The following is a 72,089-nucleotide window of genomic DNA, read 5'->3' as shown; positions in this document are numbered from 1 at the left end:
CCCCTGCGGGTCATGACTACAGAGCAATGACATCAATTACCATGTGTGTACAACGTGTATTCGGTTGTTGTTGGTAGATTATTTTTGTTGTTTGCTTCCATTGATCTGACTCTTGATATCATTGGGTGACTTGATTGCTAATATTCTTAGTTAACTTGTTGTTGGGTTATTTGATTGTGTTGTTGATTGGCTTGCCTATTTTATTGATTTTGTGATGTATGCATGATACTAATCTTAGTCGGCCTATGATATCTACCGGTATATAGTGTTTGTACTAATACTACTTTGCTACATTCTTTTGAGTGCAGATTGTGATCCAGAGACCGCTACTTGACCTCATATCTAGTGTTGAGGCCGTTTGCTGACATATTTAGGGTGAGCTTCTATCCATGCCAGGCTGCTCGAAGATCTTCGCTTATGTGTCTATTTCTATTCCAGACATTGTTGGTTATTTATTTAGACAGCTTACATTCCTTAGACATGTTTTGGATTAGAGTCCTTGTACGGTGACTTTTGGATTTTGGGGTTGTAATAGTTAGGACTTCCGCATTTACTTCCTTATTTTATGGCATGACTAAATTTTGATTTTTCTTGTGCTTGAATGGGTAATATCTGATTGATTTAGTTAAATAAAAATGGACTTGAATGAGTAGATGGTTAGACGTATTGGTCCGCCCACTAGGAGTTAGTGTGGGTGCCGGTCATGGCGGGTTGGGTCGTGACAGAGTTGTTATCAGAGCTTTAGGTTCATCGATCTCATCGTACAAGGACATTTCTCGTAGAGTCTTGCGGATCGATACGGAGACGTCTGTACTTATCTTCGAGAGGCTACCTGTAACACCTCGTACATTCGGGCTAGGGTTCGACTCATAAGGCGAGGGTGTAATGGAAGCAATATGAGGACTATATGAAGTGTTTTGAAAACTAATCTAGTCATAAGAAGAGTCTTTGGGCAAAACAAAATTGGAATATATATATAGGGGCATGTTTTCAAGTGAGTTTGTAGAAGGTCTTACTTTCGGCGACCATAACCCTTTTATTATTTGGGAATTTGGGAAAACTTCCTTGATGAAAGTTGTAGATCTTTGAAATACCTTTCCAACGGTATATTATGGAGGTCAAGCGGACATCTGTACAAAAAGTTATGGCCATTTTACTGAAGGATTGCAGAGCAGTCCGCTCACTGGTCATGTTATACGAATGAGTTATTCAGTCCATATAATTTTATACTAACCGTATAATTCGTCCATATTTCATGAAATTTCAACTCGACATTCTGTTTTGCACCATGATAAAATATGGTCATATTATACGGACCGTATAACTTTATACGGACCGTATAAGTGTCCATATAATTTTCCGCCTCACTTTAGTATAAATTCAAGCCTTCAGTTCTTTTATTTCATTTTTCAATTTCCCAAACCCTAGAACGAAGGGTTCTTCCTCTCATTCTTCCAAAACATCAAGGTAAGCCTATTCCAACCATTCCAAGTTAATTCTAACATGTATTCATGAAATCTAATTAGGAAATCATTGTTCCTAACTTAGGGTTTTCAAGAAAACCCATCTCAAGATTCAAGATTCAAGATTTTGGGATTTTTCTTCAAGGATTCAGATTTTTTCCTCAAGTTTTTGGAGTAATTAAGGTATGTAGGGTTACTATCTACGTGTGGGAACATCATTGTTCTTCCCCACGCCTCTTTTTCCATAAAAGTATGAATCTTTACGAAAACTAGGGTTTTTAACCATGTTCATGATCTAGGTCCATGTCCCATGATTATATTATGTATTGAATTACTATTATTAATTCTTCATTAAGTTCTTGATATTTCATTATGATTATTGAGAATCTGTCCGAAATCCATGAAAACCCATACTTTGCATTCCATGGGTTTTTTACATGCAAGTTATAAATCATTGTGTTTATTTTCAAGAAACACTCTACATGTTTTCACACAAGCTTTACAATATGAACTCATGATTATGCTATGTTGTACAAACCTATGTTTTACAAGCTATTTGATATGAAACCATGTTTATGTTATATCACTTCAGAACTTCAGAACATGTTACAAGTCATTTCGTGAAACCATGTTACAAGTCATTTCGTGAAATCATGATTACAAGTTATTTCACGAAAATCGAAAATCATGGGCTCCTTAGCCAACTATATCATGTTCATGTTTTTGGGAGTTGCTTAGTTAACCGAGAAGGCTCAGTAAAGCCTAAAACTACGTTGTCACCGTAGGATAAGGGTTGTCAACAAGGAGGCAACACTTTCATTATGCAGTTTGGATCCTTACATGCTTATTATTACTTAAATCTCATATTCCTGGGAAGATGTGAGTGTTTCCTATTGGTAGGACCCATATTTGAAGTATCGTGTCATGTTGTTGGTTATATATAGCACTCCAAGTATTTACAACCACTTATATATATATATATATATATATATATATATATATATATATATATATATATATATATATATATATATATATTTCCATTGATTTCTTGTTTTCGGAATTTTACTTATATGTATTCGTGCTCGTATGTTCATATCCGTTTTTTGTTTCACTTGTTATCATGTTATTTCATGTCCCATGTTATTTCGGTTGTTTTACATAGATGTACATTGAAAAAAATGAGCTTGTACGTCCCCCTTTCTATTGCCCGAGACTGCATTTCACGATGCGGATATTGATGGACGGGATAGCGATTTCTTTGGTTAGGACATTGCTCGTATCGGCTTTTGGTGAGCAATCTCGTTCGAGGGTTGTGTCTTTACTTCTATTTATGTCGGTTATGCATTTAAAGTATGTCGAGGGCATGTACGGTGAACGGTTTCTTTGCGCTAATTCGTGTCGGGGTTTCATGAACTAGTCAGTTGTCATGTTCAGTTGAGTTAGCCTCAATGGCTACATTACCATAATTCCGCATTCATGATATAATAATAATATTTTCAAACTTATGATTATTGAACTCCATGTTTTCACAATTCACCCATGTTTACTCTATATTCTGTATCAGTTCAAGTCCCATGTAGACTCAGCAGGTCATGTGGTTCGCTCGGTCACATGCAACAAGGCACCGAGTGCCGTGTTACGCCCAGACCATGGTTCGGGGCGTGACACTACCGGACACTAGAAAAATTCCCTTTTCTTTCTTTCCTTCGTGCTACTTGATTTCAATTGGTATTTAGATGATTAAAATTGGTATCTAACTATCCTTCATTATCTTGCAGATGGCGAGAACACGCGCGGCAGCAGCCAGAGGTAGAGGTGGAGGTAGAGGAGCTGGCAGAGGGGCGGCTCCGGGTAGGGGCGGAGTCCCAGCAGTTGATCCCATGACTCCTAATGAGGCCGTAGGAGATGCAGCCGCACAGAAGCTCGGCCGGTGGCGGTGCCTAACCGGTTCCACGGGGGCGCGGGTTCTCCGGGTATACCGAAGCGATGGCGCGAGGTGGAGGGCGGTTGCATGGATTAGCACGGACGGGCGATCGTCCGTTCCGGTAGGTGGGGTGCGGGGATAGCGACCCCGGTATGGACAAAGGTTCGGGCTCGGAAGTTCGGCATCTTGCCGCGATGGTAGCACCTTGCTTGGATGAAGTTTCGATTTTGAGGCATTTTCGAGGCCAGTTGCAGGGCCGGTTATGACCGGTGAGGAGCATGACTTATTTTGAAGGTTCACTAAAGTGAAGCCTCCAGTTTTCTATGGTACTGAGTCAGAGGATGCGTATGAATTCATCATAGATTATCATGAGAGGCTCCATAAGATAGGGGCTGTGGACAAGTATGGTGTGGAGTTTGTGACCTTCCTGTTCTTGGGTGATGCCAAGTTGTGGTGGAGGGCATATGTGGAGTGCAGGCCAGCGAGGTCACCTCCGTTGACTTGGGTTTAGTTCTACTCAGTGTTTCTAGATAAGTATGTCCCGCGTACTCTGGGGGACAGAAGGAATGATGAGTTTGCTAATATTGATCAGGGGAACTCGCCTGTTGCTGTTTACGAGTCCCGTTTTCATTTCTTGTCTCGATATGCTCTTCAGTTGCTGCCTATTGAGGAGGAAAGGATCAGGTGTTTCGTGAAGTGATTGAACACTGGACTTTAGCTATCAGCTCTTCAGCTTGTAGCCACTGGAGCTTCATTCCAGGAAGTAGTAGAGCATGTCCGTGTTGTTGAGGGGATTAGATAGGAGAGTCATGCAAAGCAGGTAGAGAAGAAAGCCCGCAGGGGTGGAAATTTCAGCTACTCCTTCTCGAGAGGTCAGAGTTCACAGGTGTATTCAGGTCGTCCGGTTCAGTCCGCTATATAGGTGTCTGCTGGGGGCCCATCAGGGGCTAATTATTAGTCTTCATGTTAGCATGGGGGTTATACTGTTTCATCGGAACACATTTAGCGACCTACGCTAGACCGTGCTTGTTACAAGTGTGGTGAGGTGGGGCATATTAAGAGGTTTTGCCCCAGACTCGACGGGGGTGGACCGGGGACTCGGTATCGAGGCTCCCAGAGCTCCATTTGCACCGAGATAGAGGAGGTAAGGACCGTGCGCGCGGGGAGGGGGCGGCCCGCGCCGCGGGTAGGGGTGGCGCTCGGCCTAGCCGGGCGGTTCTCGGATGGGTAGAGGTGGACAACGGCCCGGCGGGGCGGGGCTCGAGGGCGGACGGGGGGGTGGTTCACGAGGCTACAGAGGGCGCGATCACTTGTACGCTTTCCCGGAGGTAGACCCGAGTTGGGAGGCCTGCGATGCGTCATCGCGGGTACTATCTCGGTTTTATGACGGATGGCACGTTTTATTTGATCCGGTTCTACTTTTTCATATGTGTCTACAAATTTTGTTGTGGGTTTGGATATGTGTGTGATACTCTTGATGCCCCTATTTATGTATCTACTCTGGTTGGGGATTCGGTGGTGGTAGATAGAGTCTACCCTTCTTGCGCGATTACATTTATAGGATATAGTACTTGGGCGGATTTAATAATCCTAGACATGGTAGATTTTGATATCAACTTGGGCATGAGTTGGTTGTCCCCGCATTATGTAATTCCAGATTGTCACTCCAAAACCGTTCCCTTAGCTATGCTCGGGCGCTAGACTTGAGTAGAAGGGTAACCTTAGTCCCTTCCCTAAGAAAATCATATCCTTCTTCATGCTAAGAAGCTAGTGGAGAAGGGTTGCCTAGCTTATTGGGCACATATCCGTGATACCAGCGCAGATACTCCATTTATTGATTCGGCTCTAGTGGTACGCGAGTTTGCGGATGTGTCCCCTACAGATTTTCCAAATATGCCACCTGACGGTGACATTGACTTTCGGATTGATTTAGACCCAGAGACTTGTCCTATCTCTATTCCACCTTATAGAATGGCGCCAGCAGAATTAAGGGAATTGAAAGAATAGCTGCAACATCTATTGAGTAAGGGGTGTATTCGCCCGAGTGACTCCCCTTGGGGTGCTCCTGTGTCGCTTGTTAAAAAGAAGGATGGGTCTATGCGTATGTGTAACTATGCGAAACAAGTATCCCATTCCCCGTATTGATGACTTGTTTGATCAGTTACAGGGAGCTTCTGTGTTCTCTAAAATTGACTTATGGTCAGGGTACCACCAGTTGAAAATTCGAAAAGAGGATGTTTCTAAGACAGCCTTCAAGACTAGATATGGGCACTACGAGTTTTTGGTTATGTCTTTCGGGCTTACTAATGCCCAGCTGCGTTCATGAATTTGATGAAAAGTGTTTTTAAGCCCTTTCTAGACTCTTTTGTGATAGTGTTCATTGATGATATCTTGGTATATTCTAAAAGCAAGCAAGAGCATGAGAAACATTTGAGGATTGCTTTTGGGGTATTGCGGGAAAAGAAGCTGTATGCTAAGTTCTCAAAGTGTGAATTTTGGTTCTCTTCTGTGTCCTTCTTGGGCATGTAATTTCGAGAAAGGGTATTATAGTGGATCCGCAAAAAATTCAGGCAGTCAGGGAGTGGGCTAGGCCCACATCAGTGATCGAAATTCATAGTTTCATTGGTCTGGCTAGCTATTATCATCGATTTGTGAAAGGGTTTGCCTCTATTGCTTCTCATTTGACTCAGAAAGAGGTACCGTTTTAGTGGTCCGACGAGTGTGAGGAGAGCTTTTAAAGGCTCAAGACATTGTTGACTATAGCGATTATTCTAGCATCGCCCGTGGAGGGCAAGGATTTTGTTGTTTATTATGATGCTTCACGTTTTGGTTTGGGTGCTGTTTTGATACAGGAAAAGAAGGTGATTGCTTATGCTTCTCGACAGTTGAAAGTGCATTAGGAGAACTATCCTACTCATGACTCAGAATTGGCAGCAATGGTGTTCGCACTGAAAATCTGGAGGCACTACTTATTTGGTGTCCATTGTGAGGTGTACACTGACTATCGTAGCTTGCAGTATGTGTTCACTCAGAGGGATCTAAATTCTAGGCAGCGGAGATGGATGGAACTGCTGAAAGATTATGACATCACCATCTTGTATCATCCGGGTAAGGCCAATGTGGTGGCCGACGCATTGAGTAGGAAGTTAGCTAGTATGGCTAGTCTGGCTCGTTTGATTTCTTCGGAGCATCCGTTAGCTTCAGCAGGTTCGACTACGGCTAACGTTTTATGAGGCTGGATATTTCTAACACGGGCAGGGTATTGGCTTGTGTTGAGGCTCGGTCATCATTTCTAGAGCAGATTAAGGCTAAGCAGTTTGAGGATGCTAAGTTGTGTAAAATTCATGACAAGGTGTTGCGTGGTGAGGCCAAGGAGGCCGTGATTGACGAAGAGGGGGTGTTACGGATTAAGGGGTGAGTTTGCGTGCCACGTGTGGGTGATTTGATCAAGACTATTCTGACAGAGGCTCACAGTTCGAGGTATTCCATTCATCCTAGCGCTACTAAGATGTACCGCAATTTGAGACAACACTACTGGTGGACTAGGATGAAGCGTGATATAGTGGAGTTTGTTTCTCGGTGTTTGAATTACCAAGCGGGTGAAGTATGAACATCGAAACACGGGGTACACTTGAGAGGATGCCCGTTCGAGTGGAAGTGGGGAAAGAATAGCAATAGATTTCGTGGTTGGCCTTCCGAAGAAGTTGGGGAAGTTTGATTCTATCTGGGTTATTGTTGACAGGTTGACTAAGGCTGCCCACTTTATTCCGGTGCAGATAACTTATCTTTGTGGAGAAATTAGCCAAGATCTACATTCGTGAGGTGGTTAGGCTACATGGGGTTCCTATCTCCATCATGTCCGACAGGGGTACAACGTTCACATCTCGATTTTGGGAGCATTTGTATGAGGAATTGGGTACTAGGTTGGACTTTAGTACAGCCTTCCACTCTCAGATTGACAGGCAGTCCAAGCGGACTATTCAGGTTCTTGAAGATATGCTTCGGGCTTGTGTGATAGACTTTAGTGGACATTGGGATTAGTTCTTACCATTGGTCGAGTTTGCATATAATAATAGCTACCACTCGATCATCGACATGGCTCCATTTGAGGCATTGTATGGGAGGAGATGTAGGTCTCGCATTGGTTGGTTCGATACGTTTGAGGTAATACCTTGGAGTACGAACCTTCTGAGATAGTCCTCAGAGAAGGTGAAGGTGATTCAAGCTAAACTTCTGGCAGCACAGAGTAGGCAAAAGGAGTATGAGGACCATAAGGTCCGAGATCTTAAGTTTGGAGAGGGAGAGCAAGTGTTGTTGAAAATCTCACCCATGAAGGGTGTGATGAGATTTGGGAAGAAGGGCAAGCTTAGCCCGAGGTACATTGGGCCATTTGAGATTCTCAAGCCTGTGGGGGAGGTAGCTTATGAGTTGGCTTTACCTCTGGGCTTATCAAGCGTTCATCCGATAATTCACGTTTTAATGTTGAAGAGGTATCACGGTGATGGTTCGTACATAATCCGTTGAGATTCGATTTTGCTAGATGAGAACCTGACATATAAGGAAAAGCCTGTTGCTATCTTAGATAGAGATGTTCGTAAACTAAGATCGAAGGAAATAGCCTTCGTGAAAGTTCAGTGGAAGAATCTCCCAATGGAGAAAGCTACTTGGGAAACAGAATCGGACATGTGTAGCAAGTATCCTCTGTTTTTTGTCGAGTCAGGTAACTTTTCCTATATTCTTCATCTTTGTCTGTTCGGGGACGAACGGTGTTTTAATTGGTATCTGGTGTAACGACTCTCCCGGACGTTATGGAAAATGTCGGATCACCCCACCAAATAGAACCTTCCCAAGGGTAGGACGAGCTAATAGGAACTCGATTGTATAAGTCTAAGAGCCGAAAACTCGACTTATTATGATTATTGTTGTTTGTGTATAGTCCATGGGGGAGTGATGTAGGAAATTAGAACTCCGTCAAAAATTTCGAGGTCGCGGGTGAGTCCGTATGGTGTTTTTGTATCAATGTACATGTTTTGTTGTGATTGTGAGGCCTCGAATGAAATGTTAGGTGGTAGAGTTGAAAAATTGTGAAAATTGCGCGCTTACTGCCTCAGTAGTACCGCTGTGGCGGGAGATGTACCGCTGCGGCGAGACCGCTATAGCGGCGGTCATCTCGCCATCGCGGTCGGTTGGGAAATGGGGTGTCCGCTATGGCTGGCACTGGACCTCTACAGCGGGGCCGCTGTAGCGGAGGGACAGGTTCGTTATGGTCTGCTACGGCGGGCACTTCCCACTATAGTGAGACCGCCGCAGCGGTCAACGAAAAACAGTAATCGTGTTTTAAACATTTAGTTACGAATTCTTTATTCATAAAACTCCAAAACAGTTCCCCAAAGGCACCTAGGGCGAAATTCCAAGCTAGGGCAAGAATATCCTTGAGAGGTAAGTCTCAACTATTTCTTCCATCATTACGCTTTCATTTCCATGAGTATCATCCCTTTTATGGGTCCACAATGGTGAATTGGTAATAGCAACCCTAGAACTTAATAGACTTTCAATAATTGATGGGTTATGATTGTTATTATGTGTTTATCATCTAATAGCTTGGGTTATCACTCTCTAGTTAAGAATTGAATCATTAGAGACATGAACTAAGTGAATTGAGGCTTAGGGTTTCATAAAAATTGTAGCTTGACCATAGAAATTGCTTGTAATGGATGTTTTGATTAAATGACCTTGTAGATTGATAGTTGGTGGTTGCTAAGGCCAACGTTAGGCTAATTTACACCTAGGAATCTTTCACCGGTGGAATGAGGCTAAAGAGAAGGGTGTTCTTTGAATTGATTTTGTGGGTAGAGTGATTGAGACTTATTTAGCATTCTAATTGCTAGACTTTGAGCGTTCCGAGACTTTACGGAAGGGAAAGGCTGCAGTGGAGTAATATGCATTGTTCCAGCTCTACATTTGAGGTAGGTTACGGTCTACTTGAGTTAGACTTTGATTAGTTGATTGTATGTGTTGTGAAATTGATAGGAGAAAGCATGTCTAGTCTTCAAACATGATTGTGTGTGGTTGAACTTCCTATATGCTATTGATTGAGTCATTATGTGGGCTTCGTGCCACTATTCATTGTGTTGGAACTTACAGGTTGATGATGTTGTGGTGAGAAGTTAATATGGTCTTCTTTATGGAATTGAGATACAAATGATAGTTTGATTATTGAAAACAATATGACAATATATACGGATACATATATGAAAAGGCTCATTTGACCGGGGGTGAGGATGAGGCCTAGGTATGATCAGGCACATCTGATCGGGAGTGAGGGTGTGGCCTAGTTGTGAGCTCGGGTTCGAGGAGTGAGTTCGGAACGAGTATTACATAGACACCATGGGTCTCCTGCGGGTCATAACTACTGAGTAATGACATCAATTAGCATGTGTGCACAGCATGTATTCGGTTGTTGTTGGTAGACTATTTTTGTTGTTTGCTTCCATTGATCTGACTCTTGATATCATTGGGTGACTTGATTGCTAATATTTTTGGTTAACTTGTTGTTGGGTTATTTGATTGTGTTGTTGATTGGCTTGCCTATTTTATTGATTTTGTGATGTATGCATGGTACTAATCTTAGTCGGCCTATGATATCTACGGTACATAGTGTTTGTACTAATACTACCTTGCTACATTCTTTTGAGTGCAGATTGTGATCCAGAGACTGCTACTTGACCTCATATCTAGTGTTGAGGCCGTTTGCTGACATATTTAGGGTGAGCTTCTATCCATGCCAGGCTGCCCGAAGATCTTCGCTTATGATGTCTATTTCTATTCCAGACATTGTTGGTTATTTATTTAGACAGCTTACATTCCTTAGACATGTTTTGGATTAGAGTCTTTGTAGGGTGACTTTTGGATTTTGGGGTTGTAATAGTTAGGACTTCCGCATTTACTTCCTTATTTTATGGCATGACTAAATTTTGATTTTTCTTGTGCTTGAATGGGTAATATCGATTGATTTAGTTAAATAAAAATGGACTTGAAATGAGTAGATGGTTAGTGTGGACGTATTGGTCCGCCCATTGCATTGCATTGCAGGAGTCTATATGACATCCACTTATATCATTGATTCTGTTATTTTAATTTATATCATTGCATGGTGCGTTTCGGCATCGATTTCTTGATTGGTAAATTATTGAGTTGATACTTGCTTGTAAGGAGTTTACTTAGAGACTTGACGGACTCGAGGAATAGAGACTTTCTCCTAGTCATTTGATTGATCACATGCATCTATATGATTATGACTACACTTGACTACCTTCATATCTACTTGTCGATTTCTTTCTTCATAATGTAAACTAATTATCTATGATACCTGTACATAGTGTTTGTCGATACTACCTTGCCGTACTCTTTTTCGAGTGCATCGATTACGGGATCTTGATTGAGTGAAGGCATCATATTTGAGTTTGTAGGGTGTGCATTGTTCTAGACCGTAGCCCGAAGAACTCTCTCTCTCTCTCTCTCTCTCTCTCTCTGACTATGTCTTCTCTATTTCGGATAATTGTAGACTATGTCTCCTAGTACTTACGTACTTGTGTAGTGGCTTTTTACTATGACTTGAGATACTGGGTGTCCTTTGGGTTCCGCACTTAGCTATTTATCTATGATTTGCTTGCATGATTTAATCTTATGATTAAAATTGGTAAAGTAAGGGATGGACTACCTTCATATCTACTTGATCGATTTACCGGAACACTTTACAAAAATTAAATAAGATGAGAAAAAACATAAGAACAAGTTCCTAATATTTTGACATAGATCTCCTCTAACTTTCTATCCAATAAACCTAAAACGAATCTCGAATTCATAGAATGAGCTTTTAATTATTAGGTAAAAAATAAAAATACAAATATAAATAAAACAAAAAAAAAAAGAAATTGACGTGGTTCGTGTATGTTTGTTTTTTCTTTCATTTTCATTCTCTTTCCCTTCTCTTTCTTCTTTCAACTTTCCTTTCACGCCAAATATAATACCCTTAACATAAATTTCAACTTTGTTGTTATATAGCTAATGCATGGATGATACCTATAACAAATTATTGATGCATGACTGAAATAAAAATATATATACATGCATATAAATATGGGTTACCTTCCATCAACATCTGAAAATAGTAATACCAATAGTAGCACTTATAATCTTACTTAACTAAGGTACTGCCATAGTGAAAATTGTCCCTCCTACTTTTTGAAGTGCATAAACTATTCTCTCTCTCTCTCTCTCTCTCTTCGATTGTAGAAAAATATTAATTGTGAGTCCAAGTAGAAAATGATTAGGAAAGTTCAACTAATAACATATATGTATGTATGTATGTATGTATGTATATATATATATATATATATATATATATATATATATATATATATATATATATATATATATGTTTTCCTTCCCTGTAATAGCCGTCACAATCACTATGTAGACATCATATGGAAGAAATTCATGAACGTCCTTTTCATTGGAGACTTGATACGATCGAGGAGCACACATGGGCCAAATCGAGCATATGACATATGGATGATTGCTTGGTCGTGTGGAGCGAAGATAAGAAGATGGGACATGATGGTGGCTAGCTATGCAAGAGGCTATTTTTGCAATTCAAGCCATTATCCCTAAAGAAGACTATCAAATAAGGCTCTTACTTCATTAAGGATATTTTTGTAATAGTTAGTCTAGTATTCTTTAGTCTAGTAGTATAAATACTCTACTTAGTTTATTTCATTACTTAGTTCATGAATTATGATGAATTGAGAGTGGAGATTACTCCTTTGGAGAGATAGTTTGTTTAGCTATAGATTTAGTGATAGTTCATCATAGGTGGATTCCTTTGTTGGCTATGAATCATTATCCATTGATTTTCATTAGATTTGTCATTTGTGGATTCATTTGATTTCTCTTGATTGGAATTCAAATAGTTTAGGTTTCTTTGATTAAATCCAATTGGAAGGGTATAGGTTTAATATACTTAGGTTTGTCCATAGATTTCTTATCAAGGAGGTCTAGCTTCTATCCCTCTTTTCTTCAATTCTCATCCCCCAATTTCTTATTATCTTTAATTTTCGCATTTGTGATTGATTTGGTGTTTTCCCCCAAATCGATTCGTTATCATTAAAATTGGGAAAGAAATAAAATTCTGAGCCCGGTTGCGTATCCCTCAAATTGAGTGAGGGCATACCTTGTCTTCAAAGCCTCCGGCACATTGTTGGTGAGGAATACCTCTCACTTTGCAACTTCCATTCAAGAAATTCCTCCGGATCACTACTCTTCGTGAACTTGGAAAGTGTTACATTGATGGAATTCAAATTCCGATCATTATCCCCACGAGCCTCATCCAAGAAGCTAGAAAGGGCTAAAAAACGTATCTTTGATCTTCCTACGTGGAATGACTTGATTGAGCTCATGGAGACGAGTTATTTCCTCCAACCTACTATCAAGAAGTCCTAAAGAAGGTATACATGTTAAAGCAAGTTTAACGACCCGCTCGGTCGTTGTTGCATTTTTGACCATTTTGAAACTATTGACCCGTCCCCGAGCCCTATTAGTACTATTTTGACTTGCAGGGACAGGTGGCACGGTTCCCTAGGAATTTGGGTGAGTCTTGACGTGACTTTTGGAAAAATTGGCTTTTAAGTGAAAACCGTTTGACTCATAGTTGACTTTTGGGTAAGCGGACCTTTTTCAAAATTTCATCCATTCCAAAAGGCCCGGATGATCATTTGTGACTGATTGGTGGGGTTGGTTCGATTCCCAATGCACTCAGGTGTGTTTTGGGACTAGTGTTGGAAAGTTAGTTTTGGGGTTTTAGGGGTTGACTGGGTCAACGAGACCCCCGTTGGGAAATCTGAGGCCATGGGCGAGTTCATAGCACGTCCTTATGTATATCTACATATCTGGTTTGTGTGTACAGGCCTCGGGTTGTAATCGGATTTCGGAAGGAGTTTGTGGTACTTGAATTATTTCTGGTTTCTGATGTAGCGCAATAGCGGCACCAGTACCGCTATAGCGGTGGCCACGCCGCAAAAGCGGCTAAGTGCATTTTTGGGTAACCGCTGTAGCGGTGGGGTGAGCGCTGAAGCGGGACCGTTATAGCGGTCTCGTGATAGCAAAAGCGGTTGATGGGCAGTTTCTTTATTTAATGGCTTAATAAAACCCCAACCCTTATGTCATTATTTTATTCTCATAACCTTAAGCTTTGGAGGCGAATTTAAGAGTTTTGGGGCAGATTCTTCATCAAGGTAATTCTTTTGGTCTTAGATTCCACAAGTTATTATTCCTAATCATGATCTAATGCTAGAAATCGATAGAATCAAAGAGGGATTAAATGGGTTTTCACGAAAGTTCTTAAAAAGGGGTTTAGACTTCCTAAGTTGATTATGTTGATGAAATTGGCTAAGATAATCATAGAATCTGATGTATTCAATGTTGTTAAGCATGTAGCATCCATTATTAGAGGTTAATCCTTGAATTGAAAAGCCAGGGTTTGTACCCAAATTTGGGGGTTTTGCCTAGAATTCGAATTTAAGTGATTTGTTAGTTCTTCTAGCTTACAATTGATGGGAATTGATCACCTAGAGCATTAATTTCATGTTGAGACCTATAGATTCCTAACTTCATCTCTTTAGTTCATAAACCCCATTCCATAGGTTGGGATTTGGGTCTTGAATAGAAGTAAGGATTGAATGATGTATCTTCTTGATTCGAATTTCATATTCGGATATGGCTAGACTTTCATTACTTTGAGGCACAACGAAAGGGCAAGGCGCAGATTGACACTTTGAGTTTGCTATTCGGTCTTCCAGGTAGGTTACGGCTTACCTTCTGGTTAGACTTCGGTTAGCGAAGCATATGTATAGTTAGTTTGTGTTGGAGAAAACATGTGGACCTTCGGGGATGAAATCGGGTTAGATATTGTCTTAGGTTGGGCCTTGTTGTGTGATTTGGGGGCTAGCCACCTTGTTGCGTTATTGACTTATCTTGTTCTATTTACTTATTGGCTCGTTACCACGTTGAGACATCGGATATTGGTGATTAGTGAAATATCATGGCTATGCTATTGCGGTACTTTGTTTGATTGATATTGAGATGAGAATTGTGATTCCATTGTGGCTTATTGTGTAGCCTTATTATTGACATTAGTTGTGTGCCATGTGTGGTACTGTTTGGGATTGAATTGGTTGTCGATATTACATTGCATCGTATTCATATTCATTTTCTTGATACATTGATATTGTATGGTTATGGTACTGATGATGATAAGTGAGAGAGTGTAGCCTCCGAGGTCTTTGCCGGAGAGCGTAAAATTGAGATGAGATTGATATTATGAGGTGTCCTTATGGGGCACGTTGCTAATTGATATGAGGTTAATATGAGATCTTGTCGTTGTCATCTTCATACTTAAATCATGCATTGAACACTCATCTTGCATATATATATATATATATATAACCGGGGGTGACGATGTGGCCTATGTTGTTTCTTGGAAACACCTGGGAGGTATTATATTGATTGCACGACCATTCTAGGTTGTGTGATACGGGATGGTCGGCAGGCCTGAAAGGTGGTAAGGTCGTCTCTAGGCTGTGTGTTACAGAGTGACATGGTACATGGACTTTGTGGGTCCCCCATGGGTCATGACCGTCGAGACTGATGTTCCGCTCGAGGCATGTGCGTACACGGCATTGATAAATGGCCATTGCGTTCATGTCACCCATACCATTGCATTGCATTGCACTTGTTATCATCATTGTGATTGATTGTTATCGTGTTGTGGATACTTGATTGAATATTTTACCTGTTATGATGAGTACTTGGAACACTTGAGATTAGATGCTTTAACAATAGGCTTGATCGGATATGATGAGATTGGGAACATTCGGGTTTAGATACTTCACTATAGACTTGATCGGTTATGGAACCTTGTTGGTAGTTGATGGTTTGAATACTGATGTGAATTGTTGATACTTGATTACTTGATATGTGTTGATGAGGCTGTATTATACTTGTACTTAATTGTAAGCATGCCTATTTATTTACTTTCTGTATATATGTTAGCTAATTGAGGACGGCCTATAATACCTACCAGTACTTGTTGTTTGTACTGACCTGCACTTGCTGGATTCTTTTATGAATGCCGAGTACCAGGATAGATCTACTTCTACCCCTCGTGGCTGATATTCGAGGATTGCTGATTCGAGTCTCTTCAGGGTGAGCATGAAGACGTTCGCTGTCCAAAGACTCTTCCTATTATTATGTCTTGCTTTCCATTCCGAGACATGATTTTGAGACTATTATATATTATTATTCAAACTTGTAGTAATTAGTTTAGATGTTCTTGTATGACCAGACCAGATACTGGGGTGGATTTCTTTTACTTCCGTACTTATTTATATCATATTTGCGAGACTTAGGTTATTTTTCTTTCTTCCTCTATTTTCTATAAATTATGAATATTGAGTTAAGGGTTCGCCTACCGAGGTAGAAAAGTAGGTGTCCGCATGACTTAGTAAAATTGGGTCGTGACAAGTTAATTTCAGAGCCCTAGGTTACCCGGTCTATAATACAAGAGCGTGTCTAGTAGAGTCTCGTAGATCGGTACGATCAGCTCCGTAAATATCTGCGAGAGGCTATAAGACATTTAGGAAACTTTCAATTCTTTCATTCTCTCATGCAACTTCATTCAGATTGGCATCTAGTCGATTCCAATTGGTATATGAACTTTCTTATTTTAATCACCCACGGAGGGTGGAAACTCGTCCTTGAATTCTTATGCGAATGGTCGATCTATGACACATTGTGGTATGGTACGAGATGTGTTATTCTGACTCGGACGCGTGATCAAGTTCAGTCTCTAGTTATGGCCTAAGTATTCGATGGTGTGGAGTCATGATTAGACTCGGTTGTTGTGTGGAGTTGCGAATAGACTCGTTTATTGTGAGAGTTCATGAGAAATGAGAAAGATAGTTCAGAGGGTTATAGGGTCTCCATGTTTCAGCATTAGGTTGCTCGGAAGTAACAAAGTGCATTGATTGCTTAACAATAGTGGTTTGCTCGGTGATATGATCGGTTTAGGAAAAGCTTGAGCTTCGTCAAGGATTATGATGGTGTGCGTGACACTGGTGTACCAATGGCAGATCGACACTTCAGCAGCAGAGTTTTAGATGTCGGTATGTGAGGACAAGTGTAAGTTCAGTAATGACCATCGAATTGGGCAAATGTATTGTGACCGCGAGTAATAAAGAAAAGAAGTTGACAATAAGGACATGAAGAAAGACTTTTGTAGAAAGCGTGTAGCGGGGTGACACTTCATGGAATATCTTAGACATGAATACTTTTCGTGAGATTGGGAAGGGAAAAATTGGTATCTGACATAGTTGTCAGGATAAGGTTGTGACTGGTGCTAAGGGTCATTCTTGTTATGGGCACATCGTTTGATCGATAAATTTGACTGATTAGTAGACTTTTGAGGAGCTAGTAATCGACTGATAGAAATGACTTTAATTATGGGCGAATGCGATGAGTTAACGACTCGAGGAGAAATATTGATATTGTTTTGTGGTTTGTTTAGCATAGATGGATGATTAGTTTAGAGGATTGAGTGGATTTGAGTGTTTGTTGGTTGATAGTGATAAAAGTGATTTGAAATGAAACACGGGAACTGAAGGATTACAATAAGGCATCTTGTTATTGGGTTCATGGGATTAAGGTTCGTGAGACATGAGGTGAGGTAATATGGGTGCTTGAGTCATGTTTGGATTGCGGGGGCATTATATTATAACCTTCAGTAAGGGGTGTGACCGATGAGGTTGCTTGGTGTCTTTGAGGTTAAAAGCAGAAAGGAAATTGTTAAAGCAAGAGTTAGTGATGTGAGAGCTTGGTTGCGATGGTACAATGTAGAGTGGGCTTCAGAGTTTATGGATGAGTTGGTATGTCCAGTTGTGTCATGGGCTGATAGAGGTCAGTGGTTGATTAGTGGAACGATTATCAGTGTCGGTCCAGTTTAAAAGTTTAGTACTCAGGAGGATTGACCAGGTGTTACACCTAATGTTGGACTAAGGTTGGGGGCCTTGTATTTATTGTGTAAATTTGATTAGATCTCGCTACTAGTGGTATTATTACTCGGCTTATGTGATTGAATAAAAAGGGATAGTCGTGCGAGTGGTTAGAGGTGTGAAGATTCGATAATTGAGGTAAGAGGTGATTTTTCGAGGACTAGTAACGTTAAGGATTTTGAGTAAGGGGTTAGTAAACAAGGATGCTTGAAATGGTAGATCGACGATGGGTTAACTGAGTTAAGTGCAAGATAACATTTCAGATATTGAGTAAGATAATTTGGGCAAGGACGATTCAGTGGGATACATGAGGATATTAGTAAGATTGGCGATGTGATACGTCGGACTTGGGATTAAGTGATACGCTGGATTTAAAGAGTGTTCATTTTAGAGTTGTAAGCGTTAAGGAAACTCTAATGTGCAGAGTATGTGGTATGATCCTATCTCCGGGATTGATTCGGCTGGCTTGCAAGACTTATGGTTATGCGGTATTCGATTGATTGGATTCAAGGATTGATTACGGTTTCGATGATCATGAATTGATTAGAAATTAGGAAATTGACAAGTCGATAAAAGGCATAGTGATTGAGAGTCGGTAAGAATGAAATACATCTTCAGGATTACTTGGGTCAGTATAGATAGTGGTGATATTGTCCTGCATGTTTTAGTTGAGTGTGATTGTTGAGTATGCTTAAAGAAGGAAATCTACACGAATGGACTATGTGATATGATAGAGTTCTGTGAGGTTTCATGATCAGCGACTAGTGAGAAGCAAGTTTCAAGTAACCAACATGTTAAGGCTTAAGGAAGTGGCTTGTATTGTTCACAGTTGAAGAATTTCGTAACACTCTTCAGTGGATGAGTTAGTGTGGTTTAAGGGAAAGGAATTGTGGAAATCCCTATTATAGGAAGGCTAGAGTTACATTTTCGAGATGCGACCATATTCGTGGTAGTGTATTATGTTGCAAGTAATATTGACTAGATAGCTTGGGTGAGCACTTTGGATATAAAGGGCTTGGGAGGAATTACATGAGATTTAGAGCTGCAGTTGTAAGATTGGATACTTTCGAAAAATTTATGGGCATATCGTGATACAATTAGAGGTTCGATGGTTAAATAATTATTATATGAGGCTTCAGGTTTTGAGTTGAAAAGTTTGGGGTTGTATCGGATTTGTGTGTCAGGTCAAGGTTGAGAAGCATGAAGATTAGAATCGTAAGATATAGCTCTTCGGTACTAAGTTGATAACTTGGATAGGACTCAGCTTATGGAGTCGAGAGTGACAGACAGGATTTGTTATGCGTGAGTAAAAGACTAGAATTGGCCGCCACAAATGTGCGATAGGACTGTGATTAGTTTTGAAAATTTAGAGTCAGTTCAAATGACTATTGGTGGTATTCGAGAGTTGTCAATTCATTCAAGGTGTCATGCGATGTGGAAAGGAGGGCAAGTGAGCCCGAGGTGTATTGTCCTGTTTGAGACTATCCGTTATATTGATCCTGTGGTTTATGATTTAGTTTTCACCAAGCCTGTCGGGTGTTCATTCGGTTTTCCATGTTTCTAGGTTGAAAAAGTACCATTCTGATGGTTCATGTATCATTCTTTGGGATTCAGTTCCGTGCGATGAGAATCCTACCTATTTGGAGGAGCCCGATATGTGTTCGAGATATCCCTAGTTGTTGCGGGCTCAGGTATCTTTCCCCGTTCTCTTTCTTGTCGCTCGAAGATGAGCGAATGTTTAATTGGTATCTGATGTAACGACCCGTTCGGTCGTTATTGCATTTTTGACCATTTTGCCACTTGTAACACCTTAGACCTTTAACTTAAGCTTTCACCATGATTCTAGACTTAGAAGACCAGATAAAGAATGTGGGAATTGGAAATTTTTTTTTTAGTTGTCAGATGGGGATTTATGTCACGACCCAACCCCGTAGGCCGTGACTAGTGCCCGAGCTGGACACCCGTACATACCCATTAATCAGAATCAGCATACAAATAGCTTATACATATACAAAGATCAGACGTCGTCTCAAACTGTCGCATATAAGTATACAGAAAAGTAGAACGTCGCCCCAAAGCCGTCACAAATATATACATACATACATATCGCAGTCTCATCTTTCAGCAGATGATGTCGCACATAAGCCAGCAAGGCTATCATAACATAGGGGGACGTCCAAAACACAAATTACACAGACACAACTGAACAGTAACTACCCACAACCCACACGTATGTGTCTACAGACCTCTAAGAGTAATAACAGAATCATATGATGGGACGATGGCCCCGCCGTACCCGTACCGAATAGACATATACATATACATATATACAACGGAAGTGTCCGCACCAAAATATAGGCTCGAACAAGCAAATAGGAGCACTCCAAGATAGCATAATCGTCATTGAATGGAAATCCTAAGTCGGCGAATCACCAAGACGAGTATCCGTACTGCGGCATGAAACACCCCGAAGAAAGGGGATCGTTACGAAATATAGGAACCAAACTCCGAGTACGCAAAGCATGAAATACAATAAACAGGATCATAATCGGAACAAGAAGTACAGAAAATAAGTACAATATCCAGAATGTCAAAATGCTTACTTTTTAAAACACAAATCATGCATGGGGCTCAGGGAATATGGTCGCCCTCCCGTCATTGGCGCCATAACACATCATACTCCCGAAGATTTCATATCTCCGTAACACATCATAGTGCCACAACACATCATAACACATCATAACACCAGAATATAAGCGGTACCCGACAAATTCTGCTGGCTCATAAATACAAGGACTCGGTGAACCATAACACATCATACTCCGAAATATAGCATAGTGCGCACGATGACATAACATATGAAAAAGGCCCGGGACTCGGCGAAAGATGTAACCACAGTATGCACGAGCAGAGTAGTGAGAAACTATATGCAGTTTAAAACATTTTCAAAGACTCAATAGAATAGTCAAAACGAACCATCGTTTAGAAACCAAGACAATAGTCAAATCAAGTTTCCTCCGAATGTCACTCGGGAACATATCAAATAGAACTTTAGAAATCATAAATACGTATCAAAACCATATGAAATAGCTTATGGAAATCAAGAACATAATCGTCATTACAGACTCGATAGATAAGTAAGTAATCGACGCTCGAGGGTTAAGACGATAGTCATGCTAAGTCCTTTCAAAAGTCGTTAGAACTATACAAAGGAAAGTCTCGGGGATCACGGACAAGTATCAAACCAATCCGAGCCCGCCTATGAAAGTTACGGACATTACCCGTTTTAGAACCTTCTACGAACATATCGAAGCGATCTGAGCCCGTCTATGAAAGTTACGGACTTTGTTCGATATAGAATCCTTTAGGAACCAAACTCTTTATGCAACATTTGAAATCCAATCATACAAAAGACACAAGGACCATAGTTCGACTATATTAGGAATGTTAACATCAAGAAGTGAATAAGAATCGTAGACATGCTCGGATCTCAAGAATAGAGTCACCCCAAGGCTCGTATCATATCATATCTTATTTATATCTAAGACATGCCAAAAGAAAGAAAGGGTAAGCTTTACATACCTCGTCTGCTTCCTAAGCTAATCCGAACTTAAGTCTCGGCTTCTCAAGTTCTACAACAACGTCGTTAGACACCAAACATTAGTCATAGGTACTTAGGAACTCAATCCCAAGCTATCACTTTATTTACAGAAATTTGGGCAGCATTTCCCCTATACATTCAACAAACCCCGAGAATTCAACTCGGCCAATATCATCAACAACAATACCAACAACCATACTAACAACATCAATAAGTAATTCAAAACGTATTCTAACATTAGTAACTCCTTTCTACATAATTCGACAACATTCCAATTACATTCAATTCAACCGCATACAATCAAGCCAACATCAATAGTCACACATTCAAGTACTACACCAAGACTATTCAAACAAAACTCAAGAACACTTCCAACAATCCGCACAATATTCAAACAAACCAACCAACACACGACATAACCTTGGAAACCTTCCAACTTCAATAACAACAACAACACATTTCTTTCTTCCAAATTCATGAACTACACCAACAATCTACACGTTAACAACTTCATTCTCATAAATACAAGAAACTATATTAGAATCACATTAGCTTCTAAAATGGCCCACAAACAATTACAACTTCAACTTGAACCATTAAACCTTCTTTTGCATCATATAATCCACAACTATCAACAACCAAAACACTAAGTAAAATTTGTTCATCATGTATCTCAAAAACAGCCCTACGGCCATATATATATATATATAGCACCAACACACCTAGTTTCATGAATTTCATCCATTTTCACACACTACAACACGCATAAATCATCCATAACATATGAAAAGAAGATTAAACCTTACCTTTTCCATTGGGCAACAATACATATATATCATCATCAATAACAATGCCCATATAGATGTACATAAGCCGACGAGGCTAACAAATGATATCATATAAATATGAACGTTGCCCCCAAGGCCATATACACATCTAGCCATATCATATGTCTACGAGCCTCTAAGTGAGAGTATGTCATATCATATAGGCATATACATATACATATATACAACGGACCCCGCCATGCCCATAAATATGTACACAAAAGAATAAATACCAAAATCTGATGATCATGTTGAATGACGAAATGAATGCTTTTTAAAACCCGTACGTAGTCCCGAGTAATAAAGCTATGGACCAAGTACATCTAACGACTCCCCTGCCACTCGCGGGTACGTACGCATACGATCTCTACAAACAAAAGGACGTCGGAAACTATACGAAAAATGTCTTGAGTATGTAAAAGCATGATCAACATCATTATGAAAGCATAATAGACAACATAAGAAATAGCATAGAATGGGAGATAATAGTATTATCGTTATAGTAAACTTTACTTGCTTTTCATAGAGACTTTCCATTTCTAATGCGTGGTTGTGTACATACAACTGAAATCCGATCATACAAAGACACAAGTATCCGTTCGACTATATTAGGAATGTTACATTTCGTATCCATTTTCGTGTTCATAGCATATTCTTATTTATATTCATAATTCGTTTACTTCTATTCATATTCATAGCATACCCAATCCCAAGCTATGAAGGATCGGTGTTTCACATACCCGGCCATGACGGGGGCTCGGTGATTATACATACAGCCCTTCCGAGGCTCGGGGTTATCCGTACCCATTGAACAAAGCCGCGATCCGCCTGATATTCAAACAAACCAGCTTGGTGGTGCGCGCGTGATACATAACATACCGGTCATATAAGCTCAGTGTTACATAATAATCATTACATAGACACATATACGTAGGAGCTCATAAGCATCTTTGACGTCATTACTATCGTCGTTCATTACATTAATCATCCATGAAAAGAAGATTAAACCTTAGGATTACATATATATATCATCATATAAGGAATTTAGCACAATCGTATCAAAATATCGAAATCATGAGCCTAGTAGCTTTTAAAGATAGTAAATCATTTTGGATGACATCATGGGGCTCAATGGAAGAATAGATATTTGGCCAAGGAATCATAATCTTATGAAAGAAGGGTTAGTCTTACATACCTTTTGTGTCCCGTATTCTATCACTTGCACGTTCATAATTCGTTCAATGCTCACGTTTCTACCTTCATTAGAGTTATACATCATTAGATACATAATCGTCATATAGCTTAACATACATGACTAAAGCTAGAGAAAATTCGACAGCATCTCTTTTGTTTATACGACTTCCTCCATATCATATATCGACTCCCAAACATCAATAATAACATTTTCAACATCATAACAATACTCTTTATTCACCTATCATTATCCTTAGCATACATGACTAAAGCAATTCACTTCCAATCATCCACATCCACGATCATAGAACACTATCACATTCATTCAATCATCCACAATGTCCATCCCATGTTCTTAACATCATTTATAACATAACCGTAATCACAACATATCAAGAATCATGACTCAATCTAAGCTATTACTCAAAAATGACACTATTCCCACATTCATGACCCATTTTCTATATTCTTCTACAATCCAAGTGTTTCAACTTCTCAATACCTTAAACAACATGAAAATACCATAAAACTTACCTTGGATGGTGTAGGAATTACCCTTGGGTGGAAACACTTCACTTGAGCAAAACGCTAATTTCACCTTCACTTGGATTCCTTGTCTTGGATGAACTTTAATGGGTTTCTTACACTTGATTCTCTTGGTTTGATGAAGTTGTTCACTAATATCCCTGAATTCTTGTGGGAGAAGTATGGAGAAATGTTAGAGAGTTCTGGAGAAGGGTGTGAAGGGGAAATGAAATGAAATAACTTGGACCCCTTATTAATAATACTCAAATCTGTCCACTCCAAATCTACGGACCAACATACGGTTCGTATAAATTTCAACGACCGTATGTCGGCCGTAGATTTGGTCCGGTGAGGCTAGCCATCGGGCTGATTATACGTCCAAACATACGACAATATAATTTATACGACGGTATGTTGGGTCGTATAATACCCGATTCTTCGAACTCATTCTCGTCGACTCGTTTGATCTCCAATCCTTATGGAACCTTCTTGACACTTGTTTATCACCTCATTAACAATCTAAGGACGTTATAACTCTTCTCCAAAACATCATTAATCATCATTAACTTGTTACTCGTAAATCCTTTCCGATACGTATCGTATGCCTTGCCTTATTTCTTGGAAAACTTTCTCCTCTTACCTCGAATGTCTTTGAAATCTTAATTAGGGTCATCAAATGTCATTCTTACTTATTGAAATACCATATGCTTCGTGCTCTTCGTTAGTCTATTCACTGTGCATCAACAAAAAAAATTTCGAGGTGTAACAAGATGCTTCTCATGCTACTTGGGAGGAGTTCGAGACCGCCTTCATTGACTTTTTTTTGCCAGAGGAAGCTAGAGAGGCTAAAGCCTAGAAATTTGAGCGCTTGAGACAGGATGGCATGAGTGTGACTGAATATTATGTCAAGTTCTCATCACTAGCCAGGTATGCTCCTCACATGGTCAAAGACATGAGAGCCTGAGTCCAGTGCTTTGTGTTGGGACTCTGTCCAAAGATTTACGGTCCTGAAAAGATAGTGGCTCAGAACAAAGACAGGACCATCACTAAGATGTTGACTTTTGTGAAAGAAAACGAAGATGATATGAAAGCAGCAGAGGTGAGACAGAAAGAAAAAGATGGATAGTTCGCAAAAAGGGCCAAGTCAGCAGGCCATTTCAGTCAGGGAGGTAGTAGCCAACCATTTTAGAAAGGTAAATCAGCAGGACCTGCCCCAATCCCAAAATTCGGGAATGATCAGAAGAATAGGAATTCTGGAGCAGCAGGCACCCAATCTCAGTCCAGCGTGGGTAACAAGGGTTTTCGCACCTATCCGCAAGCAGTAAGTGCAACAAAAGGCATCCGGGAGTTTGTCATTCAGGTATGGATGGTTGCTTCCGATGTGGGAAGCCAGGGCACTTCTTGAGAGACTGCCCATCAGTGAAGCGGGGCAGCGTAGCACAGTCCACTAGTTCAATGGCTCCTCGTGCTTCTCAGTCCCAGTTAGGGCGTGGTGCGGCTAAGTCTGGTAACACAGGCTGCATGTATGCTTTAGCTGGTCATCAAGACACAGAGGCTTGTGCAAACGTAGTCACAGGTATTCTATCAGTCTTCAGTTTTAGTGTTTTTGCCCTTATAGACCTAGGCTCTACTCTTTCTTTCATAACCCCTTTCATTTCTAAAAAGTTTGGGGTAGAACCTGAAAAGTTGCATGAACCTTATGAAGTGTCTACTCCAGTTAGAGAATCAATTTTAGCCAGACGCATCTATAGGGGTTGTCCAGTCAGATTTTATCATCGTTTTACCACAGAAGATCTAGCAGAACTAGAAATGGTTGGCTTTGATATAATCATGGGCATGGATTGGTTAGCATCCTGTAATGCCATAGTAGATTGTACAGCCAAAATAGTTCAGTTCAGATTTTCTAATGAGCAGTCTTAGAGTGAAGTGGTGATTTAGTAACATCCAGGGGTAGATTTATTTCCTATCTTAGAGCCAAAAAGATGATTTCAAAGGAGTATATTTACAACTTAGTCTGAGTCAGGGACGCAGATGCCTAGACTCTGACTTTCCAGTCAGTACCAATTGTCAGTGAATTTCCAGAAGTCTTTCCAGATGATCTACCTAGAGTCCCTCCTGATAGGGAAATTGACTTTGGGATTGACCTACTTCCCGACACTAAGCCGATATCTATTCCTCTGTACAGAATGGCCCTAACAAAGTTAAAAGTCCAGTTGAAGGATCTTCTTGATAAGGGATTTATAAGGCCAAGTGTCTACCAAGCCTTGCGCGAAGTCTTGTTTGTCGAAAGAAAGATGGGTCCTTACGTATGTGCGTAGACTATCGCCAGTTGAATAAAGTCACCATTAAGAATAAGTATCCTCTTCCCAGAATAGACGATTTATTCAATCAACTTCAGGGTGCTCAGTGTTATTCCAAGATTGCCCTCAGATCTAGCTACCATCAGGTAAAGGTTAAGGGAGTTGATATCCCAAAAAATCGCTTTGTAACCCGTTATGGTCTTTTTGAGTTTCTTGTCATGTCCTTTGGATTGACGAATGCACCAGCAGCTTTCATGGATCTTATGAACAGGGTCTTCTAGCCGTATCTTGATTTGTTTATCATTGTATTTATTGATGATACATATACTCGATCGAGGCCGACCATGCGGAACACCTCGGAATAGTATTGCAAACACTCAAGGATCGCGAACTTTATGCAAAATTCTCAAAGTGTGAGTTTTGGCAAAAGTCAGTGGCATTCTTAGGCCACGTAATTTCAGGAGAGGGTGTTAAAGTCAATTTTCAGAAAATTGACGCTTTTAAGAATTGGCCCAGACCCACATCAGCATCAGATATCAGAAGTTTCTTGGGTCTGGCAGGCTACTACGGGCATTTTGTAGAGGGGTTTTCCTCAATCTCGGCTACGTGACTAAGTTGACTCGAAGAAAAAGGTTAAGTTTCGAATCCGGTACATCTTTGTCATGACACGACCCTGGGGGCCATGACGGGCACTCGAAGCGAACCTGCCGAGAACCTCTTAACATATCCTCATAATCACATCTCATTATTACCATGCGCCAAATAACACTAATCTTCACCGGAAGTAGGCGCCTTTATATAAACATCACTAACAGTGCCCATATATACACAAGCGGGCAAGGCTATCAAAATGATATACAAAATATGAGCCGACATGGCTGCCGGATATCTAGCCATACACATTTGTCTACGAGCCTCTACGAAGAGTATGTAATATTGTAAAGACGGGATAGGACCCTGCCATGCACATATGTACACAAAAAAATAGTACCCACTACTGCAGCCCCCGATCAAATGGAGCACAATCTTTGATGAAGCAACCTAGGGGTCGAGTCTTTCTCCCTGTCTACCTGCGGGCATGAACGCAGCGTCCACAAACAAAAGGACGTCAGTACGGATAATGTACTGAGTATGTAAAACATGAGTAATAACATGATAAAAGTATAAAGGATAACATAAGATAGGAGGGCCATTTATACCTCTTGAGTCGTTCATCATACTTACTTAACCTTCTTCTAAATAGAACTTTCCATACATATACATATACATATAATGATATCATACCCGACCATGTAGGTTCGGTGTTATCCGTACCCGGCCAAGACAAGGCTCGGCGTTGTTCCTTTATTTGTAGTGGTGTGCACAATAGATATCATACCCGGCTATATAGGCTCGGTGCCACAACATAGCTTTATGTATATATATTTACAACATATATTTACAACATAAGAATATGTAAGTAAAAGTAACGTCATCATCATCATTATCATTATATCTTTCCTTAGAGGATCAACTATCGTAGGATGAGGTCAATGATATCATGAGAGTATCAAGAACTATGAGCTTTAGCACTTCTAGGAATGGAGTCATCATGGAAGACATAATGAATTTCATGTATAGTTCACAACAATGGAATCATGCCTTAAGAAAGAAGGGTTAGCCTTACATACCTTTACGTCTTCCTAACTACTTAACGTTCTTCTCTAAAGTCCGAAAAATCTACATTCAAGAGAATTCATATCAAGGTTAGGTCTCAAAGACACTCTTAAGTTCAAGCTAGTATAATTTGTAAGCTAGCGAAAATTGGGCAGCATTTCCCCTATTTCATCTACTTCTACTAAATTCCTAGACAACTCCCAATCAACAATGACATTATCAACAATACTATAATTAAAAGACTTCATTCAAGTTATGCTCCATTCAATCCCCAAAACTCTTTTTCATAATCAACCCATAACAATAATTTCAACACACTCCATATACACTCGTATACAACGCTTCCTCATCATCATTATTACCACTCATAACAAGATTATACTCATGACATGCCAAAAATTATAACTCAAGATAATTTATAGCTCAAAATATCTTCAAACTTATATTTGAACTCTCTTTCCATTTTTCCTTCTTCAACCAAGTTGTATAACAATCAAACAACCTTAACTAAGGTGAGAAAGGTAGGTGCCGGCACGATTTAGTGAAATTGGGTCGTGACAGCAAGGCTCCAAGAGAGTTGAGGAGTACTTTGATGAATTTGAAAATTTGAGGATTAAGTCCAAAATAGAGGAGCACTTGAACTACACTCTCATAAGATTTGTGGCTAACTTAAACCAGGAGATCTCCAAACCCATGAGGCTACAAACTTATGGGAGTCTAGAGGAAGCTTTTCATGATCCTTTCAAGGTTGAAGCGGATTTGAGGGAAGAGAGATCTTACAAGGCAAAGAACACCACATCTTCAACATGGAACAAAGGTAAAAAGAAATGGAAGACTTCCACTTGGGAGAAGCCTAAGAGCACCACTCAAGCACCTCAAGCCAAGATTGACTACAAGGCCAAAGGGGATAGTAATGCCAAAGGAGGTAACCATGCTAAACCTAACTATCCTCGTCCATCTACCATTCAATGTTTCAAATGTCAAGTTAGAGGGCACATTTCAAGTGAATTCCCCAATAGAAGATCAATTATGGTCTTACGTGATGGGTACCGAACCGATGAGGAAGATGAGGGCGGGGTTGGTAGTGATGATGAGCAGAGAAAAAGTGAGCATGAGGGAGAATCCAATAGTGATGTTGAAGAGCGGATGGAGGAGAGGTTGAACTTTGCTATTGTAGCTAGGAGAGCCATGGGGGCATTAGCTAGAGAAGAGAATGATCAAAGAGAGAATCTATTTCATGCTAGATGTAGGATAGTGGACAAGGTGTGTTTATTGATTATTGAAGGTGGGAGTTGTACGAATGCGGTGAGCCAATTCTTGGTTGAACACTTGAAATTTCCCACAAGAGAACATCGTAGTTCCTACAAACTCTGATGGTTCAATGAGGGTAACCAAGCAAGCCGTTATTAATTTTAGCATCGGGAGATATCAAGATGAGCTCTTATGTGACGTGGTACCAATGCAAGCGTGTCACATTTTGCTTGGGAGGCCTTAGCAATTTTATAGGGATGCGCAACATAGTGAGAGGTCCCACAAGTATACTTTCGTGCTTGGAGATCGAAAATTTGTTTTTGCTCCATTAACACCCTATCAAGTGACTGAAGATTATAGAATCATGAAGGAACTCCAAAAGAGGGTTCAAGTATGGAGAAGCGTGAGAAGGGAGCCTTGGTGGCCATTGGTGGAGAAGGATCATCTCAAGATGGATCCAAGAAGTGTATGTTGGCCAAGCCAAGCAATTGTTTGATGGGAATTGATGAAAGGCACTTCATGGTGTGCCTTGTAAACAAAGATCTTTTTTTACATACTAACGAAACTACTAGCACTTTGCCTAGTAGTGTGACTTCTCTTTTGCAGGAATATGATGAGCTATTTTTGGAGGAGATGCCCGATGGATTACCTCCATTGAGAGGTATTGAACATCAAATTGACTTTGTGCCGGGTTCACAAATTCCCAACAAACCGGCATATAGGAGCAATCCGGAGGAAATAAAAGAATTGCAAAGGCAAGTTGAGGAGCTTCTAGAGAAGGGTCTAGTGAAGGAAAGTCTTAGCCCATGTGCATTTTGTCATCAACCTCTACATCATTTGTACTCACAACAAAGCCCAAGAATACCACTTTATCAACCCCAAACACACATTTCTTGAGATTAGCAAATAACCTTTCACGCAACAAGACATCAAACACTTGCCTCAAATGGCTCACATATTCTTCCATTGGTTTGCTATACCCAAGAATATCGTCAAAGTAGACAACAACAAATTTATTGATAAAGCATTTCAACACATGATTCATCAAGCGCATAAAAGTGCTTGTGCATTGGTTAAGCCGAATGGCATAACAAGCCACTCATATACACCGAATTTGGTCTTGAAGGCCGTTTTCCACTCATCACCGAGACTCATACGAATTTGGTGATAGCCACTTCTAAGATCAACTTTATAAAATACACTTGAGCCACAAAGCTCATCCAACATATCATCAAGTCGAGAAATAGGATGGCGATACTTTACCGTGATTTTATTGATGGCTCTACAATCAATGCACATCCGCCAAGTGCGATCTTTCTTTAGAACAAGAATCACCGGAACGACACATGGGCTAAGACTTTCCTTCACTAGACCCTTCTCTAGAAGCTCCTCAACTTGCCTTTGCAATTCTTTTGTTTCCTCCCGATTGCTCTATATGCCGGTTTGTTGGGAATTTGTGAACCGCACAAAGTCAATTTGATGTTCAATACCCCTCGATGGAGGTAATCCGGGCATCTATAGGAAATAGCTCATCATATTCCTGCAAAAGAGAAGTCACTTTACTAGGCAAAGTGCTAGTAGTTTGGTTAGTATGTAAAAGAAGATCTTTGTTTACAAGGCACACCATGAAGTGCCTCTCATCAATTCCCTTCAAACAATTGCTTGGCTTGGAATGACATACACTTATTGGATCCATCTTGAGATGATCCTTCTCCACCTATGGCCACCAAGGCTCCCTTCTCATGCTTCTCTATCGCCTCCACTTAAACCCTCTTTCAGAGTTCCTTCATGATTCTATAATCTTCACTCACTTGATAGGGTGTTAATGAAACAAGAACAAATTTCCGATCTCCAAGCACAAAAGTATACTTGTTGGACCTCCTACTATGTTGTGCATCCCTATCAAATTTCCAAGGCCTCCCAAGCAAGATGTGACACGCTTGCATTGGTACCACGTCACATAAGAGCTCATCTTGATATCTCCCGATGCTAAACTTAATAACGGCTTGCTTGGTTACCTTCATTTCACCACACTCATTGAAACATTGGAGTTTGTATGGACCAGGATGTTTTCTTGTGGAAAATTTCATGTGTTCAACCAAGAATTGGCTCACCGCATTTGTACAACTCTCACTATCAATAATCAACGAACACACCTTGTCTACTATCTTGCATCTAGCATGAAATAGATTCTCTCTTTGATCACTCTCTTCTCTAGCTAATGCCGCATGGCTCTCCTAGCTACAACAGCAAAGTTTAACCTCTCTTTCATCCGCTCTTCAACATTACTATCAGATTCTCCCTCATGCTCACTTTTTTTCTCCTCATCATCACTACCAACTCCGCCCTCATCTTTCTTATCGGTTTGGTACCCATCACGTAAGACCTTAATTGATCTTCTATTGGGGAATTCACTTGAAATGTGGCCTCTACCTTGACATTTGAAACATTGAATGGTAGATGGACGAGGATAGTTAGGTTTAGCAAGGTTACGTCCTTTGGCTTTATCATCCCCTTTGGCCTTGTAGTCAATCTTGGCTTGACGTGCTTGAGTGGTGGTTTTGGGCTTCTCCCAGCTGGAAGTCTTCCATTTCGCTTTACCTTTGTTCTATGTTGAAGATGTGGTGCTCTTTGCCTTGTAAGCTCTCTCTTCCCTCAAATCCACTTCAACCTTGGAAGCATCATGAAAAGCATCCCCTAGACTCCTATAAGTTTGTAGCCTCATGGGTTTGGAGATCTCCCGATTTAAGTTAGCCACAAATCTTATGAGAGTGTGGTTCAAGTGCTCCTTTATTTTGGACTTCATCCTCAAATTTTCAAGAAATAGATCCTTATCAAGACTTTTCAATGCGCGTTGTCTCGAGGAAAATCTGCATCCAGTGAAGGACTGGTGCCAGTAAATGTGTTCCGTCATTTGATTTTCTTATGTCCATTCTCCGATTTTTGCTCGAAATTTTTGCCCATCAGTTGAGTATGTAGCATGAAAAAAAAAGTCATTTCATTATTAAAAGAAGTCATGAACTTAAAAATACTTGGCAACAACTCCAAAATACTTGTGACTCTGAATCATGCTTGAGAGGAGAAAAATGTACAAAAGTGAAAGAGACAAAGAGATGAAACTCATCTATTCAAGAAAATGGAGAAAGTATTTAGAAATGATAGCAATGATCCTGCTTCATCATCGACATCCGCTTTATCTCAGTCACTTACTACTTCATCATCGACTCACTTGAATTTTTGTATACTATTTTTTTCTCCTTTTTCAACCATTTACATTTTGAACATCGTAGAGCCTCTTGGTCATTATTCACGTTGGTATATATATTTACAGTGAACTGAATAGAAAAATCTAGCAAATGACATAAATACCTTAGCTTGGTGCTTACCCAAAGCTCCCCTCATTCCGAGTTGGAGCCTATCAGGCTATGAAAATTTGTAGGGTGAGGGAGGTAAATGGTTTGAAATTTATTTGAAGAAAACCAGTTCATAAGATCAATTTTGTAGTTAATATGAAAATCAAACGGATGATTTTTGGTTTCTTTAGAGAAAGCAAACGGGTAGGAGTGTAGTTTAAATGTTCAATAGGTAGTTTGTATATGTTCTGAGTTAGAAAGTGCTCATAAATTTGCATGTTCAGAAGATATTAAGCATTAGTTTTGCATGTTATAAGACAAATAAAGTGCTCATAAATTTGAGATAAATTCATTTGGTGGTTATGGATATTGCTAATTAACAAAATTAAAAGTAGAAGTTATTAGGTTAAGAGAGGTGAGTTATGGAGATGATTTTTTAAAATAAAACAATTAAGAAAAGTGAGGAAAAGCAAAAAAAAAAAAGGAGAAAAAGATAAATAGAATCCTTGTCCATAGAGTGGTGCCACATCACCTTGTCTATACCTAGCTTTATATTATATATAGATATAGATTGGTAAAAATGCAAAGTAAAACCATCTTTTTGAGTATTTTTTAGCTCATGTCTGCATTTTTTTCTTTATCGACACAAAATAAGCTGTCATTTTTCATTGAATTGATTTTTTATCTTCCATTTATCAATTTATTATTGAATAATTTAATAATTTCTGCAATCCGCATAGGCATTCAACATTGCCATCAGGGAATTAAGGTGACAAATCAACACAAAATCTGCAGAATCTTCTTCAATAAATGCCTTCACAAGCCTCCATCACATCATTATATTCTGATTTAACAACATTAAACTTGATGAAATCATTGCCAAGACATGAAATCATCACCAAGACAACATCCATTTACCAAATATTTATAGATTTTTTTTAAAGTTGCTAAATTATTGAATAGAAAAGTACGATAATAAGAAAGTATAGAAAAGAAGCAACTGATGATATTTAATCTTATTTCCACGTAGAAACTTTTATTAAATCAAGTTTACTTTCTCTTCATATTGTACTTCTATAGTTACAAATTTATTGTATTTCATTCCTTTGAAGCGCCCATTGAAGGAGATAGCTTGTAACCCTAGGTGTTCTCCCTTGAAACGATAGATAGTGTTCGATTTTAGTTCTCTATCACCGGGCTTTATCATACCTCATAGATTAGAAGAATCTCAATACAAATTCTCTATCCTTTCTTTCTATTTAATCATTATGTGTCATTTCTTTACTATTCGTCTTCAAATTCGTGCATCACTACAGATCTCGTTCCATAACTGGTTATAGAACAAAATTTTGCCTCTACAATTAAATTAATAGATGGTGATAGTTTTGCACTTTTTTTGTATGAATGTGAAAGATGAGGTCTATCTTACATAAGTTAGAGTAGCAATAAGAGGAAGGAGGAGGCACGAAGAGACACATAGTATCAAACTATACCCCTTGCCACCACCATTCCCAAGAAAAAATAACAGAAAAAAGAAAAAAATCAAGTAATTTGAAAAATTAAGCATCATATTATTTACCATATTTACTCAGGCTATAGATATATGCAAGGCTACACTACAAGGTTGAATGATCAATAATGACTAACAAAAGAAGAAAACAACTACTCCACAGATGAGTTTGGCAAAGCACTCTATCATCCTTCTTATTCTTCTAGAAGTTGTAGATGACCTTATTGACGATGAGGGTCCTGAAAATTTCATTTTAAAGAAAACATGTTTACAAAATACGTTATATAAAAGAGTATCTTGAAAAGAAAAATAAGTCATATCATAATTTTTTGATTAATTAACAAATTTATTACTAAAAAAATGATAAAAGATGATAGGTAAGCATGATATCGTAAACCTTAGAAAAAGTTAGTGTTATGAAGTTAAAAATAAGAAAAGGTCATTATCTCTAGAAAAAGAAAATGCTAAAATGAATTAAAGATTTAACATATTCTCCATATTTTAGGACGAAATAAGATTTCTTGGCCTCTTGCAATTTGAATAGAAGAAAATAGCTTTTTCAGATCTCTTATGTATTTTTTTAGATCTCTTATGTATAAAAAATAAAGATCTCTTGAAGACGGGTCATTTTTTTTTTTTTTTGTAAAAGGCCAAAAACTGTTTGTCCTATATTTTAGGAGGAAATTAGTTAAAAGGAGTCTTTACAAAATGAATAGAGGTATATGACCCTTTGCATATATGGGCGTTTCTAAAAAAACACAAAGGCGATCTGTTATAATTTGTAGAGGATCATTTAATCAATTCACCCACGGAAATTTTGTGGAAATGATATTACATCTATTTTTTTTAACACATACATTTACTTTACAAGTCAATAATATGGGAACTTGGACGGCCAACTTGTTGGATGTTTAATCAGACCTCCGTGATATGGCTAAAGTAAATCCAATACAGGGAGTTTGTTATAGTTACGTTGATGTCAATCAAATTACTAATATAGTTGTAACACATAACTGGCCATTATGAGATGTAAAACTTCGCATTTTTCTCCCACTTTCCCTGTTATTCTCTCTCCTTGCCCTTGGGCAATATCAATCTGAAGCATAATCTCAGATTCCAAGTGTGAATTATCAATCAATATTCTTAGGTGATGATTCTTCTCTCTCTCTCCTCTGATCTTTCATGCATTTCAGCTAAATATTTACCCTCTTTCTCATGTTATTTTTTTCAACGCAATCACTACTTGATGATCTGGGTACTCCATGACATATATATAAATTTTAAAGCTTATATCTTTGTATGTATTGTTGATTCTTCGAATTCTTGTGTACCTGGAATTCTGGTTGCATTGATTACCATTTATGTGATATGGGTTTGTTGGGGAATTCCAACTGCTTCTACCCTTTTTTAATTTAAGGGGCTTCTGAAAGCGGTCTGTTTCCTGATTTCTTGAATGTACATGATGCATTTAGTATGACAGGAAATGTTTCCCGGGGGAAATATATATATTTTTTTTTGAACTTTGGGAAATCATTTTGTGGACCATTTTTAAGTGTTTGTTTGGTATAAAAGTTGGTTATATACTAGGTGTAGGATAAGGCATAATAATAGTGTCTTGATGATAGTTTTGAGTATTGAAGGTTGACAACAATGTCTGATTGACTGTTGATCAAAGTAATATGAGTTGGGATATCTGTATAGGAAATGACTTCACATAACCAAACACTAAAACGCATTTTCCTCTAAGGAAAATATTTTCAGTCATACCAAAGACACCTGGTATTTGTTGCTGGTGGGAGGTGACAGGTATCCCATGGAAATAGTCGAGGTGCACGCAAGTTGGCCCCGACACTGCAGTTATCAGGAAAAAAAAAAGACACCTAGTGAAATTCTTATCCATTTTAATAAATTTCTCTTTCTATGCAATATGATTGTAAGATTTTTACAAATGCGAATATGTGAAGGGCCTGTCACATCCATATCTTCCTTAAGTTCTTCAGCTGACTGACTCATTATATGTTGGTTCCTTGTAAAAGGTGGTCAAGTTGAAGGAGAGCAGCTTAGTAGAGAGCAATGAACCAGCGCCCGTCTGCACTTACAAGACCAACTTCAAGTATGATCTCACTGCACCATGAAAAGTCTACTCATGTGCTAATTTAGCTTTGTATGGGAGTAGTTGCTTCACAACAAACATCTTATTGTGTCTTATGTGTTGTTCATGATGTATCTGGATGTTGCATCCAAGAGAATTTTTGTAAATTGAAGCATATAAGCTTAAGAAACTGCAAGTTTGTAGTCCTTGATACAAATGTGTAAATAATTACTTCTCAAATTTCTGAGACGATAACGTTCATAAGAAGTAGCTGACTGTAGTTACAGATACATGCAGAAATAGTGTCTCTTGAATGCGTGATATCATGCTGTTTATCTAGCTAAATAGTGTAATCAAAATAATATTGCAGCCCTTTACTATTATGCCGTGTCTTTGTATTAGTGCAAATTTGGAAATACAAACAACCCTTAGGAATTATCAGCAGAACTAAAGATTCGATTTTACTGGAGATTTTTTGTCTGTAGTTCTTCACATTTATGCGCATGCTCAGACTTCCTCATTGATGATAGCAATATAAAGATGCTCGTAGGAGAATTTCAACCACACTCTTCAGAAGTCAACCACCTCCTGTTTAGTTCTGGTTCCCCTCTGTTCATCTCTTAAGGTTATGGTGGCGAACTACAAAGGCCTGGTCATTCAACTGAGTTGTGAAGGAGCCTTGAAGAATAGTGCAATCTATATATAGTGTAAGCTATGTCTATAGAACACTTTTGTTGAGACCGAATAGACCTTTGTTTTCAACATTGGTTAAAGATGTCAAGGTCTCTTGCTTTATAAGGGAATTGAAAGCAGTAGGTGGAGCTTCTACAGTCATGTCTGGTCTAGAGAGTCTTTTTGCCACCTGATTAAACTTTTTTTTAATTCCTTTATTGTTGTTTGATAGGTTATCTGGCTCATCTTAGAATAAGTTCACATGAAAGTTGAAATGATTACACTAAAGAGCACTAACTTCTTAGCCATGTAGGTGGATGCCCATGTTTGTACTGAACATTTGATTGTTAGACCAGTGGTAGGGCTAGGAATTCCTCCGAGGCGATCAAAAAGAAGCTTTCTCGTGTTTATGGGATTCGACATATATATATATATATATATATATATATATATATATATATATATATGTGTGTGTGTGTGTGTGTGTGTGTGTGTGTGTGTATACACACGCATATAAGAAGTTTTTCCACCTGTATACACAATACAATTTTCCAGCGAAGAGGGTTTAGTTGAACCCCCTCGGCCAAAGTGGCTCCGCTACTGGTGCTAGACCATTTTGAACGGCTGGAGCCGCATACACTTGTATTTTGATATTGCTGTTTACGTCATACAATTATTGAGAAATTACAGATTCATTTAATTGAGAGAGGACTCTAATGAAAGACACCTGGTTTAATGTGCCAAACTTTCTGAAACTTCTTACTTTTCTTGAATTTTCTCTACCTATTCCTTGTAAATAGGTCTAGGGGATCCAGTAAGGCATTGGTCATTTACAAAGTAAAAATTGCTTATAAAGAAAAAAAGAGCCGCACCCTTTTTATTTATTTGTTTGATGGTTATTGGGCCATAGTTTCTACAACTTTACATGCCAAACATTGATGGCTGCACTATTGATAGTTGACAGAAGGAGTCCTTTATGAGATAACCAATGAAGATTTGGAGTTGTAAGCTTTAACTTTGAAGTACAAATTTTCTCGTCCTCATATCATAAAAGATAGTTGGGCTGGTGTATTGTCAGATTTTTGTGCAGTTTGAGATAGTTCTATGCTTTTGTTTCTTCCAAGTAACTGCTATCTTTTGCTACAAAGTGATAATACGATCTTCATTAGTCATAGTAAGCTACTACCATGTCCTTGTATAGATACTTCCTATCTTTTCACTCTTTTAATAATTAGATTCATCTTTTACTTTTTGTGTGACTGGTAATTGTAAATTCACAGGCAAGAGAAGATTGAAAGACCTTTTGCTTCAAAAAGATAATCGTGTATGTGCTGATTGTGGTTCTCCAGACCCTAAATGGGCGTAAGTTTCAGCATCTGATGCCTACTCATCTTTCTATTTGAAGAAGTGTGGATACATTTTGAATAATATAACATGAACAGGAAATGCATAATCCAAATATCTAATGATTTTATTATTGTAGTTTATGGGCCTCTCTCTATATACACATAAATTTGAATTTTTAATATTATTTTGATTCTTTTTGTGGTGTTGTCACTTTCTTAGATGTAGCTTTCTTTATTATTTACTCCTGGTCTTCTATAACTCCTGCCATTTACGTAGTCAAGCTGTTCCTTGAGGACTGTATGTATGTTAAGCTAGCAAAGGCTTCCCTCATATAGATAAACCATATACTGATATCCATCAGGTTGAATGAAAAGGGAAAAAGTGATTAGATGAAAAGCCCATTTAGTTCAGTTTAGCGTCTAACATTGAAGGTTAGCAATTAAAGACCTTTATATTGGCAAATTTTTGTAATGTTATGGTTAGAACAAATTCATTTGTTATTATTCTGGTAAAAGACTGCTGTTTCCTTCCTGATATAAGCTTCTGGCCTCAACTACCCTGTTGGTGTAGCCTATTACTACCATACCCAGCCTATGGATCATAATTAAAGCCATCCATTTAGTAATACCTAAAAGATAGAAAATATGGGACGGGCTACTGAAAAGATAGAAGATGGGCTACTCAAAAGATGCCTGGTTGGGTCTTTTGGAGTGGAATTTAAGGAAAAACCTACCTTAAATGAAATAAGGAGATGGTCGACAACAATATGGAAGGAAGCCATCGGGGTGAACATCTATGAGATGTATGGAGATTTATTTCTGTTCGAGTTTCCCAATAGATACATGGCAGAACAAACTCTACAAGGGCAGTGGAACTGGAAGAACCACAGATTCAATCTCGAATGGTGGAGTCCAACAGTGGGCTGTATGTCAAACTCTATTAATATCAAAGAAACATGGATCAAAGTTGTCGGAATTCCATTACATTTGTGGTCGCACAAAGTTTTTCAAGAGATAGGTCAACTATGTGGGGGATGGGTGACTACTGAAGAAGAAACAAAACTTAAAAATCACATGAAGTGGGCTAGAATTTTGGTGTCGAACGATGGGAGAAGTCTGCCAAAAGAAGTCACGATTTCTCGAAATGGTATCACTTACCATTTTCCCATTTGGGCTGAAAGCAAAATCAGATTCGAAACTTCGCCGGAATTTGAAAGGGGAACAGCTGGAGAAGAAAGGGTAGTGAAAAATCCAGTCCAATCGATTACCCAGCAGGTAATGGAGAGTTGCAACTGCAACAAAGTACAACAATCCCATCAATTCAGGGATTCAAATTCAAAAGGGCACATGGGAGAGGTACAACCTACAGCTGCAACAGCTGTTGTGAAAGGAATAGGTGGAGCATGTGAGAGGCACATGATCAACTTAATGGAAACCTCAGAAGTGGGCCCATTTAAACAGCCCATTACTGAGAATACAACCTTAAGGAAGATTGGGCCTGATCTAGCAGGCCAAGTCATATTTAATGACTTAAAATGCCTGGGCTCCCCAAATCAGAACAGAGACTGTTCACTTGAAGCATTAGAACCTGGATTTCTTCGGTCAACAACGCAGGAAGGCATGCAAAGCATAGAACAACGATTCCCACCAGAGGAGATGATGGTGACAACATCAGAGAATGGGGAGTTGGCTGTTCAATATGCCACAGTAGACCAGATAAACTGGAGTGATGAAGTAAGGAATGAAGGTACAGATGTTGCTACCCAATCAGCTGTCCAAAATGCAGTCGCCAGAATTGAAAAATGGGAGATTGAGGAGGCAGAACCAATCCATATTCTACAGCAGCAATTGATTATGGATAAACAGAGGGACACATCAATTTGGGTACAACAGAATATGATCAAACTGGGGAAAATGTTGGGCAGACTTTCAGGGCCATGAAGAAGAGGCTTTGGAATTATTGTTACAAGTTGATAGTGCTAGACAAGCTAGGAAAATGGAGACTGAGATGGGGAGTAAAGAGAGCAAAATTCAAAGGTGCACAAGAACTGAAAAATCTTGTGACCTTTGATGTTAAATTCAAGAGCAATGAGAATAGGAGCAAGGGGAGGAACATCTTAACTAGTTCTTGATGCAATTCAAACTTGTGTCATGGAATATAAGGGGTTTGAACGACAGGGACAAAAGAAGGATGATTAATAGTTTGGTGACAGATCGAATGCAGATATTATTTGTTTCCAGGAAACAAAGCTGGAGGGGGACATATCAGGTTGGTAATGCAGATATGGGGAGGTAGATGGGTTAAATATGCTTGTTTGGAGGCTAGCGGAACAAGAGGAGGGATAATGATGATGTGGGATAGTAGAATTTGGAAGGGAGAGATTCTGGAAATGGGTGCTTATACCCTGACCTGCAAATTTGAGGCACAACTTCAGAATTTTTCTTGTTATATTACAGGGGTTTATGCACCTAATAGCTACATTGAAAGAAGGCTAGTGTGGGAGGAGATTGGCTCAGTCAGGGGATTGATGGATGGACCTTGGACAGTATGTGGAGATTTTAATGTCACTAGGTTCATCTCAGAAAAAAAAGGAATTGTGCCAGAAGAACAAGGGGCATGAGGGAATTTTCAGACCTTATTGAAGACATGAAGCTAGTTGATCTTCAATTAGATGATGCTAAGTTCACATGGTTTAAAGGGGACAATCAAGAAATAGCATCTAGAATTGACAGAATTTGGATCTCTGAAGAGTGGGATGACAGTTTCAACAACTTGAAACAAATTCCTCTCCAGAGATTAGTATCAGATCATATTCCATTGGCTTTACAAGGTGGATCTTGGAACAGAAACAAGAATTACTTCAAATTTGAAAATTGGTGGTTAGGTACTGAAGGCTTTTCCATTTAATCAAGGAATGGTGGAACTCTTTTAATTTCAGAGGAAGACCTGATTTCATATTAGCTTCTAAGCTAAAAAGCTCTTAAAATTAAGCTAAAGGGGTGGAGTAGAAGTGAGCAAGGAAACTTGGGTGCACAAAGGAGATCCTTGTTAAGCAAAATACAGAACTGGATGCAGTTCTTGAAGAAAGGAGGATGATAGAAGATGAGCTTAGAAAGGCAACATTCTTGATGGAGTATTGAAGAGCTGATTAAAAATGAAGAGATATCATGGAGACAAAATCAAGATCTCTATGGTTAAAGGAAGGTGATAGAAATACGAAGTTCTTTCACAAGATGGCAAATGCACATAAAAGATATAACAATATTGATCATTTGCTTGTTCAAGGGGAAATAACACGGGATCCAACAGATTGAAGAAGAAATTGTTGGTTATTATCAAAAGCTATTTTCAAAAACAACATAATGGAGACCTACTTGTCATTTTACTAACTGCCCAGTGTTGTCAGAGGAGGAGAAGGAGTCACTGCAAGGAAACTTTGAGGAAAGTGAAGTGCTGAAATGTTTCAAATTATGTGCAACTGATAAAGCACCTGGTCCGGATGGCTTCACCATGGGATTCTTCATCAAATGCTGGGAGGTGGTGAAGCAAGATATTATGAATACACTGCAAAATTTTCATGAACAAGGAATGTTTGAAAGAAGTTTCAATGCCACATTCATAGCTCTTATACCAAAGAAGAAAGGGGCTAAAGAAATGAGGGATTTCAGGCCAATTAGCTTGATTGGCAGCATTTACAAGATTCTATCTAAAATTCTCACTTTGAAAGATTGAAAAGAGTGATGGATAAACTGGTAGACTCCCAACAAATGGCCTTCATCAAAGGAAGACAAATCATGGATGCTGTTTTAATAGCCAATGAAGCTAAAGTAGATTCGAATGAAGCAAAGAAAGTTAAGCCTGGAATTTTATGCAAACTTGATATTGAGAAAGCATATGACCATGTTAATTGGGGATATCTTCCGAGGTTATTGGAGTGTATGGGTTTTGGGCAAAAGTGGATACATTGGATCAAATCTGTATTTCAACAATAAGCTTTTCAAGATTGATAAATGGGTCACCAGCAGGTTTTTTCAAAACTCAAAGAGGACTCAGGCAGGGAGATCCACTTTCACCTTTTCTGTTTCTGTTAGCTATGGAGGGTCTCAACAAAATGGTTAAAACTGCAAATTTCAATGGATGGATAAGAGGTTTTGATGTTGCTAAAGCTGGTAGGGAGAATATGGAGATTACTCACCTACAATATGCAGATGATACTCTCATATTTTGTGATGCAGAAGAACAACTTAAAATCCTAAGGGTAATTCTGGTTTTATTTGAAGGATTTTCTGGTTTACATATCAATTGGAGGAAAAGTTTCTTATACCCGATCAATGAAGTGCCAAATATGGAGTTGTTGAATGCTATCTTAGGTGGTGAAATTGGTGACCTACCAACCACTTATCTTGGAATACCTTTAGGAGCAAAGTCTAAATCCACAAGAATTTGGAACAGTGTGGTTGAGAAATGTGAGAAAAAACTAGCAAGATGGAAGACTCAATATCTATCCTTGGGCGGTAGATTGACACTCATTAACTCTGTTCTTGATGCTCTACCAACATACATGATGTCTTTGTTCCCTATCCCAACAGGGATTATCAAAAGGTTGGATAGCATAAGGAGGAACTTTCTGTGGCAAGGGAACAAAGAAAGGAAAGGATTTCATCTGGTGAAGTGGAAAGCTTTGTTAGTAGGGAAGAAATATGGAGGCTTAGGGATCAAGAATCTGAAAGTTCATAGTAAAGCACTCAGAATGAAATGGTTATGGAAGTACAATAACGATAATGAGAATCAACTTCGTGGGGCAGTCATCGAGCTAAGTATGAAGAGGAGGATAATTGGATGACAAAAGTGGTTACTACACCATATGGAGTAAGTTTATGGAGATCCATCAGAGCATTGTGGGATGAATTCAAGCTGAATACCAAGATAAAAGTGGGTAATGGGGTGAAGACTGATTTCTGGAAGGATGTTTGGCATGAGGCAGGAAAGATGGCATCACTTTTCCCAGACATACATAATCTTGTATTGCACCAGCAAAGGAGTATAGCAGATCATTGGACCCCTCAAGGATGGAGCTTTAATTTCAGGAGGCATTTAAATGATTGGGAAATTCCAAGGGTAGCTGAATTTTTTAGTACAATAGAGCAGTTCAGTGGACTGGAGACAGGGAAAGATGTGTTATGGTGGCAGGACAATAGCAAGGGAATCTTCAAGGTAAAGTTAGCTTACAGATGGATGAATCAGGACAGTCAACAACCCAACAACTGGCCATGGAAACAAATTTGGAAAACAAAAATTCCACATAAAGTAGCATGCTTTATATGGTTACTAGCTAAGGAGGCAGTGTTGACACAAGAAAATTTGATGAGAAAAGGGTTGCCACTATGCTCCAGGTGCTTTTTTTGTGGTGATGATGCAGAGACAGTTAACCATCTATTCCTACATTGCAAGGCAACAAAACAACTATGGAGATTATTCTTAAATCTTAAGGGTATATCTTGTACTATGCCTGGAAGGATTACAGAGGCACTTCACAGCTGGGAGGAAGCAGGGTTGCAAGCAAAGAACAGAGGTAGATGGAGAATTGTCCCTGCAAGCATTTGGTGGACAATTTGGAAGGAGAGGAACTCTAGGTGTTTTGAAAATGTAGAAAATAGTATGCAGAAAATCAAGATGAATTGTATTATGTTAATATGTTTTTGGTGTAATCAGGTCTATTCCAATGATACAGTCTCCATCATTGATGTATTAGATTCAATGTAGGAGTAGGATCTCAGAAAGTAGGAATACCTTTGTAAATATGGTTCAGTACAACCTATGTACTGTTTTGATCAGGATGAAATATAGATACAGTTACCAATTTAAAAAAAAAAAGATAGAAAATATGGGATGTTGCATCTAAGGAAGAAACAAACTTAGAGATCCAGACATATAATATTGCTTATTCTTAGAGAAAGATCTTGGAGAAAAAGATAGTGCATTGGCATGCAAACTTCTGAATTTCAAAGAGTATTAGGAATTTAGATATGCTCCTCTCCCTTTCTTCCTGTTCTTGATGTTCATTATCAAATAATTTTTATAACCGAACTGCTAGCTTCATGAGGAAGTTGCTCAAAGTTTTTATAATAAATTTTGTAAAAGATGGAGGAATGTAGAATAGCAAATTACTGATTGTTGGATGCTGTTTTGTTTGTTGAACATAGTAAAACTGTTGATAGTAACAAGTGCCAAAACTTTTAAGGATCCTCTGTAAGATAAAAACTACTCTACAAGTTTGTTATATCGTTGCTAATTTATTAATTGGTTTAGTTGAATACTTAATGAGTACAATCTAGTGAAACTAACTCTAGATGTAAGTTTATTTGGAACTGTTGCTTCCAATAATCTGTTGAAATTTGGATAGCAACTGGTTTTCTCCTGCGTCTTCTTTCGTTTTCTCTCTAGGTAAGGACCATCCTCCTTGCATTTAGGCACTTGAGCTCGATCCCTCCTGTTAAATTCCTTAGGGTGGTCCGATTTGAGATCTGTACCCTAGCTTTATGTCCGATGGTCTTAGGGATGCTTGAATTTTTCATTTTTTTTAATTGCAAAACTAAATTTCTAAGTATTTACCGAAACATAATTAAATAGAAATGCTATTTGAAAAATAAGTCGTTGAAGAGGGAAAACCTCAAATTTACCGACTTCCAGGAAACTTGCTATTGAAAAACAATAATATGATTTACGATACAAGTTGAAAATTACTGGTATATGCCTATTTAAAGCTAGAATATGCAGCTACCTATACGAATTAAATTCAATTCTTCAAGAATAGGGGTGTACTATATGTCATGTTCTTCAATCATTTCTCAGCTTCCGATTGGTTAATATCAGTTTTCACGTCAGAGTCAATTCTATATATGCTTCACTTCTCACTTTAAGTGTTTTACCAATTTCAAATAAACAAACCCATTAAAAGTTCTTCCGGTGGTGAACTCTTCATTTTTGAACTGTAATCATCCCTTTAAGCTTCTTCTTATCCAACAATAGCAACTGGAATATTGTTACATATTACATAAAGAGCTATGGTGACAAGTGCAAGCTATTAGCTTGACTTTTCATTTCATCATGACAGAATGTTGTATGACATGCGCCAAATATTAATGCTACTTTGCATTATACCGAACATTTCAAGTATTTTCAATTGATACCTTTAATATTATCTATAATATCATACTTAGCAGTAAATCTGGGGGGGAGAGTAAATCATGTAATTAACTTGTTAGGGCCCTCATTTGAGCCTATCGTACCATTTAAGCCTCTACAACAATGCATTATGCAATTCACCACAATCTACCTGCTTGTTATTTCCAAATACTTACATGTTGTAGGATCAATTGTGCTTTACGTATGAAATGCAGAGGAACTTTTGCCAGGGTTAATCTATTTGTTTGACTGTTGTTTATCTAAATGGAAAACTAAGATTCATGTTCCTCCATTAATCTTCTTCATCTTCAGGTTCACTATTGGTTTTTTTTTTTTTTGTGCGGGGGGGGGGAGATACAATTCATAACTTCCTCAGTATCAAATTGATAGTATAAAGGTGGTTTTTAATTGAAAAGATGAACGAGATGAAGATGTCATTAAATATGCAAACAAAATATAAAAAAAATGTTAGTAAATACTCCCTCCATTTCAATTTATGTGAACCTATTTGACTGGGCACAAAGTTTATGAAAGAAGAGAAGACTTTTGAAACTTTTGGTTTAAAACAAGTCATAGATATTTGTGTGGCTATAAATCATTTCGAAAAGTGAATTTGTTTCCAAATATAGAAAGAGGTCATTCTTTTTGGCACTCACTAAAGAGGAAATAGCTTCACATAAATTGAAACGGAGGGAGTAATTATTTATGAAGAGATGGAACAAGTTAACCAATTTTCCGAAATTGAAACAAAAATGTTGGTGTCAAAATCTGGATTGCAAATTTCAATCACCAAGGGCAAGTTAGAAATTAAGAAAAGACAGCTTGAGGGATTGTTAGGAGAATATTGAGAGAGAACTGTAAGTTCGTCTTGGAAAAATAAATAATTAGCGGGTAGTTGATAGTTTTAAGTTTTAGGTAAAAGTGTAAATAATTGAACAAAAAAATGGGGAATGGGGTACAATGGCTGAAATTGCCATTGCACTTTAGCGGTTGGAAGCCAGTGGTGGCTATAAATCATTTCAAAAAGTGAATTTGTTTCCAAATTTAGAAAGAGGTCATTCTTTTTGGCACTGACTAAAAAGGAAATAGGTTCACATAAATTGATACAGAGGGAGTAATTATTTATGAAGAGATGGAGAGATGGAACAAGTTAACCAATTTTCCGATATTGAAACAAATATGTTGGCGTCAAAATTTGGATTGCAAATTTCAATCACCAAGGGAAAGTTAGAAATTAAGAAAAGAGAGCTTGAGGGATTGTTAGGAGAATATTGAGAGAGAACTGTAAGTTGGTCTTGGAAAAATAAATAATTAGCGGGTAGTTGATAGTTTTAAGTTTTAGTTAAAAGTGTAAATAATTGAACAAAAAAATGGGAATGGGGTACAATGGCTGGAATAATTACCATTGTACTTTAGCAGTTGGAAGCCAGTGGTGGCTTGACAATCCCCCCCGCCGTTTTTCTTTTTAAGTGGTCTCGAACCGGTCTACCCCATGTTCCAAAGACTCATCCGATTTAAAAAATGGAAGGATTGCATTGGGCCTCTCTTGATCAAGCCAGTTCCAACTCCCTAAAGAAGGGCTAGGGCTGGTTCCAGGCCCTCTTACCAGGTCTGGTCGGTCCAACTACTTGTTTCAAAAAAAAAAAAAAAAACTTCTTGGTAGATCTGACCCTTTTATCAGGTTCAGAAGATGATGGCATTGCTTCAACCTTAAAAGATATGTAACTTATGTGCAGTTGCTCTAGACTTCTATCTCCTCTAGTTTTGAAAACCACTTTTAAGAAAAAGAAATAGTAAATAAAATTAGAAGAAAAGACGGCATAAGTGACAAGGTGAAAGGTCAATTTCTTTTAATGGTCAAAGATCTCTCCTGGCCTTTTCTTTTCCATGTAGCTCAAACTATCTTTCTCCTTCTTCCATTCCCTTAATCTTACAGTGCTTGCATTGTATTCATCAATCCCAGGTCGACCAATATTGGCGTTTTCATTTGCTTAAAATGCTGCGGTGTGCACAGAAGCCTTGGAACTCACATTTCAAAAGTAAGTTTTTCAGGGCCATTTGCTGTCTGTATTTTCTTCTTTTCTTCAGAGTTGATGCTGGTATTGATTTACAGCTTGAACTAAGCTTTTCTTATTTGAGATACGTATGTAACTTAGTTTCTATGGATTTACTTTTCATAGGGAGAGAACCTACTATCTTATTTTTTTTTTTCCAATGTCTTCATAATTGACTGCACACTGATGTTCTGATGTCCCAAATTCTATAGGTATTGTTGCTATAACCATTACCAAGGTAGCACATCACGAAGTTCTTATAGCCTTTAACTGTTTGCTTGTAGTAGTTTAACCAAATTGTGCTTGCTTCCTTTCAATGTCAAACGTAAAGTGTTTTTTTCCCCTTTATCCTTTATAATACCAACACACATGTTTGGGAGTTTGCAACTTGTTCATTAAAGAAGGAGAACAGGGTGGCAGTAAGATTGATGAATGGCTGGTCATCTTCGTCGGACCCATGATTTACTGCTATTGGCAGGTTTCCAGCAACAATTTCCTGCTGAATCTGATTAAAAGTTGTTGAAACATTCGAATTATCTCAGATTATACTTTTTAATTTCCTAAATCACTTTACCAACATTACAGAAAAACTTAACAAGTATTTTCCTATTCATGGCATGTCCTCTGTCTTGCTCCATCCTGGCACTTGCTGCTTTGCTAATTGTCTTCTGGCAATCTGACTCCAGATAACTATCCGTTGCCACAGCAATTCCGTAAATGTTTCAATACTTCTAAAGTATGGAGAGTTATATTGACTTGAAAAATTCTGTTACCCGCAGATTGATTTTGTTTTTAAGTTCAAGACTAGGGTTGGTAAAACACTAAAATTCTCAGTTTCCTTTAGCTTACTACATAGCAGGTAGACAAGTACATACACCTTAGCAAGGTCATTCCCTTGCCTTAACTCTCTACCTTTTCTTCTAAAAGTCATGCTACTACATTTCTGAAATTGTCAAGAGTGCAGATCCATGTTTTTCTGGTGCGTTTTTCCTGGCATGGGAAATGGAAATATCGTTCTTGTTAATACAAACTCTGATCTTTTTTCCCTCCTTATTATCACTACAATGTTGCAGGTTTTGTCTGTGACATTGGATGAATGGTCTGATGATGAAATTGATGCAATGGTTGAGGTTGGAGGTAATGCTTCGGCAAATTCAATTTATGAAGCTTATATTCCTGAAGGCATTTCAAAGCCAGGACCAGATGCCAGCCACGAGCAGCGTTCTAGATTCATCAGGTTAGGTCAGATGTGGAGTTTTGTTCCTTCTGTTCATCTCTACGTCTTGAAGCAATTTTTATCACTGGATATCAGCCTTCATGAGCCTTTCCTTATCGATTGTTGTGTCAATTTTCTGGCAAAATATTGATATGTGGGGTTGGAGATGGCATGAGTATGTGGCTTCCTAAACGAGGACTTCCTGCTGTTCAATAATGCTTCCATCATCTTGAATATCCATCCTTAGCTTTCCTTTCCTTCTCTACTATTTGGCCTTATCCATTAATGGCATTCTTGAATCCTGTTTGTTACTATCATGATATAATCCTCATGTAAATTAAATGATACTTCCTGCTTCTCTAAGCCAAACTCAGCAACAGTAAATGTCCATTGGTTCACATCTTGAAAATAAATATGACAACTGAGAAATTAGATGAAAATACAAAATAATTGGAGTAAAGAAGTTATGAGATATGTATGTTTTTTTTCTGAAAAGGTAGCATGTGTTCTATATATGTATGAAACAGACTGCACATGTGTGCAGTCAGCCATAATTACAGTATGGTGTAGAGGAAGAATTCCAATCTTTTGTCTTCTTACAAGGATTCTAAAACATCAAAAGCAGATTAAAGATCTTCTAGGTACTCTTGTTTACACCAAAATAGAAAAGGACTAGAAACTTCATCTTCAACTTTTGTATAGTACTGCATGTATCTTCAAAGCACCTCTGATTTCTTTCTTTCCAAATTGTCCACCAAATACAAGCTCTCTTTCTGGATGGAGAGATTACAATTTCTGTTCCAACATGCTAGAAATTCGAGTATTCTCCTTGGCATAGCCCACATGATTCCCCTTAGATTGATACATATGTTGCATAATTGATCTGTCTTCTTACAATGCAAAAGAGATGATTGATTGTCTCTCCTTCCTCAACACATAAGTAACTTTGGAGCATAATCGGTATCCCCTCTTAATGAGATTTTCTTATGTCACGCCCAAGTGTGTGGCCTAGTGGCCAATGAAGTGGGTTGAGAACCATGAGGTCTGAGGTTCAAATCCTAGCAGAGAAAAAAAAAAAAAATAGGTGATTTCTTCTCATATGTCCTAGCCTTGGTGGATAGAGGTACCGGATAACTATTGCTGGTGGGAGGTGGCAGGTAGCCCGTGGAATTAGTTGAGATGTGCGCAAGCTAACTCGGACACCAAGGTTACCCAAAAAAAAAAAAAAAAAAAAAAGATTGTCCTCTGTCAGGACTGCCTCTTTTGCCAACATCCATGTAAAGCAAGCAACTTTATATGTAATGTTGACTTTCCATATCAGTTACCAAGTCTTACAGCCAATCTAATTATTTGACATGTTGAATTCCTTATAAGCTGACTTTACAGAGAATGTGACTTGCTTATCTTCTTGCCACTTCATACAATCTTCAGTAGCAGAGGTCCCTTTGAATTGTTTCAGGGTATTGTAGAATTCTGCTAACCTACCACCCACTCTTTTAATAGTCTTCTAAAGCTAAGATTCCATCCTTGGCTTGTCCATGCCTTTCCAACAGTTGCTCCTTGCTGTTGAATCAAATTATAGATATCAGGAAACAAGCTTCTTGACCTTTGACCTAGCCAGTTATATTCCCAAAAAGACATTTTCATTCCATTTCCTACGTTGAAGCTGGACTTGTTTATGAACTTAGGACCAAGATTTCTGATGGACTTCCAAAGACCGACCCCAAAAGGACAGTATCAGAATTAGTTGTCCATTGTCCTTCCATCCCATACTTTACCTTGATTACATCTGTCCACAGTGAATGTTCTTCTGCAGCAAACCTCCATAGCCACTTCATCATCAACTCTTGGTTCTGAGTTCTCAAGTTTATAATTCCAACTCCCCCTTCCTTCTTGCTAGTTGTTAGAGAATCCCATTTGACGACATAGAATTTCCTTTTATTATTTGTTACCTTGCCACAGGAAGTTCCTTCTTAGGGCATCTTTTCTTTTCACTACACTCACAGGGATTGGAAATAAGGACATCATATAGGTAGGCATGACATCAAGTACATTGTTTATCAGAATCAACCTCTCCCGATAGATAGATATGACTTCCATTTTGCTAACTTTTTTTCACGTTTCTTTGAAACACTATTCCATATCCCTTTTGATTGGCTCTTTGCTCCCAATGGCATTCCCAAATATATTGTTGGCAATTCACCTATTCTTCTTCCAAGACACCCAGCCAAGTTCTGAACCTTATTACCTCATTAACAGGATACATGTACCTTCTGTTCCAATTAATGTTTAATCATAATATAGCTTCAAACAGAATAAAATCACCCCCCAACACTTTCAATTGTTCTCTGTCAGCATCACAAAATACCAGTGTATCATCTGGATATTGAATGAGAGATTTCCAAATTGTAGGCAGCCTTAGAATTCACATTAAAACCCCTGATCCATCATTTCCAAATTGTTAACTTGTGCAGTTTTCAGCATGTTATATAATCCTTCCATGGAAATGATGAATAAGAAGGGAGACAAGGGGTCACCCTGCCTCAATACTCCCTAGGAGGGGAAACAAATCAGTTGGTGAACCTTTTGTTAGGATTGAGAACTTCACTGTATTAATACAAAACTTGGTCCACTTGCTCACCTTTCTTCAAAGCCCATCTTCAATATTAGTCCCAGCGAGAACTTTCAGTTTAGATGGTCATATTCCATTTCTGTATTCAGCTTACATATTATCCCGGGTTTATTGTTCTTTATTCTAGCATCCACACACTCATTTGCAATGAGAATAGCATTCGTAAGCTGCCTACCTTTAATGAAAGCCATATGCTGAGCATCCACCTGCTTGTGCACCGCCTTTTTACGTCTCTCAGTCAGTAAGTTTGAAATAATTTGTGGTCATTGCCTATTAGACTGAGAGGCCTGAAATCTTTTAACTCCTTAGCTCCCACCTTCTTAGGAATTAATGCCACCTATGTGGCATTGAAACTTTTTTTCAAAAACACCTTGATCATAGAAATTCTAAACAACAACAAAAACATCAGTGCCAACCACCTCCGAACAATGGATATAAAAGGCCATAGAGTATCTACTAGTACTAGGTGCCTTATCTCCTGCACATGCCTTAACACTGTTCCATATCTCCTGTGCTTCAAAAGGACTTTGCTGACTTTGATTTTCCTCTGCAGTAATCATTGGACAATCCCTGATATTACATTGTGGTCTCCGGTCCTTATAGTCACTATTCAAGTTTTGGTATATAAAGTGACTATCTCCCTTTTGATGTCTTCAGGATTTTCCACATTTTCTCCTTTTACCAACAACTGATCAATATTGTTGCATCTCCTGTGAGCATTAGCTGTTCTATGAAAGAACTTTGTGTTTCGGTTACCATATTTCAACCGCAACCCTAGATCTTTCCTCCAAGCCAAACTGATTTGATATAGCAAACATATCTCTCAGTCAACCAAAACAGAGAATTTTATTTCCTTACTGAATACCTTTACATCATAAGTTCTCTTCCTATTGTATGCATAATAATTGGTAACTGTCCTCCGTTACATGACTGTTACATGTTATACAGTAATTTCAACTGTTATCTCTGCTCTTTACTCCTTTAAGTCCCACAATCAACACTTTTGGTTAGATTGAACTTCGATAAATGTTGCCTTCTCAAAAAAGAAAGTGAACTTAGATAAGTAAGTAGTCCCATATGAATTCGAAAAACACATTCATATCTGGCATTATCCTGATAATTGCTTCACTTGGATGAGAGTTTATGGGCATCTAGGTCTTGTTTTCATTGATGTAAGCACGTTTTCTTTTGAAGGTCTAAGTATGAACGTCAAGAATTCTTGAAACCGAGCTTGCGTATATTGTCAAATCAGAAAAAAGGTTCTCTTAAAACAAGTTTATCCAGCAAGATCACGGACAGCTTTCGAAGTTCGAGTTCAAGTTCACAAAAATCTGTAAGTTCTAAAGTTCTTACATTGTACTGATCTTTAACCTCTTTCCAGCTAACAGTCTTCTACTACATAGTGTTGGACTTATTTTGAATATTCGATAATCTCACTAGGGCATCTTCCTCCATGCATGTAATGTGTCAAAATAATTCTTGCTGGTGTTGTCTGAGACATTCCTTTTCTAGTTACGTCGAGGGTAGTGGTGGTAGAGACCATTATATTTGTTTGTAAAATTAGTACTTAATCACACGAGAAGTACAATCAATATACAGTTATTTCAGAGAAATGTTGAAAATCATGCTATATTAAAAGTGGGAACATTCTAATTCAAAAGTTGAATTACTAATTTATCCTTTAAAATTTGATTTACCCTTCAACAACTATATTATACTTTCACAATCCAGTGGATTAACCAAATTAACAACTCTGCATTTATCAAAATGTCATGACTTCGAGAAAATGAATAATTAACCAAAAGACCAGGTTCATTTATATGATAAGATGAGTCTAGATCATCAATACCTTTGTCATATTCAAATAACGGAAATGACGTAAAAGATAAATTTATTGTGGCAGCTCAGGGCTCACAGCCAATGTTACTTCTCTAAAGTTTGGTTCTTATTAGAGACGTGATAAAATCACTGCAACAGTTTTACTAATATGATCCTTTACGGATTAGCATATAGCGGAGTTATGATTCTGTTTGACATTTATGCAAACTGTAGAGCATTGTTGTTGTTGCTACCCGACTTTAAATACTACTGTTGTTGTTCTGAAGTTGAACAACACGTCGTTTTGGAAAGATTCTAGGTAAGAATCAGAAAACTGATTCTTTTTTGTTTTTTTTTTTAGAAAAATAATTCTTAATTAGTGTTTCTTTTTTGCTTATTGATTACTCCAGTTATAATTAAACATTTGCCTTCATGTATATTTACAATAGTTAATAATAATCTTCTGCCTAATTGGGAGTGAAATATTCTCTTCTTTTCAGTTTTCTTGTTTTTGCATTTTCTTTGATACATTTGAAGACATCTAACATCGGATCGATATTTTAATTGTAACAATGGACGCCATATAGACTAGTAGTGCATGTTTCAGGAGAGCACAGTGAATAGATAAAACAAAGTGTGCTTCTTAGATAATGCACTTATTAATCAATGAAATGCAAAGAGATTTTAAAGACATGTCTTTTTGCTAGTACAATGGTTACTTGTCATTTTTTGTGACTGATTAACTAGTTATGATTCCAAGTCAATAGAACTAATATGTATCCACCGCATAAGGAAGACTTCCATCAGCAGGCATTTTATCATTTTGTATCTCAAATTTATTTCTCTTTCAGATAGGAAGTTGAGGAGATTTCTGTTGCTTCGTTCAGTTTGAATATTGCCTTTCTCGACTTAACCAGGTCCTTAGGCCTTAGCTTCTAACTCTTATCTGTTTACATTGGGTCATAACCCAAAATAACTGCAAATTACTTGACATCCCATTAGTAAGAACCAATCCTCAAATGCTAAAATCAGAAGTTGCTCAACTCATTCCTTGTGAAAAAAGGGATCTTTCTTATAGTATATGTGTTTTTTCAAAAAAGTAAGTAATATAATTATAAATAGTGGTATCTAACACATAATCGATGGTCTTTGTCGATATTTAATCAATTTGAACTGAAGTATTAGGTTAATGTGTAATATTATCCTTCTAACAAAACTATAACTAATCTTTATCATTTATTGAGAATTTGCGCTCTTTAATCTCTATTGTATATACAACTCAAACATATACGCTGATATGAGATTAAACTCTTATTATTTAAGAATAAAATTGGTAATCATTAACATGGTGACTGTAGTAGAAAAAAGTATTAATAAAGAAAAGTTTCTTTCTCTCCATAATTCAACTTTCAAAAACATGAAATTAAGGATGTTCTTTCACATTCTCTTGGAAATATTCTTCAGTTTGTTTATGTTTTACAAGCACAATAAATATCGATCAAAGAGGCAGACCATTCACCAGTTTGAGAACATTTTCCCCTTCAAATTTCATGCAACTCGTTGCATCATATTCTAGTATCATTTATACTAGTTTAAATGTTTGTATTGATTAACATGGAATACACGTGTTCAGAAACTAGTATCATTAAATGTCCATCTTGCTTCTATGAACATCCATCTTGCTTCTATGATCATTTCTATGTTGTTAATGCTCAATTTGGTCACAGGAAGGCATGGTAGAATTCATTGGAATGCTGAAGGTTAAAGTAATTAAAGGCACAAACTTAGCCATCAGAGATATGCTCTCAAGTGATCCTTATGTTGTCCTGATGCTTGGGAAACAGGTTAGTCATTCTTTGACATGTGATTCAATTTTCGGTATGAAGAGAAGGAAGGGATTTAAAGTCTTTTTTTTTGGTCATTGTTAAATGATTTAATTGTGGTAGAATTCTCTAAAAGTTGTCTCCAAATTTTAAAAATCCTGTTTTTCCCAAATACTGTACATTCTTGGTTTTGCTTGGCGAGTTGTTAGACCTTCTGATGCTGCATGCTCCTACTCATACATACTCTCTCTCGGAGAATTGACAAGTAGAAGTTTGTTCTGTGCTTCTCTCTTACCTGGTTCTTTTGTTCAGAAAGTGCAAACATCTGTCGTAAAGAGCAATTTGAATCCAGTTTGGAATGAGGAAGTAATGCTTTCTGTTCCACAAGATTACGGAGCTGTAAAACTGGTAATAATTCCATCCACCTTTCTCAGACAATGTTGAGTAACCTTTTCTCCTTTTATTTTTCTTCCTCTTGTGTGCTTATTTTTATCTATATAACTCTTCAATGATTTACTATGACGGTGCTGCATATGCAGTTCGTTTAGAGGATTAAACATGAACTTTCTTTTATTAATTATACAAGATTAGATATATTCCTTAGTTGGCGTTTAAACTCCGGCCAGTTTCTACATACACGGGTCTTTTTGAAGCCATGATAAATGAACCCTAGACATCAACTAACAAGCATATCATTCCTCGTTCTCTGTTCCCGGAATACATCAATTGACATGCATATCATTCCGCATTCTCTGCTCTTGGAATATGTTATTGCTTCTTACTGATGAATGGATTAATTCATGGAGCTTAATTGTGTTAGATGAAAATGGTTGTGTAAAGGAGAAAATATTGCAGTTGATTGGTTTTCTTCTGCTGAGCAACTTTGTGGTAATTGCTTTTCACTATTGACCAACGAAGCAGCACCAATCCGGAGAAATATACTTGCATAATTCTGTGAGACCATTTTGTAAGATACGGAGATAATTATTGAGTGAAATCGCATTGCCTTTTTTCAATTATAATTTATTAACACGAATAGAACCTCGACTATAAGAATACTGGTGGTGGAATGAAGAGGTGCAAAGAGTTATTGGAGCTAAAAGAGTGTTATAGGAAGTTACCAGAAACAGAAGAGGGAGAGGCCTTTGTATAGAGAGCTAAGAGGACAGGGGCGGCTCAATTTAACTGACGGCCTAAAGCCAGATTCCAGTAGGAGGCTTTAAGTTCCATTTTTTGAAACAATCATACATTATTCGGGAAAGGGTCAAATAGACCCCTCATTATATTATCGGTCCAAATATACCCCTACCGTTATACTTTCGGTCCAAATATACCCCTCCCATTATTTTTTGGTACAATTTTGCCCTTAACTTTAATGGAGGGACACATGTCAAGCTCAGAATTAAATGACCCACCCCCAATTTTAAATACCCGGTTCCTTTAGAAACCCACCCATTTAACCCGACTCATTACATTACAGATTACATACTAAGGAAAAAAAAGTCATACGCCATCATATCTTCCCCATTTTATAAGAGAGAATTTAACCGAAGGACCCTGTAAATCTGCATTTTTAAGAAACTAATCCTCCCTTTTTTATGCTTTTGCTGCTGCTTTGCCTGAAAAAGTGAATACGGAGGAGCAGAATAGTGATAAATAGGCAAATTGATATAAACTAACATATAATACATATATATACTCAAACTCATGCATATGCAAAAGGGGCTGTTGATTAGAGCTAAAAAGAAATCACTAGCATGCAAGAGAAGGTAAACCACCCTGAAAATTCCCCATTAATTCTCTAATTGCCTCATGTTTTAGCTAAATAAATTTGATGGAAAACAGCATCTGAAATGGGGTTCACGAAATAATTGAAGCCCAACAGTGTTCCCAGAGAATGGCCATCAATTTAAGACTATCCGCCTTCTTCAAATTATTCCTCTCCGATTTTCCTTAATATTTAGTCTAATGGGTCGGGTTAAACGGGTGGGAGTCTAAAGGAATCGGGTATTTATGATTGGGGGTGGGTCATTTAATTATGAGCTTGACACGTGTCCTTCCGTTAAAGTTAAGGCCAAATTTGTGCCAAAATATAACGGAAGGGGTATATTTGGATTGATAGTATAACGAGGGGTATATTTGACCCTTTTCAGATAGTTCAGGGGTATATTTGACCCTTTTCCGTACATTATTGGAAGTCATCTAGAATTTTAGATGCAAAGTTGTTAATTTTGTTCCTAGGCATGCATTTATAGTGACTTGTTCATATCTAAAGAGCACTCTCTATTAATTTTTAAAGATTTCTTTATTGTCGGTTAAAATTTTATCAAGATTCAAGAACTCCATTATGTCGGCCCTTCCCCGGACCCGCGCATAGCGGGAGCTTAGTGCAACTGGCTGCCCTTTTTTTTAAGAGCTCAATTATGAGATTGTATTAAAGTTTCAACTCTTCTCCTTTTTCTAAGTTTTGAGTAATTAACCTGGTTCATATTTTCTAGTTGAGATATTTAAATTCTAATTAATCATATGAAAATCAATATAGACCTATGAATAAAAATAAATAACAAATTACAAATTAAAAGGGATAAGAGAATGGCGAGTTAGCTAGAAGTTGATAGCTTGATATGAAAACAAATTTCATTGCTTTGATTTCCTTGTTGCAATGCTTGCTAACCCGAAAAAGAATGAAAAATAATGTGCATTTTGATTTATTCAATATCCTTCAACCCTGTTTTTAGTGAGAATAAATAGCTAGCAGGAGAAAGAAAAGAGAGTATAAAGTACTATGTTTTCTTTTTTTTTGAGATGGAAAAGTACTATGTTTTCTTATGAGAATGAGAAAGCAAAAAAGAAGAATAATTTGGATTATATATGTAAATTATCTCAAGTATATGTATATATACTGTAAAGAAAGACAACAATGACAACAACATATCCAACATAAACCCACAAGTGGGGTCTGGGGAGGGTAGGATGTATGCAAACTTACCCCAACCTTTGTGGGGTAGAGAGGCTTTTTCCTATAGACCCTTGGCTCAAAAGAAATGTATTCAATGCAGGATTGCAAGGAAAATAAGACAACAAAATACAACATACAAAACTAATGAAGCAACAAATAGCAATGCACATTGAAGAATACGGAACTACGCAATAACTAAATAACACTCAACTACCTACTAACCTTCTACCTTAATTCTCGGCCTCCAAATCTTCCTATCCAAAGATCATGTGCTCGGTCAGCTGAAGCTGTTCCATGTCCTGCCTAATCACCTCCCCCAACCATATAAGTGGAGAAAGATAGAGGGGCAGGTGGCTCAGTTGGTTGCGCATGGGGCTTTCATAATGGAAGTCTCAGGTTCGAAACCCCCTGCCTACGACAGCAGGGGATTTGCCTTCTGGGTTGAGCTCGTTGCACGGGGCTTGCTTAGTGCGGGTTACCTCTTCTGTGTGGTTTGCGAGCTATTGCACAGGAGCTGGGTTTACCTTGTGCGCACCCGAAGGGTAGCGGCTGCGGGTTCCCATGTCATCAAAAAAAAAAATGGATAGAGGGGCAGGCCTATTACTCACCGAGTTCACGAACATGCACAACCTGACCTTGATTCTCGATTATAAAAAAAAAAAAATGATCTATGAGGATTCATATGGCCCACCCTAACTTGTTAGAGGCGTTGTAGTAAATCTGATGGGAAGATCCCTATTTCTCAGAAACACTAAAGATGCTACACGCATTTTCACAGGGTTTCAGCTTGCACCAAAAGAGAATGGAAAAAGTGGGGGAAATACAGCCATGCTCATTCTGTACATTTTAAACTTTATTAGTCCTTATAGAGACTGTTGTAAACATGAAATCTCGTAAGAGCTCCTGCTCTGCATAACTGCCCCCTCGACGTGACAAGTATTCTCCAGCGGTTTCTAATGCAGTAGCTGATTTCGTGTTACAGGATGTTTTAAAAGTTAATTTATATATATATATATATATATATATATATATATATATTTTTTTTTGAGTCAAAGGATGTTTTAATATATATTTTTGATGAGCTTAAGGTCTTCAGAGTTAGATCCAGCATAATTACGTACTTACTTCAGCAGGCAGTATTATGTTTTAGGTACACACTTTGGTTCTAGCATTTTAAGAGATATTCAGAAGTGTTAAGATTTATCATACAATGCCCATGATAGAAAAAGCAAAAAAAAAAAAAAAAAAAAAAAAAAAAGGCAAAGGGAGGAAAAAATAAAATAAAAAGGCAAAGGGTGTCTTACCGTATGTGATTGAATGGATAATCTTGCATTCATTCGAATGCATAACTTTCTACATTCTTTCTTCCCCTTTTCCCTCCTTAATTTGCTTTTCGTATTAGAAGATTTGGGTCCCTTCGATTGAAAAGTGAGTTCTTGATTTTACTAGCAATTACTCTTTAACGGTTAGGTTCCTGAACTCTGTTCATCCTATTCCTGCTTTGAACAAAACAGTTGACGGGACTAACCTCTGTGGTTCAAATTTTTTTGCTTTTTGCTAGTCAAGCAGACAAGATTTTTCCCGAAATACCCTGTACCTTTTCTTAGTCATATATTCTGTCTATGGAGGTAAATGAATAATCCATATGTATGGGTGTCAATTAGACTTTTTTTCGATCAGAAGGCAGAATATCATTTTTTTTCCCTTTTGGTTATTCGTAAGAGCTTTTTTCCTGGTATACTGTACTCAACAGTATTTATCCAGTCAAAAAGATGGCGAGCTTTATTGAGCCACTTGTTTAACTTTTGCAAAAACTATTTGGACAAACAAGGTCAATATCAAGCACTTACCATTTCTCGATTCTCTCTTTGCCTTTTTCTTTTGTTAAACTGAATACTGACACACTGCCAACAATGACCCTGATGTCTAATTAAAATCTTATGTGTAAGCAGAAAAAATTGTGCTACCGATGGTAGTTTTGGAAATCTGTGGTAAAATGTGAGGACCTTCTTGTTGCTATCTAATCAGCTATAAGGATGCTCTTACATTGGTATCTTTGTCAGAATCTCGGCACAGTTCAACCGTTCTTTCGAGGACAAATGTTGCTTGGATGCTCAAAATATTTCATTTAAGATTTTGCCCCCCTCTTTCTGAATTATGTTTACTGTTGGATTCGATGGCCCTATGCCTCGTTAAATGAACTTCCTAGGACTAGCTTTTTGGGTTTCAAAAAAAGAGAGGTAGATCAGTATTGGTTTTCTACCTGCTTGTCTCTAACGTGGTGTGTCAAAGTTGGGAAGTACTGTGAGTACATCTCAAAACTGGTCTGTGCCAGTTTACTTGTGCAGAAGAGGATTTTTTTTTTTTTTATGTGCTTCTTTGTCTTTACCTTTTTATTTTTCTCCTTTCCCTTTTAATTTCTTTTCAATCCCAAAGATAAAATTCCCTATCTGTATGTTGAATTCTATTTGAAAGAAGTCTATCCAAATAGTTGCAATGTGTATAAGTTCTGTCATGATGAGCCTCAAAAACAATTGCCAAGGATCTCTGCTTCTATATGAACTTTTGATGTCCCAGAAAACCTTCCTTTTCTTCTGACATCCGAATGCCTATGCATTCCCATGTTGCATGTCAAATTACTGAGACTTGTGATATTTGGGAAACTATTACTGCCGAAGTAAATCACTAACTTGCCTTTTACCTTTTATTTGTGGCGATGTTAGGTCCTTATTCTTATCTTGCATTCATTTTTTCACCATTACTCTCTATCTCTCTTTTTACTTGGAACTGCAGCAAGTATACGATCATGATACATTTTCTGCTGATGATATAATGGGGGAGGCCGAGATGGACATCCAGCCTATGATAACATCTGCAATGGCATTCGGAGATGCTGGAATGTTTGGTAACATGCAAATCGGAAAATGGCTAAAATCAAATGATAATGCCCTACTGAATGATAGCACTGTAAACATCGTGGATGGGAAGGTGAAACAAGAAGTAAATCTTAAGCTACAAAATGTAGAATCTGGAGAACTTGAATTAGAATTAGAGTGGATCCCTCTTGACCAATAGGTGTATATAAGATTTTAGAAATTTTTGCTAATTCCCCTCCCATTTGCATTTTTTGAAATAATTACGTGTATGAACTTTTGAATAAGAAATATTGGATAATCCATGCTGTTGTATTCTCTTGCACGTTCTATTTATTTCTCAGTGGTGTGTTCTTCCCTAAATTATGCACATTGACCCAGATTATTTTATTTTTGGCAAATTTATGGACGGAGATTTCTCTTTCTTTCATGAGAAAGTGTTAAAGAGTTCAAGCCTTGGATACAGAGAACAGGGTGCCCATACACGAATTCCGATTAGCGAATTTCAAATAATGTGAATATTAATAAAGCCAAAAAGTAAAAAGGAAAAGGACACCACATGACCTTTTAAGAATAAGAAGAGACAAACTTTATCCCTACTTTGCACAAAGTACCGAATTGGATCTTATGATTAAACTAATACCAAATCTAGCTAGTTCGTTGCTCAAAGCCGGACATCATCGGCCGTTCAATGAGATCGTCGCCGACTTCATATCAAGCTTCCCTCCCCATTGACAATTTTATGCCTGCATCTCTCTCGCTTTAATACTTAGACGTAAATCTCTCTCTCTCTATATATATATCTTTGCCTTTGAAAATTTTTTAGGGTTTGAATTGGTGTATGATGTACAAGAAGGATTTTTGTTGTCCGTTTAAGATTTTCTAGTCGGTGTATGTGGTGACCACTTTTTGAGTCTTTGAAAGAAACAAGAGGTTGATTTCACCATATCATGTTGACGGCGAATCCATAGGCATCCGACCCCAACTTGCCGTCTTCTATTTATTAAGTAAGTAGTGAATTTAGCTGCGCATCGCGCGATTGTAAAACCTCCTTAAATTTATAATACTATTAAATTTCAGATATCTAAATATTAAAATAATCACAAAATATAGTTTTTGAAACTTAAAGTAAGTTATCATTAGTTTGTCTTTCAAAAAGATAAACTTTAAAAAAGTGTGAAATCAATGTGTATTTTGGATGCAGAAAATAATGGCCAATAAATTACTTGTTAATTCACATTTCAAGGGAATGAAAAGTGCAAAGACCAGAACCCCATGATTACTCATATGATTTTGCGATGTCAATCGTCAATCCCTTTATGATTTACCTCAAAATTATCAATTAGTTCTGTTGTTTTGTATCTCATTATTTTGTACTTTATTCTGTTTTCAATATAGTTTATAATGATGGTTAATTTTCACGGTTCTCAAACTATAAGTTGATATCGAGCAGAATATACATTCAGCTACACCATAATAGAAGTCCATATACTAAAAGTAAGAAAGATTTATTATAAGAAATACCATGTCAATACTTCCATCTTTTTAAATTTCCGTTGTACTGAAACAACCTCTTGTGGAACTGCCGGGTAAGGTTGCAAAAAATAGACCCTTTTATGGTTTGGCCCTTCCCCGATCTCGCGCATAGCGGGGCTTAGTGCCTTTGGGTTGACCTATATATATATATATATAGGGTATAATCAAGCAGATAAAAATAATAAGAAGATGAAAAAGTTAAATAAAGGGATAATATAGTGTGAGATTCTGATCACTGTGGATGATCTTAATAGTCTAATTGTTTGTTACCCGGACTTTCACCTTATTGGTGAGGAGTTGATTCTCTTGTAATTCCCTCACTTATTTTTCCTTCGTCTCTCCCTTATATTTACATAAAAATAAAAAAAGATTTTTATCTTTGTCAACAACCAAAAAAAGAAAAGAAAAAGAAAAGATAAGATGTAAATTAGAACATAGAATCAAGGAATAACTACATATAGTTTTCATTTGCTAAATAAAATATTAAAGAACCTAAATTTGTAGCGCAATCAAGTAAAGCTAATGCAAAAAGGATTTTATTGGTTTCTCAGAACAAATCTAATCAATAAATTATCATTGTAAAAGAAATTAAAATAAATTCATACAGTAGAATAAAATTATGAATTTAGAGTCTGTTCAAAATTACCTTAGATGAAATGCATTCAACATTGAGGTAGATGGTACCAAGCGTACCAAGCTCCTCGATGAAAATGGCATAGCACGAATCACCAAAATTTCAAATATTGAGTAAGAAATTATGGGATGTAAGAGTGTAAACTTTTCAACAAAAACATTGACAAACCTTTGCCCGTAAAGTAATGGTTCCATTTGAATTTTCTGCGAAAATAACACAGAAATAAGGTCAAAGATATATTCACTAACACATGAATCTCATAAAATAAATTGTTACTGTGAAAAGTAAAACAGAAAAATGGTACAATGGACCTCATCATGAAGGAGAATTTCCTAATGCACGTTGAAGCTAAAATGGATGATCATAAATCACAATTCACATATGATAGCTCGGTAGTATGAGAGAAAGGTTGGTTCTTGTCCTTTTATCTCATATCTTTAGCCTATTAATACAAATTAATAAAAAATTAATTAAAGGGAAGCGAGAAGACCCATAACGTTTCTTTATCTCCTACCCTTTGCACATTACTATACACACTAATAAAAAATTAATTAAACATAACGTTTAGGGAATTTAATAGAGATTATAATCTTTGATTAGCTCTCGCATTACAAAGACTAAAGACAATAATTTCACTTTCCAAATTATGAATACCACATCAATATATATTAAATTCACAAACAATAAAGCGTGAAATTTAAGAAGAGTAATTAAAAGGAATTAAGAAAGGAGAAGGCACGATTGAAATACTTGAAAGCTGATGGTGGCTTTTCAATTCCCCACTAATATATACATTATTTAATAATTAATACAATAACTTATACATAATGAATTAATTATATGGTTGTTACAAAATTTAATGAAACTTAATACTCAAAAATGGAGAAAAGGGCCTCACAACTTCCTTCATATTATAGTTAACGTTTTCTTTACGGATGAATGTTTAGCTTTCTTTACGGATGAATGAGCATTTAATTGCAATAACAACTATTTTTATCCTTGTATTGAATTAGGGGTTTTCTCCAATGAATATATTAGATTTTTTTTAATAAAACAAAATGAGGTAAAAGCTCAAAAAATTGACAAAAAAGATAAATAGCAATGGTGGCCATAGAGAGGTGCCACTTCACCTTGTCTATGCCTAGCTTTATATTATATATAGATTTTTATATTATATTTGTTCTTTATCCTTGACAGATGGTAACCGTTCATCATGTTTTGCCCATACAATTCTAGGAAAACGGTAATTGCATATTAGTCGTGATGTTTGGATGTGATCATAATCCATATGTCCCACATAATGCGAATTTTCAGAGTCAAATTTCTTTATTTTAAACATGCATTCATTTTGCCATTCAAAGGAAGTTAAGAAATTAAAACTTCTTGTAATGATATTTTTGGCAGAATACATAGATAGAGACCCCAACTTGGCCTCAACCGGCAACTAAACATCCCAACCACATCTAGAAACCTTAACTTGATTTAAATTGGCCACATAAACATACTTTTCCGACATTTCTAATGTGTGAGTTACACACAATCCTACATGGATAAATGAATCAATAAGACATGTACTAAATACACCCCCCCCCCCCCAAAAAAAAAAAAAAAGGAAGGTGAAAAATGGTGAAAAAGTCGATTACCCCATTCCGAAATGTAAAAACATTTTGATTGAAGCCCTAGCCCCAAAATTCCCAATTTCGCGCCTGATTCTACTCTTCGAAGTGGGGAAAATTGTTCAAGATTTATTGTTTAAGATTCATACACTTGAAGATTTACAGAATCTATGTTGAGATGATGTGGTCTCAATAATAGTTTAGAGTTTAATTGAAGTTTTGATGATTAAAAACCATGTAAAGCACAATCAAGTACAAGGAAAAATGAAGAAAGATGTTGAAGAACCAGATTCCAGAAAGATCTCCAAAGGAACTAGTGAAGATCTCCAAAGGAACTAGTGAAGCAGTGACAACAAAAGAGGAATTGGTCCTTAGAAAGAAGAAATGGGGACTGTCAAAGAGAAGCCGTTTCATGCTGACTTGGAGAATCAGAAGTCTTGACTCATTCCTATTTGACAAAGAATTGGAGATCTACATAAAGAAATATTATCATAACTTGAACACATGGAATTAGCTTGAAAATAGGAGAAGGAAACCGTATGCGGTAAACAAGGAAAGAACGAAATCCATATTAAATAAGGATTGATTTTTGTACAACTTATGAAACCAACTATTGGATGGATTTGGAGATTCGAAGGTGGCTATTCCCTCCTATAAATACAACACGTCAAAAAGTTTTGGAACTTAACCACAACCAAAGAGAGACATCTAGAGGGAGAGCAGAGTGAACACCAGAGTCTGAAAGAAGCCAACTACCACAACAATATAGAACATGTTCCTATCAAGATTTATCATTCAGTTCGTGAGTTGTAATAACTAGGTTTTGTGGTTCCTTAACAATATCTTATTTATATTCCTAGTTAATTATGGTAGGAGTTGTTTCGAGTTTGTAAAGGGACTTCATTGACTGGGTAGATTTATTGACGAGGGATTAGAGAGAGCTAACAGTTGGAATTGTTGAGGAAGAGAGAGTTGGGGCATGGATGGTTTGGAACAGTTCCTTGGGTATACAAGTTGTAACCTCAAACAAGTTGCTCGAGTTTAGTAGAAGTTGGGCAAATTCCTAAAAGGTAAGTCGTGGATTTTTCCTCCCTTGATCAAGGAGCTTTTTTATGCTAAATACTTGTGTTGATTTATTATTCCACACGTTACCTTCTTGTGTAGTTGCTCAAAGAACCTTGTTCTTTGAGTTTTTAGGTCGCAGCCCGAATTAACAATTGGTATAAGAGATCTTTAATTATATAAAGGCTAGCACCTTTGAAAGATTAGATATGGTTGCACCTCAAGAGTTAGAAGAAGCCCAATAAACAACAAAAACCACCATGCTTCAAAGGCAAATATTATGAAAGGTGGAAAGTTAGGAGGCAAGATTTTATCACTGGTGAAAATCCCAAGCTATGGAGCATTATTTAAAGAGAACCGAGTAAGAGTGAACAAACAACAAATTCTCAAGATGAATGTGAAGACATCAAGAACACTCAGCTAGATATCAAGGCAATGAGGATTCTAATATGCCGCAATGGGCTTAATGAATTCAGTAAAGTCTCCTCATTTGTCACTGCTAAGGAAATATGGGCACACTACAAAGCAGAATATAGAAATCTAGAAACAAAAGTTCAAGATTACTGTGTGAAGGAAAGAATCACTCAACCAATGAAAGACAAGATAAAATAAAATCCAGAGAGGACCATGGTATCAATTACACAAGTAGCCGCATAAGATGAAGATATTGAAGCTAAGACAAGCTTAGTTAGATTTCAAGGATGTGATCCGCTTTTATACGAAAAGAAAAATAGTGTATATGCCTCATATCATAATGTAAGCTCTTATTCACCTACCAAAGGGGGTAAGCTGTCACATGTTCATTCTGGAGCAGAGAAATACGAAAAAAATTTGACAAATAGGTGGAGAATGTGAAAGTAATAATAACATGTCTAAACAAACAAATTCTCACCCTAGGACATGAAAGTAAAAGAGACAAAGGAACATCAGCCTCCACCAAAGGTCCAATTCAACCAAGAACTCTCAAGATAGGCTGAAAGAGGAATGATATACTATATGCACTATCCTTCATGATGAGCTTATGAAGAAAAGGGCGCTTCAAAAGGAGCTAGTCAACCTCGCAGACAAAGTCATTGAAACTCTCGAAAGGAATATGTCCGTAAAATCACTAACCCTCTGGCATAAAAGTCACTCCCACAACTGGCAAAATCCAAGACATGGAAGAAGAATGAGGAGTAGAATAACAAAAGTGTTCACGTAACTAAACATCAGGAGTACACTCAGCACAAATGTCACGACCCAACCCCGTAGGTCGTGACTAGTGCCCGAGCTGGGCACTCGTACACACCCATTAATCATAATCATCACACTACTAACATAAGCATATGCGAAGGTAAGGTGTCGCCTCCATAATCGGTCCACAGCAAGCATAAAGAAAGCTTATATATACGTAAAAAGTAAAACGTCGCCCCCAAAGCTGTCACATATACATATATACATAACGGCATAAGCGAGTAGGGCCGCCATAGTATGGGGGACGCCGTAACACAAACCATACGGACGCAACCGTACAATACTTACCCACAACCCACGCGCATATGTTCACGTACCTCTAAGAGTCATAACAGAACCATATGACGGGACAGGGCCCCGCCGTACCCATGAACAAACATATATAAATAACAGAAATGTCTGTACCAAAAATGTAGGCTCCGGATCAAGGGAGCACTCCAAACAGCGGAATAGATGTCCTAGGCTGACGAATCACTAGAACGTATACCTGTACCTGCGCGGCATGAAACGCAGCCCCCGAAGAAAGGGGGTCAGTACGAAATATGTACTGAGTATACAAAGCATGAAATACGAAAAACGAGGTCATAACCAAAGTAAGGAGTACAGAAAGTGAGCATAATAATCAGAATACCAAAATGTTTGCATTTGAAATACTAATCATGCATAAGAGATACAGAGAATAAGTATAATGACCAGAATGCCAAAAATGCTTACTCCTGAACATAAATCATGCATGTCAATATCATATATCATATGCACACATATCGTGTCCCGGCCCTCTAGTGAGGGACTCGGTAAATAAGATCATATCATCACCATGCGTACATAACGTGCCCCGGCCCTCTAGTGAGGGACGCGGTAAATAAGATCTTCATGCCATCATATTATCATATCACATACCACATACGGTCCGTAATGGGACCCGGCGGACAGAACATGGTCGCCCCTCCTATCTCGGGCGCCATAACTCATCATACTTCTAATGTTGCATATCTCCGAACACATCATACTCCGTATCACATCATTCTTCATAACACATCATACTTCATAACTCATCATACTTCGGAAACACATCATACTTCGTAACTCATCATACTTCGGAAACACATCATACTTCGTAACTCATCATACTTCGGAATAAAGCATAGTGCGCACGATGATATACCGGCCCGGGACTCGGCGAAGGGAGTGACAATAGTGTGCAAGAGCAGAATAGTGGGAAATTATATGTAATGTAAAACACTTTTCAAGACCCAATAGAATAATCAAAACGAACTGTCAGTTAAAAACCGAAACAATAGTCAAATCAAGTTTCTTCCGAATATCACTCGGGAACATATCAAATAAAACTTTAGAAATCATAGTCACGTATCAAAATCATATGCATAAAAACCCTCATTTCAGACTCAACAGATAAATAAGTAACCATACTCGGGGGTCGGGATGATAGCCATATTAAGTTCTTTCAAAAAGTCATTAGAATTATACAAAGGAAAGTCGCGGGACCCACGGACGAGCGTCAACCCAATCCGAGCCCGCCTATGGAAGGTATAGTCACTATACGTTACAGAGCCTCCTACGAGCATATCGAGGCGATCCGGTTCTGTCTACGAAAGTTAGGGACACTTTTAGACATAGAATCCTTTGAGATCAAAAATTCCTTTTTGCACATTGAAATCCAAACATACAAAAGACATAAAGACCATAGCTCAATTACATTAAGAGTGCGGACATCAAGAAGTGAATAAGAATCGTAGACATACTCGGATCGCAAGAATGGAGTTACCCCGAAGCTCGTATCATAGCCTACTTACAACTAGGACATGCCAAAAGAAAGAAGGGTTAAGCTTTACATACCTCGTCCGCTTTCGACGCTAATCCAAACCTAACCCTCGGGCTGTCCAAGATCTACAACAACATCATTTGCTACCACACATTAGCTATAGATACTTAGGAATTCAATCCCACGCTATCACTTTATTCTACAAAAGTTTGGGCAGCATTTTCCCTATAAACTCAACATCCCCGAGAATTCAACTCGGCTGAATCATCAACAACAATACCAACAATCATATTAGCAACATCGTCAATCGATTCAAAACACATTCTAACATTAGTAATTCTTTTCCATATAATTCGACGGCATTTCATTTACATTCAATTCAACCGCATATAATTAAACTAACACCAATGCTCACACGTTCAATTATTAATCCAAAACCATTCAAACAGGATTCAAGGATATTTCAATCAACCCGCACAATATTCAAACAACCCAACCAACCTACAACACTACTCGAAACCCTCCAAGTTCCACAAGAACAACAACAACACACTCTCTTTCTTCCATTTTCATAAACCATACCAACAATCCACATGTTACGATATCTTTCCCGCAAATACAAGAAACCATCTTAAGATTCCATAAGCTTCTATAACAAGCCATAAACGATTATAACCTCAACTGAGCCATTAAATTTCCATTGTCATCATAGAATCCACAACACGACAACCAAAATATACTAAATGAAATTAGTTCTTCACTTCTACACTATACCACACATACACGGCCACACACACAACATCATATTTTCATGAACTTCATTCATTCCTACGTATCACAACATGCACAACCACCTATAAAACATGTAAAGAAGATTAAACCTCACCTTCTTCCACTTGACTTCACCCTCGGCCAAAGTTGGTAAATTGCAACAACGAGCGATTTGCTTGCTTCAACAACCACTCCACGTTAACGAGGAACTTTCAATTAATAAGAAAGCTAGAAGAAAATAATTTTTTGGTCACTACTCATGGTCTTCCATTTTTGCTCACCATGGCCGAATACTCTCCCTCTCTTTTCTTTCTCCAAGTTTCTTGAGTGGAAAAATGATGAAGATGACTAATTGTCATCTTATACACACATATATAACTCATCCATGTGGCCTAGGGCCCACACCATGTGGCCGGCCACATGGCCTTTAATTTCATGAAATGGCCAACTTTCTATAATTAACTTTTGGCCCCAAATTTTCCTTAATGTTTCCATCCAACAAAATTCATAAGCAACTTATGTATTAAAACAAAGTCGAAAAATAGTCTTGTCCCTAACTTTCCGCAATTAGCTCGGAATATCCCAATGTACGAAATGCGGGATATAACAACAAAAATAAGGAAGTACATGTCATAGCCAATTATTAAGCTGTGAAGGCACCAACTTCCACCAAGTTGGTAAGCCATCCACAACCCATTAGAACAATTTAATAACGAAATTAATGCGAAAGAGAAATCATACAAGTCATTTTTAAAGTCTTAATAAAGCTAATAGTCATTAAACAAAAAGAAAGTGTTACAACCCCCAAAATATTCTGTCACTAGTACAAGAACTGACTAAAAGGAAGTACAAATATGGAATACAACCCAAAGTACTTTCTAGAAAAGGAAAGACAACAAGTAAATGATAGAGGGAATATCGGGTGCTACGGATCATCGTGTATCTCACCTTGAACTCTCCAAATGGCCTCCTTAACAACCTGCGTAGTCTCGAGATCCACTGGTATTGGGAACAGAATCTGCACACAAAAAGGGTGCAGCAAGTGTAGAGTGAGTACGAGAAAACAATATATACTCAGCAGCATCGTTGATCGACCCTAACGAAAACGGAGACGAGGGTCGGTCCAGGAACACTAATTCCGCACTTAACCACTATTAGTCCACAATAATAATAGTCATAAACACCATAATCTCAGGTTACAAGCTTAGGTAAAAGCTTCTAAATTCTCAAGTCTGTCATGTATCCGCAATGAGCATTTAAGACAACCCAAACAACAATTCAAATAAGACATACAAACAAGGAACCAATGTAATAACATGATATGCAAATGCTATGCAAGACAAGGCCTTTTCTATCACCCGGTACATACATGTTCAAATACTATGAATCGTGACCCATTGGGGACTCACGAGATCTATATACCAACCCAGAATCATTTCCCTTCATGTTCCTAGCCTCTTTAGGCTTCCAAATCATCAACCTCAGTCCGTAGGCTCACACTACATGTCACTTAGCCAATTTGGCTCATATCATCAGCATCATTCCGTCCGGAACCATTTCGCCTCGGACCTTACACATGTATCCTCAAATGCACATGAGATACTATATAAAGCATGAATATGACAGGCACAACAATAAATAATTAAGCTAAGCAATCAAGCCTCAATCTTTAGCCCTTTTCCATGTTTTAAACGAATATTTAGGAGTGATGAGAACACATAATTACAAATGAGACAGGTAATAAGCATAAAAGCATCAAATAAGAGACCTCATTTCCCAATCCCAGACACAAATCAATCTATTCTATCAGCTAATGCCAAAAGCATGGCATTCAGACCGAACTATGCAATAGAAATTACACAAATACCCATATCATGGCACCGGTACCCAATAAAAGTGCTTATCACCTCACAAGTATCGGGACCCCCTTTAGTTATCCCGTTATCCGCTCTTATTAATCCAACTAGACCAACTACGACACTTTAGTTAAGGTCAAAAAGTCTCAACTTGCCTGAATTGAAGTCCGACGGTCACAACACAACCTTGCCCTTACATAGAGCCTCAGAATGATCCCAATATGTTCAAATACGGTATTTACATAACAATACGAGGACATCGGTACCCATGTTGCCATATAAAAGATTCGAGACTAGCAAGTCAACCTAAAATCCTGTTCCAAACCCGAAGGTCAAAACTGTAATTCCATTGCATAATCGGACTCAATATGGTCAAATTATTACTCTAGGAAGTTATACGAATCTAATGATACCCATACCGCTACACTTTAGTTTCAGACTTAAAAGTTACTCAAAAATGGATTCGGAGCCCCGAAGGGTAAAATGGGAAATTTGTCCGAAAATTAGTCTACCCATGATTCATGGAGGCTAAATTCCAAAAATAAGCGAAATCCAACCTCAATTTGGATACTCAATGGAATTGTCACACCCCAACTTTTGACAGGGCATGATGGGCACCCGACCCTTACTTAGGGCCGAGCGAACCCGCTAATCCTCGTGATACTCATAACCTTACTGGACTCTTAAATCATGAAATGAATGCACAATGTAAGCTTTTCAAAAAAATCATGCTTTTCGTCCTTCCCAATTCAAGTAAAATCTGTAATCATATGAAATCTATAATGTAATGCATAATGATACATTGGCTTACAGAGCTGCTTACAAGACTGACATGATACATACGTGACTCTGTCTGCAAAGTCTTTAACATAAATCAAGATACCATAACCTAGATACTCTGACTCGGCAACACTCCGGATGGAAATGGAGCTCGCTAATCCAGCTGGAACATCTTCCACTAGTATTCTCTACTCATCTGTATACACCTGCGTGGAATGAAACGCAGCCCCCGAAGAAAGGGGGTCAGTACGAAATATGTACTGAGCATGTAAAGCATGAAATACAGTAAACAGGATCATACTAAGATAAGGAGTATAGAAATCCTAAGGCTTGCCTCTGAAACATAAGTCATGCGTATCAACATCATATCCGCACCCATTATGGGACTGAGTGACATAAGCAAATAATCATCCCACATACGTGTATGTATGATGT

The 72,089-nt window shown here is 37.9% G+C and overlaps 1 protein-coding gene across 1 annotated transcript; it reads left to right on the top strand.

The window, feature by feature from the left end:
- The first annotated feature begins 34,560 nt into the window (after window positions 1–34,560).
- LOC132056796 (ADP-ribosylation factor GTPase-activating protein AGD12-like) lies at window positions 34,561–60,708 on the top strand. The gene is made up of 9 exons (XM_059449147.1): window positions 34,561–34,859; window positions 35,749–35,825; window positions 37,757–37,838; window positions 46,972–47,047; window positions 48,136–48,299; window positions 52,105–52,243; window positions 54,456–54,572; window positions 54,864–54,959; window positions 60,304–60,708. Exons 2-9 carry the CDS (start codon window positions 35,786–35,788, stop codon window positions 60,583–60,585), a joined length of 996 nt encoding a protein of 331 aa, XP_059305130.1. The 5' UTR covers window positions 34,561–34,859; window positions 35,749–35,785; the 3' UTR covers window positions 60,586–60,708.
- The last annotated feature ends 11,381 nt before the right edge of the window (window positions 60,709–72,089 follow it).

The sequence above is a fragment of the Lycium ferocissimum genome, chromosome 5 (genome assembly GCF_029784015.1).
Source record: "Lycium ferocissimum isolate CSIRO_LF1 chromosome 5, AGI_CSIRO_Lferr_CH_V1, whole genome shotgun sequence".
Taxonomy (NCBI): Eukaryota; Viridiplantae; Streptophyta; class Magnoliopsida; order Solanales; family Solanaceae; genus Lycium; species Lycium ferocissimum.
Note: the sequence above shows the minus strand (reverse complement) of the source record. Positions and strands in the feature narration are given on the sequence as shown.

Bases quoted from the DNA above. Each gene is read 5' to 3' on its own strand.
- LOC132056796 (XM_059449147.1), top strand. From the start codon at position 35,786: ATGAACCAGCGCCCGTCTGCACTTACAAGACCAACTTCAA. The intron at 37,839-46,971 runs GTAAGTTTCAGC...CATCAATCCCAG, and splicing joins TCTCCAGACCCTAAATGGGC to GTCGACCAATATTGGCGTTT. The intron at 52,244-54,455 runs GTAAGTTCTAAA...ATTTGGTCACAG, and splicing joins GTTCAAGTTCACAAAAATCT to GAAGGCATGGTAGAATTCAT.